At 53.5% G+C, this 67,291-nt stretch overlaps 4 protein-coding genes and 1 long non-coding RNA gene across 11 annotated transcripts; 3 read left to right on the top strand and 2 right to left on the bottom strand.

Annotated features, from left to right (window-relative positions):
• The first annotated feature begins 24,930 nt into the window (after positions 1 to 24,930).
• On the top strand, positions 24,931 to 29,851 carry IL27 (interleukin 27). Its single transcript, XM_058681094.1, has 6 exons — positions 24,931 to 24,961; positions 25,983 to 26,066; positions 26,937 to 27,097; positions 27,209 to 27,307; positions 27,885 to 28,043; positions 29,514 to 29,851. The coding sequence occupies exons 1-6, from the start codon at positions 24,931 to 24,933 to the stop codon at positions 29,763 to 29,765; spliced, it is 786 nt and encodes a 261-aa protein (XP_058537077.1). The 3' UTR covers positions 29,766 to 29,851.
• A 557-nt stretch (positions 29,852 to 30,408) lies between these two features.
• On the bottom strand, positions 30,409 to 34,701 carry APOBR (apolipoprotein B receptor). The gene is made up of 4 exons (XM_058680936.1): positions 33,836 to 34,701; positions 30,979 to 33,528; positions 30,589 to 30,881; positions 30,409 to 30,500 (listed from the first exon to the last, which is right to left on the bottom strand). The coding sequence occupies exons 1-4, from the start codon at positions 33,890 to 33,892 to the stop codon at positions 30,431 to 30,433; spliced, it is 2,970 nt and encodes a 989-aa protein (XP_058536919.1). The 5' UTR covers positions 33,893 to 34,701; the 3' UTR covers positions 30,409 to 30,430.
• CLN3 (CLN3 lysosomal/endosomal transmembrane protein, battenin) lies at positions 33,387 to 44,577 on the top strand. Of its 6 annotated transcripts, none has more exons than XM_058680947.1 (16): positions 33,387 to 33,501; positions 35,401 to 35,541; positions 35,729 to 35,850; positions 37,999 to 38,095; positions 38,856 to 38,924; positions 39,060 to 39,139; positions 39,371 to 39,456; positions 39,878 to 39,950; positions 40,038 to 40,181; positions 40,486 to 40,598; positions 41,581 to 41,627; positions 41,721 to 41,789; positions 41,912 to 41,967; positions 42,111 to 42,204; positions 44,128 to 44,268; positions 44,414 to 44,576. In XM_058680947.1, exons 2-16 carry the CDS (start codon positions 35,464 to 35,466, stop codon positions 44,531 to 44,533), a joined length of 1,389 nt encoding a protein of 462 aa, XP_058536930.1. In that variant the 5' UTR covers positions 33,387 to 33,501; positions 35,401 to 35,463; the 3' UTR covers positions 44,534 to 44,576. The 6 variants fall into 6 exon arrangements, with proteins under 6 accessions (XP_058536930.1, XP_058536933.1, XP_058536932.1 ...); XM_058680949.1 differs by lacking the exon at positions 33,387 to 33,501 and adding an exon at positions 36,007 to 36,088 and having other exon boundaries at positions 35,197 to 35,541; XM_058680948.1 differs by lacking the exons at positions 33,387 to 33,501; positions 35,401 to 35,541 and adding an exon at positions 36,007 to 36,088 and having other exon boundaries at positions 35,606 to 35,850.
• LOC131483247 (uncharacterized) lies at positions 42,132 to 52,960 on the bottom strand. 2 transcript variants are annotated; one of them, XR_009247588.1, is made up of 3 exons: positions 52,769 to 52,960; positions 44,392 to 44,529; positions 42,132 to 42,262 (listed from the first exon to the last, which is right to left on the bottom strand). It is a non-coding gene; the product is annotated as an uncharacterized LOC131483247 (long non-coding RNA). The 2 variants fall into 2 exon arrangements; XR_009247587.1 differs by having other exon boundaries at positions 42,132 to 42,259.
• Positions 52,961 to 53,280: 320 nt separating this feature from the next.
• Positions 53,281 to 66,557, top strand: LOC101529196 (eukaryotic translation initiation factor 3 subunit C). The gene is made up of 20 exons (XM_004586849.3): positions 53,281 to 53,419; positions 56,391 to 56,456; positions 56,549 to 56,738; positions 57,365 to 57,490; positions 57,640 to 57,694; positions 57,788 to 57,897; positions 58,203 to 58,330; positions 60,116 to 60,275; positions 60,407 to 60,510; positions 60,664 to 60,805; positions 60,970 to 61,095; positions 61,179 to 61,272; positions 62,021 to 62,211; positions 62,415 to 62,639; positions 63,892 to 64,255; positions 65,534 to 65,693; positions 65,787 to 65,852; positions 65,945 to 66,032; positions 66,124 to 66,286; positions 66,387 to 66,557. The coding sequence occupies exons 1-20, from the start codon at positions 53,319 to 53,321 to the stop codon at positions 66,467 to 66,469; spliced, it is 2,742 nt and encodes a 913-aa protein (XP_004586906.2). The 5' UTR covers positions 53,281 to 53,318; the 3' UTR covers positions 66,470 to 66,557.
• Positions 66,558 to 67,291: the final 734 nt, after the last annotated feature.

Genomic DNA, 67,291 nt, shown 5'->3' with positions numbered 1-67,291 from the left:
CAGGATGAAGACCAGATGCATGTTTCAGCCAGCATGACTTGCGCGTGAGCCAGGCATCGTGACGAGTGTTTTAGCTTCCACACAGACTTTCTCTTATGGTGCTTGTCAGTGAATCGAAGAGAATGCATCCCACACCTGACTCCTGCCCTTGGGCATTCTTATCGAATCCATCTGGGGTGTGGCGTGGACACAGCCTTTGGCAAGTGACTCGAACACAGGGTGAAGTTGGAGGACCCCTAATGCAATGGACTCTTGTAGCAGATTTAATTGTCCAACACTGGCTGTGGCAGGAACCCCCATTGCTCATGCCCTTCTCATGATGTGACCATGACACCTGCCCATGCAACGGTGGTGACAGGCCTGAGTTTCTCTCTACCAAATATGGGGAGGTCCGTTACAATTGCCTTGGCTGAAGGGTGACAGCGGAAGTGGCACTCTAAAAACACACCTTGCAAGGCGTGGTATGGTAGCCCAGTGGCTAAATCCTCACTTTGCATGTGCCAGGACCCCATATGGGCACCAGTTCACATCCTGGCTGCTCCACTTTCCATCTAGCTCCATGCTTGTGGCCTGGGAAAGCAGTAGATTGGAGATCCAGAAGAGGCTTCTGGTTCCTGGCTTCAGATTGGCTCAGCTGTGGCCATTGTGGCCAGCAGATGAAAGATCTTTCTCTTATGTCTCTCCTCTCTGCAAATCTGTCTTTCCAATAAAAATAAAGAAAATCTTTAAACACACACAGCTTGTTCTCCGGGGATTGTTGGACCCCAGCTGCCACGTTGGGAGCAAGTCCAAAATAACACACATGTGGAGAAACAACATGGGAAGATCACATATTGCTGGGAGCTCTGACCTTCATCCCAGCTGAAGTCCCAGACCTTGAAGGAAGAGAGCCCAACAGGTGATTCCAGCCCCAGGGGTCAAGTTTACTCCCAATAACCCAGGCTCCTCAGATGTGGCCCAACAATCTGCACAGTGGAGACAAGTCATGTCCAATGTGAGCACAGTGTCTGTGAATGGAGGGCATTCTGTCCTTGCTGCATTGGGCTGGTTCACCTCTCAGCAAGAGACCCACATCCAGCTCCTGTCTGCACACTTGAGTGGGACTGGGGACAAGCCATGGTTTCCCCTGGCTGGGAGCATCCTCATCTCAAAGCAGGAGATGAAGAGAAGCCTAACCTCCCCAGAGCAGCTGTGAGAACAGCAGGAAGTTGTATTTTTCAAGCTGCCAGAGGCAGGGCACCTGACACAGGAGAAGAACTGAAAGAGGCAATGGTTGACAACACAGGCTCTAAGAACTCAGCAATTCCACTCCCAGCTCTGAGATTTCGTATATTCTGACCCTGGGCCAGGTGCTTGACCTCTCCATATCTCAGTTCGCTGATGTCTTAGACCTGATTCTGTTGCAGGAAACTGGTTACCAAAGGGCCTGGAGTGATAGCCCAGTTGCTAAATCCTCTCCTTAGAATTACTGGCATACCATGGGGTGCAAGTTCATGTCCTACCTGCTCTACTTCCCACCCAGCTCCTTGCTTGTGGCCTAGGAAAGCCCTAGAGGAGGGCTCAAAACCGTGAACCCTACATCCTCATGGAAGACCTGGAAGAAGCGGCTGGCTCCTGGTTTCGGATTGGCTCAGCTTTGGCTGTTGTGGCCATCTGGGGAGTGAACCAGCAAATGGAAGATAATTATGTCTCCCCATCTCTTCGTAAATCCGATGTGCCTATCCAATAAAAATAAATAAAACCACTTTTCCACAAGTCGTACTTTATTTTATACTATATATATATATACTCCCAGCATGACAGCCTAGTGGCTAAAGTCCTCACCTTACACACCCAGGATCCCATATGGGCACCGATTCTAATCCTGGCAGCCCCGCTTTCCATCCAGCTCCCTGCTTGTGGCCTGGGAAAGCAGTCGAGAACAGCCCAAAGATCTTAGGATCCTGCACCCGCATGGGAGACCCAGAAGAAGCTCTGGGCTCCTGGCTTCAGATCTGCTTAGCTCCAGCTGTTGTGGACACTTGGAGAGTGAATCAGCAGGTAGATGATCTTCCTTTCTGTCTCCAAGAATGAGAAAATCCTTTCAAGGTCTATTGGCTGACATTGTCCACCTTAGAGTCCTGCTTTGCCCAGATTTGTCTGGGAGAACTATCCAATTTGCTCTGCCATGCATGATACTAGACGGCCTCTGCAGGCCTCAATGAATTGGTTGTCATGTCCCCTATGAGCATCTAGGCATGCCGTTGACTGCACAGGCTTTAACAACCATGGAGACCCAGTTTTGACACATGCACTGCATGGTCAGACCACAGTTCCTGTGATTTTCACCGCGGTTGAAGTTATGAGTCTAGTGATCCAGTTGGGGGACCCCCAAAGATATATCACCGGAGGTGACCCTAACCTGACTTCTCTGTGTGACAGCCAGTGTGGAGTCCAACTCAGTCCACACCCACATCATCCTATACACACACTGGTGGTTGCAGTCACCCAGTCATATCTGGCCCTAGCCCCATCTCATACGCAAACCACTGGATGCTGCAGGCCAGCCTAATCCTGCTCACCACATACTCAGCCTTCACATACACTAGCAGGAACTGAACCCTAGTGGGAGCAACACCCAAAAGTCCCTATCAAGTCTGCCCTCAGCCCCAGTTCTTGCACATGCCGGTATGTGCAACAGGCTGGTCTGATCTGTCCTGCATCTCATTCAGTTCTAATACACATCAATTGGTTTTGGAGTCAACCTCAGCCTGACTAACCCCACCATCCAGCCCACGCTCATGCCGGCAGCTGCTACTTCCCGTCTAGCCAGGTCTGTCCCCAGCCCTGGTTCCCATGCTCACTGGTGGGAGCTGCAGCCCATCAGAGAGATGCACACAATTTACCTACTAGGTCCATTCACAGCCCCAGATGTTGCACTTTCCAGGTGGTTCCATGGTCTAGCCTGACAGGACTTGCCCCAATCCTGACACCTGTCAGCTGATGCTGCAACAAAGTGCAAACAGCCTACACTTTGGCTCATGCGTGTACCAGTTGCTTAGCCCAGCCTGGCTCTCCCCCTAACCCAGTACACATGCAGACCAATGAGTTCTGTATCCCTGCTCAGTCTGATCTGCCCCAAGTCTCAGCTCTCACGTTCATCATGGGAGCAGTGGCCTAGCAGTGGAGTCCTCACTGTTCCCACTCCCCATCTGGTTCACCACCCTCCCCACCCAATTCATGGGTCTTATATGTTCTGGTGGATGCTGCAGCTCAGTCTGGCATGCTCGCCTCATCTCAGCATTTGCTGGTGAGTATTACAGCCTTGCTTGGCCCTGTCTGCCCCCAGTCCCAGTTCATACTGGTGGATGCTGGTGCCTAGCTCAGCACAGCCAGCCCCTAGTCCGGGCCCTAATATGAACTGGCTGGTTTTGGAGCCCAACCTGGCCTATCCAGCAGCCCCTCCTGGTTCTTACATCTGCCACTAGGTGCTATCAACTGGCCCAGCCTGACCCACCCCAAACCTGACCCACATGTATATCAGCAGGTACTGTAACCTGACCTGGTCTGAGCTGCTCCCATATCTGAATACCAGTTCTAGGGCTGGCGCTGTGGTGTCATGGATTAAGTCATCACTTGCAATGCCACCATCCCATATGGGTGCCGGTTCCAGTCCTAGCTCTTCCACTTCCAATCTAGCTCCCCATGCCCTCATGGCAGGGACCTGGAAGAAGTTCCTGACTCCTGGTTTAGAGTTGGTACAACCCTGGCCTTTGCAACCACTTGGGGAGTAAAACAGAGGATGGCAAACATGTTATCTCTCCTCCTCTCTCTGGTGCTCTGCCTTTCAAATTAATAAATAATTTAAAAAAATCTTTAGGGACCAGTGCCATGGTATAGTAGGTTAAGCCTCTGCCTATGCTGCTGGCATCCCAGGTGGCTTGAATCCTGGCTGCCTTACTTCTGATCCCCTCCCTGATAAGGCACCTGGAAGAGTAACTGAGGATGGCCCAAGTACTTAGGCCCTTGCACCCATGTGGGAGACCTGGAAGGAGTTCCTGGCTTTGGATCAGCCCAACTCCAGCCATTGTGGTCATTCAGGGGAGTGAACCAGCAGATGCAGAATCTCTCTCTGTATCTCTCTTCTTTAACTGCCTTTCAAATAAAAAATAAAATAACTCTTGGGGGAAAAAAAAAAAAGAAGAAAGAAAAATGGAAGGGAGAGACTGATTTTTCCATCTACCAGCTCACTCCCCAAATGACCACAACGGCCAGGAGACTAAAGCTTCTTCCAGGTCTCCCCACAGGGTCACAGGGGTCCAAGCACCCAGCCCATCCTCAGCTGCCTTCCCAGGAGCGTCAGCAGGGAGCTGGATTGGAAATGCAGCAACCGGGTCTTGAACCAGTGCCCATATGAAATGCTGGCATCACAGGCAGCAGTTTTACCCACTCTGCTATGCCAGCTCCCTTGTACATTTTCTGTGAACATCCTAGAGACTCCTCAAATGCATAGATTTCATTTTAAAAAATTTATTTCCACTTTCTGAGAATACTTTGAAGCACCCTAGTACCCAACCCAAGCCATCATTACTGTCACACTGGTTACTTACCAATGTCTGCAGGAGCTGAAAGACACAGGTCAAAGGTTACTGTGGGCCCAAGGCTGAGCCAAGCATGTACCATCCGCTGGTTCACTCCCCAAGTGGCTGCAACGGCCAGACCTGAGACAATCTGAATCCAGGAGCCAGGAGCTTCTTTCCTGGTCTCCCATGTGGGCGCAGGGTCCCAAGGTTTTGGGCTGTTCTCAACTGCCTTCCCAGGCCACAGGCAAGGATCTGGATGGGAAGCGGGGCCACCAGGATTAGAACCAGTGCTCATATGGGATCCTGGCACAGGCAAAGCAAGGACTTTAGCCACTAGGTTACCGCGCAGAGCCCAAAAACAGATTTTTAACAGAAATAAATAAATTATAAGTCAACCCACCATGTCATCACCACAGACTCTTCATGCCAGTTCTGTGGGAGCATATACTGTTCCCACTCTCTAATATTTCCCAAAGGCACAGAGACAGAGATAATATGTTTGTGTGTGTGTGTGTGTGTGTGTGTGTGTGTGTGAGAGAGAGAGAGAGAGAGAGAGAGAGAGAGAGAGAGAGAGAAAGAGAGAGAGATCTTCTCTCTGCTGGTTTGCATCCCAAATGCCCACAACAGGAGAGGCTGGGCCAAGTCAAAACCAGGAGCCAGACACCTAATCCAGATCGCCCGCCTGAGCGGCAGGTTGAGGACAGGGGCCCAGGTGCTTCAGCCATCACCCGCTGCCTCTCAGGACGCACACAAGCAGGCAACAGGAGTCATGAGTGGAGCTGGAACTGAAATCTAGGACTTCAATAAGGAATGTGGGTCTCCCAGCATGCATCTGAACTGCTAGGCCAAACCCCTAGCATGGTTCTCTTTTTGAAAAACAAGCTTGCAGTGTTTTTGTTTTATTTGAACTATTTAGAGAAGTGCATTTTAGAAGTAAACTCAGTTATTTATTTGGCAGACAGAGACAGAGATACAGAAAAGAACTTTTTCTAACTATCAGTTCACTCCCCAAGTGGTTGCAGCAGCCCAGCTTGAACCAGGCCAAAGACAGGAGCCTGATACTTCATTCAGATTACCCATGTGAGTGGCATGGGTCCAGATGCTTTGGCCATCATTTGCTGCCTCCTGGGCACATCAGCAGGAAACTAGACCAGAAACAGAGCAGCCAGGATTTGAACCAGTGATCTCAAATGGGATACAGGCACCACAAGTGATGGCTGAACCCATGATACCACAATGCTGGCTTCACTTTTTTTTAAAAAAAGTATATTTATTTTTATTTATTTGAAAGGCAGAGCAACAAAGATAGAGATATCTTTTATTTACTGGTTCATTTCCCAAATGATCCCACTGGCCAGAGTTAAGCTAATCCAGAACTGGGAACCAGGAGTTTCTTCCTGATCTCCCACATGGGTGCAGCAGCCCAAGTACCTGGGCCATCCTCTGCTGCTTTCACAGGCCATTAGCAAGGAGCTGCATGGGAAGTGGAGCAGCAGAGACTGGGACCGGCACCTGTATGGGAAGGAGGAGTAAGCTACTGTGCCATTGTGTCGGCCCCCGGGGAATACTCTAAAGGCTCCGGACACAGTAGTAACTGGGACACTGTTCTTTCCTCATATAGCTCACTTCTCAGTGGGGGCAGACAATGCACTCCAAGGGGACTTGGAAAAATGGAATTAAAATACAATTTTGGTGCAAAAAGAGAGAGAGACCAATGTCAGGTTCAGTGATCAGGGTACCTCTTGGGGTGGGCAGGGGTGCCCACTTCCCACATGACAGTGCCTGGGATCTAGCCATGGATCCACCTCCAAAGGCAGCTTCCTGCTAATGTGCACTGACTTAGGTCCCTGCCATCCAGGTGGACACAGGGCTGGAGTTCCAGGCTCCCAGCTTCACCTTGACCAGGCCTTGCCCTGGCTGTTACAGGCATTGGGGGCACAGCATTGGGGTAGGGTGGAAAGGAAACAGTGGATAGAAGATTTCTCTTTCCTTCCCTCTCTCCCCTGCTTCAAATCTATATCTATATTTATATATATGTGTGTGTGTGTGTAAATTTAATATATTAAGATTCATTTATTTTTATTGGAAAGCCAGATATATAGAGAAGAGGAGAGACAGAAAGGAAGATCTTCCATCCAATGACTCATTCCCCAAGTGGCTGCAACAGCCAGAGCTGAGCTGATTCAAAGTTGGGAACTAGGAGCCTCTTCCTGGTCTCCCATGTGGGTGCAGGGTCCCTAACCTTTGGGCCGTTCTCGACTGCTTTCCCAGGCCACAAGCAGGGAGCTGGATGGGAAGCAGGGACACCGGGATACGAACTGGAGCCCATTAGGGATCCCAGTCCGTGCAAGGAGAGGACTTTAGCCACTAGGCTACCACGCTGGGCCCCAAATATATTTTTTTTAAATAGTCCTCAAATCTGAGGTTAATGAGGATTTTTAAATTTATTTTTTTTATTTTGTAAAGATTTATTTATCTTTATTGGAAAGGCAGATATACGGACAGGAGAGACAGAGAGGAGGATCCTCCGTCTGATAGTTCACTCTCCAAGCAGCTGCAATGGCTGGAGCTGAGCCAATCCGAAGCCAGGAATCAGGAGCTTCCTCCAGGTCTCCCACACGGGTGCAGGGTCCCAACGCATTGGGCCGTCCTCCACTGCTTTCCCAGGCCACAAGCAGGGAGCTGGATGGGAAGCAGAGCCACCAAGATAAGAATCGGCAACCACATGAGATCCTGGTGTGTGCAAAGGTGAGGACTTTAACCACTATGCTGTCGCGCAGGGCGCCAAGATTTATTTATTTTTATTGCAAAGTTAGATATACAGAGAAGAAGGCGCCCATATGGGATCCTAGTGCGTTCTGGGCGAGGACGTTAGCCTCTAGGCCACTGCGCCAGGCCCGAGGATTTTTTTAAAAATGAAAACCCATGCATTTTTCCCCCATAGTATGCATTTTCCGTAAACTTTTTGAAGACCTCTCGTATGAATCAACATCCCAGCGTTTCAGCGCAGCTTTCCGAAGGCCTCGCCTGGGGAAAGTCTCACCAGGGAGGTAGGTGGCCTTTAAGCAAAGGTCAGAAGGAAGTTGCAAGCATGTTGAAATTCCTGTTCATTCCCTTAAGCCACATGCATGGTGCCATCTGACAAGATGGGACATCGCAGTGACAGACTTCATGGCTGATTTGTTTGCCACTGTCTCCCCAGTGCCCAAACATAGATATTACTCCCTCACAGCTTTTGTTTTTTACAAAACGATACAATGGACAGTAATTGATGGACCAAAGTAATCAGAAAAACACTTCTTTGAAGAGCTGGCATTTGAGCTTAGACGTGAGCTGTTGAGACCAGAAGTTAGGCATACAGAAACAGAAATAATGGGATTATTAGTGACCGGTATCTGTATGATAAGTTACCCCCAAAAATAGAGGCTTGAGTGGGCAGTTGGCACAAGAGTAAAATTGCCACTTACAACACCTGCTTGGGTTCAAGTTCAGCTTCCTGACTCTAGACACTCCTGGAAGCTGCAAGCGATGGCTCAGGTGGCTAGCACTTTGCCACCCACGTGGGAGACCTGGAGGGACTTCCTGGCTTCAGGTTGGTCCAGCTCGAGCTGTTGCAGCCCACTTGGGGGAGTGAACCGGTTGTTAGGAGATTTCTCTCTCTCTCTCTGCTTTTCAAACAAAATTAGTTAATATTAAAAAAAAATAATGAAAAATAATTCAGAGGCTTAAAACAACACTCATTTATCATCTCACAGTTCTCGCGCGTGATGAACATGGGTTTGGTTTGGCCGGATGCCTCGGGCTCCAGGCCCTCTGCAGATGGGCACTTCGAGCCTGCCTAGGGCTGCTTCGTTGTGAAGCGTGGCAAAGTTGAGGGGCAGCTAGGTTGCTGCATGTGGTGCTGGCATCCTGTATCAAATCACCAGTTCAAATCCCAGCCACTCTGGTTCCCATCCAGCTCCCTGCTTGTGGCCTGGGAAAGCAGTGGAGGACAGCCCAAGACTTGGGACCCTGCACTTGCCTGGGAAACTCAGAGGAGGTTCCTGGCTCCTGGCTCCGGATCGGCTCAGCTCCGGTTATTGTGGTCATTTGGGGAGTGAACCAGCAGATGAAAGATCTCTCCCTCTGTATTTCCTTCTCTCTGTAAATCTGCCTTTCTAATAAAAATATATAAATCTATAAATAAATAATAAATAAATCTTCATAGAAAGAAGATGGAATGGAAAGGGGGCAGGGGTGGGGCGCAGGAGGGCACTTTCTGCTCAGGCAACCCACACCCAGAATTGTTGTGGACTCAGGGCTCTGGACCGAGGGCTGAGTGAGTTGCTGCAAGTCCAGCCTGCAGGCTCCATGGGTGATCCGTGTCTGCCTGCTTGTTCTCTACGGACCTCTTGCTGCTGGTCCCACGGGCTCCCAGCCCTCAGGGCTGCGCACTCAGGCTCCGGCTCGCCCTTGCCTGCAGGCTGGACTCGGACACACGGGCTCTCTCTTGGGTTTACACAGCTTTGAAGCAACCCCACCCACTGCAAGGCTTGCAGCTCCGAGGGAGGGTCTGTGTGTGTGTCTCTCTCCCTCTCTCTCCCCCTGCTTTTGGAACAGCTGGTTGTTGATTCCATCTTCCTGCTAAGTCCACACCCAGGGAGGCAGGAGGCGTTGACTCCATCCACAAGGGGGACCTGGATTGAGTTCCCAAACCGGAGCCCAGGCGCAGCCACCATGGACACCTGGAGACTCAGCCAGCAGCTGGGGGGCTCTGTCATGTGTCTGTTTTTCTCTGTGTGTGTGTGTCTCCCCAACAACAACAACAACAACAACAACAACAAAATAGAAGGACTCCTCACCCACTGTGGGTCCTCACTTCCTGCAGACACGTGCTTCCTTCCGGCATAGCTGAGCTGGTGAGGTGGGGGCAGGAGGAACTCATGCATGGCCTGCTTCCCGCCCTTGTTTCTGGAGCGTGCTCCCAGTGATGCGCATTCACAGGGCGTCCCCTCTGGAAGCATTGCCAACCGCAAGGAAGCTTGACCTAACGGCGACCCGTATGAGCCGTCAAACTGCGCCTTTCTCTGTTTACTTTCAGCATACAACTCCAAGTCCCCCCACATTGCAGTCCTTTAGACTTGGCCCTTCCAGATGCGGTCACCAGATATAGAAAGTGAGGTGCAAAAGGACCATTAAATTGTTTTGAGGCAAGGCTGGAGCTGAGGGCCGATGTAGTGGCTCAATGGTTTAAGTCCTCCCTTTTGCAAGCGACGGCATGGGCGCTGGTTCCTGTCCCCGGGGTTCCATTTCCCATCTAACTCCTTACATGTGACCTGAAATCCAGGGCCCAGAACCAGGATAGACTCGCTTGCGTATGTTCTCTCTCTTCTCTCTGTAGAAGACTCCTCACAGTCTCTTCCCTGGAGTGCAGAGTGAGGAGTGGTCCCCTTGCCCCTGAGCCCAGGACCCTTTGCCTCTTCTGCCACAGTCTGGCCTAGTCTTGGGTGGTTGATGCAGGCATCCCAGTGAGGGAGACTAGATTGGTGAGCTGGGTCCACATTGGACTCAGCTGTACCTCTTCTGCCCTCCTCCGCGGACTGGCCCAGGGTGGGACAACTGTCCCCTGAGGCTCAGAGCCACCCCCCCCCCCGTAGTGGCCCGGAAAAGCCTGGGTGGGGGCCCGTGGGCAGGGGAACAGAGCAGGGTACTGAACAAAGCTCTGGCCTCCCCTGCTTGCCCTTGATGCCCACGGGCCAGGATCCAGGCAAGAGCAGGAGGGGCCCAGGCCCAGGGGCAGAGAACCTATGCCAGGTAACCCACTTAAGCTCGCTGCTGCAGAGGCTGATCCAGGAAGAATCAAGGTGCCCGGGTAGGGGGTGGGGGTGGACCAAGGGATACACTGCCAGCAGTCAGTGTGGGTCAGAGTTCCAAGTCCTCAGTGGAGGGCAACGCGGGAGACTTGTATAGCGAGGGCCCTCCCACTACCCACTTTCCCTCCTCCCGGGCAACTCCTAACCCTGGCTCACTAAGCCCTGGCACACAGCTTCTCTGGAGGCAGCTGCTTTGGGGAGCTCTGTCTTCCCACAGCCCCCTTTCCTCTGAGCGGATCCAGCTGGAGGCAGCATATTTGAGCACACACCCTCTCCTGCAGCTGAGCTGTGTCGGCACCTCCGGAGGACTCCCCAAGGACTTCCCGAGAACTTTCCCGTCTTTGTTAAGAAAACCTGAAACACAGGGCCCGGCAGCGTGGCCTAGCAGCTAAAGTCCTCGCCTTGAAAGCCCCGGGATCCCATATGGGCGCCAGTTCTAATCCCGGCAGCTCCACTTCCCATCCAACTCCCTGCTTGTGGCCTGGGAAAGCAGTCGAGGACGGCCCAATGCATTGGGACCCTGCACCCGCGTGGGAGACCCGGAAGAGGTTCCTGGTTCCCGGCTTCGGATCAGCGCGCACCGGCCCGTTGCGGCTCACTTGGGGAGTGAATCATCGGACGGAAGATCTTCCTCTCTGTCTCTCCTCCTCTCTGTATATCTGACTTTGTAATAAACTGAATAAATCTTTAAATTAAAAAAAAAAAAAAGAAAAGAAAACCTGAAACACAATCAGGCACACGCCAGAATTATTATTATTATTTTAAGTTTTTTTTTTTTTTTTTTTTTTTTTTTAGAAAGTCAGATATAAAGAGAGAAAGATCTTCTGTCCGCTGATTCACTCCCCAAGCTGAGCCAATCCAAAGCCAGGAGTTTCTTCTGGCCTCCCACATGGGTGCAGGGTCCCAAGGCCTTGGGTCATCCTCCACTGCCCTCCTAAGTCACAAGCAGGGAGCTGGATGGGAAATTGGGCTGCCGAGACATGAACTGTTGCCCATATGGGATCCCACTGCATGTAAGGCGAGCACCTTAGGCTACTGCACCAGGGCATGTATTTTTTTTTTTTTTAAGATTTATTTATTTTCATTGGAAAGGCAGATTCACAAAGAGGAGAAACAGAGAGAGAAAGATCTTTCTTCTGCTGGTTCATTACCTAGGTGGCCACAATAGCCAGAGCTGAATCAATCGAAACCAGGAGCCAGGAGCTTCTTCCAGGTCTCCCATGCAGGTGCAGGGTCCTGAGGCTTTGCGCCATTCTCTGCTGCTTGCCCAGGCCACAAGCAGGGAGCTAGATTGGAAGTGGAACAGCTGGAACATGAACCGGCATCCATGGGATCCCAGCATGTGCAAGCCAAAGATTTAGCCACTGAGCCATCATGGCGGGTTTAGGATGGTATCTTGATCAAGACAAACCCAGGCCCTTGCAGACACAGGCACTCTGGTTGGGCCTCTTTAACCTTCTTGGCTGGACTTGGTTTGGTGGTCTGAGCCTCTTCATTCATTCATGCATTCATTCCTTGTGGGCAGTTCATATTGGTGGTCAGGGGTGTGGACTCTCAAGCCAGACTGTTGGTTCAAATTTCCATCCTGCCGTTAGTGTTTAACTTTGATGTTCCATCTGTAAAATGGACAGTTTGAGGATGCCCTGAGTTAACTGCAGACAGCCATTTGGGAAGTGCCTGGGAAGAGAGAAAGCTCAGGAGGTACCACCTGCTGCCATGGGCAGGCTGGCACAGCGGCTTAGCAAGCCCAGCCGAGCTGCTACTAACCATCTCTGTGACTTCCTATAGGTCATGCGACCTCTCTGGACCTGTTTCTTCTGTAGCAACACGACAGGAACCAGCACTGTGAGTAAAGCCTCCACGTGCAGAGGCAACATCCCCTACAGAAGCTGGTTCGGATCCTGGCTGCTCCGCTTCTGATCCAGCTCCCTGCTAACGCAGCAGAAGTACAAGTGTGCAAGTGTGGGAGACCTGGATGGAGTTGCTGGCTCATGGCTTCAGCCTTGCCAGATTGCAGCCATTGTGGCCATTTGGGCAATAAACCAGATCTCTCTGTCTTTCTCTTTCTTTTAAATAAATGGATCTTTCTTTAAACATGAGTATAACAATAGTACTGATAACATAGAATTTTTGTGAGGATTAAATGTGCCAGTAGGTGCCAGCACCACGGAGTAACAGGTTAAGCTGCTGCCTGCTGTGCCAGCATCCCATATGGGCACCAGTTCATGTCCTAGCTGCTCTGTTTCCCATTCACTCCCTGCTAATGTGCCTGTGCCCATGTAGGAGACCTGAACGAAGCTCCTGGTTCTGAGACCAGCCCAGCTCTGGCGGTTGCCTCCATTTGGAGAGTAAACCAATGGATGGAAAATCTGTCTCTGTTTATCCATACCTTTGAAACAAATAAACCTTTAAAAAAGAAACAAATGTGGAGTTCCTGGCTGCTAGCTTGAACTTGGCTCAGCTCTGGCTGTTGCAGATATTCAAAGAGTGAACCAGCACATTAAAGATCTCTCTCTCTCTCGCTCTCTCTCGCTCTTCCTCCCTGTGTTACTGCCAGTACACACAGTGCGTGATGAAATGTTGGCGATTTGTTTTTCCAGTCGGGCTGCACTGGCTACCGTCTCTCCCTCACCTGTCTGGCTCGGGGCCAGGCCAAGTCGGCACTCACTGATAGAGAAAACCGTTCCACACTTTGCTCTCTGAGATACTGTCTGCACACAGGCTGCTGGCACCTTAGGATGACTCCTTATCTCATCTATGGCTTTGGACAGTGAAGGGTCAGTGCTTTGGGTAGATCAACTCAAGGGGTGGGAGTCCTGTGCTGCAAGAGGTGGAAGGAGGTTGCAGCCTCACCTGAGCAGCAGGAGAGGAGTTTGTGGCAGTGAACATTTCAGAAGTGACTGCTTCAGGAATAGCTGGATCCAGGCACTCAGCTGAAATGAAGATCAGAATTCTGTCTCCAAAGATTAGTTACTCCTCACTGGGGTATTGAAGATTTCTCTGCACACCCCTCCTAAAACTATTCACCTAAACTGTTGACATATGTCTTGTTAGAGTTATAGAGTTAGACTACCTGAAAAACAGCCAGGTTCAGCAAAATCATGCTTCAACGCTATAAACTGCTAAATACTAAAATTAAAATAGACATGAGACAGCTGAATAGTAATCTATAGCCATTTTAAGGTGCATAGAACCAGGTTGTATATAAACTAATAATTGAAATGTCAATGTAGAAGCCACAGGATGTGGTTCAGAACTTGCATTCTTTTTTTTTCTCTTTTAACATATTGGTTATTCAATACCATGTCAATTAATTCCATAACGTTATAAATTGTTACTGATGTAATGTTGGGGCTTTTAATTGATCAGGATGATACTCTGCTGGCTCTACCTTCAGACCAGAGATGGTCTCCACAAGAAACTGTTGAACTTCTCTGGACAATAAGATGCTGGACTTTATGCTTGGTAGATGCTTGCAATGAAAGAATCTCAACTGAATTTGAACTGTGGTAATGCAACAAGGTGGAGGAATCCACCATGGGGGGGACCTTGGGGAGGGGTGGGGGGGAATCCCAGTGCCTATAAAACTGTGTCACATAATGCAATGTAATCAAAAAAAAAAAAAAAAAAAAGAATTCTTGTCTCTTTGCCCAGCTCTTGGCTCTGTCTTCTCATGTGGAAGTCACAAGCCAGGAACTCCATCCTGGTCTCCCACCATGGGTGGCAAGGGGCCCAAGCACTTGTGCCATCTCCTACTGCCCTCCAGGGACATTAACAGGAGCTAGATCAGAAGCGCAGCAGCCAGGACTCTAGGCAGTCTGATATGGAGTGCTGGTGCAGCAAGTGATCATTGAACCCACTGGGCCACAGTGCTGGCCCTGGAGAACCTCTTTTTGTTTTGTTTTGTTTTGTTTTGTTTTGTTTTGTTTTGTTTTGTTTTGTTTTGTTTTTTAAGGCAAACTCAGTGACCAATCTGAGTGAGTCACTTGCCCACCGCTAAACAGCTTAGTGAAGACAGGGGCTTGGGGCAACTTGACGAGCTGGGCCCGAGCCTTGCACCCACTAAAATAACAGGTTCGAGGTATCTCTCCACCACCCCCCGCCACTGTGAGACCGTAACCCGGCCAAGAAAACTGTATCCTGCTTGGCAAGAATGCTCCAACTCCTGGCTAGGTTGTTCAAGCAGGACTAGGAGAAAAATGAGTTTCATCTGGTACAGCAGCAAAGGCTTGCAACGTAATTAGTAATTTTTCATCCCCAAGATAGTCCTATATTAGCTCATTGCATCAGCTCTGTCCCCTGAGCCCCTCCTGGTCTATGGTTTTTGCCTTTATAAACCCTGCTAGTCTGTAGCTCCAGGTCGAGAGATCTTTGGACATGAACTCCCTCTTCACCACCAGCAATAAAGGAGTTTCAATTAAAAAAAAAAAAAGATTTACTTATTTGTGGGCCCGGCACAGTAGCCTAGCAGCTAAAGTACTTGCTTTACATGCACCTGGATCCCACATGGGCACCAGTTTTAATTCCACTGGCCCTACTTCCCATCCAGTGCCTTGCTTGTGGCCTGGGAAATCAATGGAGTATGGCCCAAAGCCTTGGGACCCTGCACCTGAGTGGGAGACCCAAAGAAGCTCCTGGCTCCTGACTTCAGATGGGCTCAGCTCTGGCCATTGCGGTCACTTGGGGAGTGAATCATCAGACAAAAGATCTTCCTCTCTGTTTCTCCTTCTCTCTGTAGATCTGCTGTATTGTGTTATTTGTATTGGAGCAGAAGATCTATGGAGAGAAAGACAGAGAGGAAGATCTTTCATCTACTGGTTCACTGCCAAACAGCTGGAGCTGAGCCGATTCAAAACCAGGAGCCTTTGAGTCTCCCACATGGGCGCAGGGTCCTAAGGCTTTAGGCCATCCTCTGCTGCTTTCCTAGGCCACAGGCAGGAAATGGAGCTGGATGGGAAGTGGAGCAACTGGGACATGAACCCGCACACATAGGGATGCCAGTGCTTGACAGCGGAGTAGTAGCCAAGTGAGCCATTGTGTCGGGCCCAGGATCGATCGATCTTTCTTTCTTTCTTCCTTCCTTCCTTCTTTCCTTCCTTCCTTTTGTTTTAATTTTATTTTTGATGATGTTTACATAGCTGAGAAGGATCTATTCTCATGTGGACCACTGATTAGGGCGGGAAAGGTCGAGAAAGAGGGGAAAGTAGATGAGATTATTTGTTTCCAATTTTCATTTTCTTTTTCCTGTATCTGGGGGGAAAGGGAAGAGGAGGGGAGAAGCTGCACCCAGCGTCCCAACCATATCAGCCCCCAGGGATAGGGACGGCCACATGACGTCATCCCAGAGTCCCCAATGTGGAGCATGCTCCAAGGGTACTGCTCAAATGGCTTCGATAGTTCTAAAATGCTGTTGATTTCGTTGCTCCAAGGCTGAAGAAATTCTTCCAAGCTCCACTAGCTAACACAGTCCATCTCAGAATCTCTACTCGCCCAGTGTTGCCGCTAACACTTGGCTGGGAGAGCTGTACAGTTTGTTCTGCCCTTCTTCCTCTGCTGTGGTACTTGATGTCCCCTGCAGGCACGAATGAGCTGCCATATCCCCCATGTGTGTCTGGTCATGCCATCCACTGCTCCGTCTTCAGCAACTGAGGAGTCTAGCTCTGAACACACACTCCCACGTCAGACCACAGACCCTATGATTTTCCTCATGGCTGGACTTCTAAGTCCAGTGACTCAGTTGGGGGGTGGCGTGGAATCCCCAACTGAGCCTCATCTGAGGTGACCTCACACCTGACTCCTGTTGTGTGCTAGCCGGTATGGGGTCTGGCTCAGTCCGTCACCTACATCAGCCTACACACACACACTGGTGGTTGCAGTCACTGGGTCAGTTCTGTCTCCAGCACCGTCTCTTATGCAAACCAATGGGTGTTGCCAAGCCCGGGATTTTCAAATCTTCCTCAGTGCATGGTGCATCTCTGTGCCAGCTCGCTTGGGTACAACACCACCAGGTTCCATGAAAGAAGACAGATAAGCTTTGCCAAAGGAAAGCTGGGTCTTCCCTCCCTTCCTCTGCCCCGCCTCTCTCTTTTCCTTCCTTTCTCAAGGACAAATAGGTGAGCAGGTGAAATTGAAGGCCAGCTCTCTCTCTCATCAGTGCACTTGGCCAGTCGGCAAGTTTGCCTTGTTGTTCATGGCTCAGGGTAAGCTGAGCATCCCTGCTCTGACAGTGCAGACTCTGAGACATTCCATCGCAGAGTGCCGGTTCAAGTCCTGGCTGCTTTGCTTCTAATGCAGCTCCCTGCTACTGTGTCTGGGAAGGCAGCCGGGGTGGTACAAAGACTTAGGTCTCGGTCACTCTCACTTGGGACACGTGGGTGGAGTTCCCTGGCCCAGTCATAAGTATTGTGGTCATTTGGGTAGTGAAGCATCAGATGGAAGATCTCTCTAATAATCTGCCTTTTAAATATATGTATATATTTAATTATAGACACTCCAAAAATCTCACATAAAATTGCCTTCAAGCTACGTGTCAGGCGAACGTGATAACCACTACACTATGGAAACCCACAACCTTCAAGTTATGCATGCACGTGGGAACTAGTTCAGTCCCCTAGCTAGCTAGGATGTGTATGCAAACATTGCGGGATCAGAATACAGAAATCCTGACTTGCACTACCTCCGGACACAAGCTCAGCGCGTCCTCACTGAGCCCGCCAGGTTGCAGCTCTCTCTTTCTCTGAGAGCAATAGATTGTTCCGTCTCGTTCTCCTGGCGAACAAAGACCAGGAAGCAGATTGGAGCATCTTTCTTAGTGTCTTGCAAACTCTGCCCTGTCCTGTTGGCTTCTCTGCAGGTTCACTTCCACCTCTCACATTCCCAGCAGGCAGGGACCAGGGCTTGCCCAACCCAGAACCCAACCCCCACAGTTACCTTTCCTCCCGCTAGCCCATTGCACCACTTCTGTGCAGAAATCTCACGGCTCAATTGCCACCAGGCCCAAAACATTGGACAGGTCAGCTGGCAGGGCTGGAGACAACCCTGGGGGTTTGGGAGGCTAAAAGAATCATGTCAAGTCATACAGAGGTGAGAATGGGGTGGGGGTCATCAAGGGAAGAGGCAGATGAGAGGAGAATGAAAGGAGAAGAGAGTTATTGGAAGATTTGAGAGAGAAGTGTACTGGGCAGATAAAACAGCACGTGCTAAGGCCCTGGGGTCAGAGAGGGCTCTTCTGGCTTAGCACCTGAGTCTCATCGACTGGCCCAGACCTGGAGCTTGCAGAGTGATGCAGAGTCCCCAGCAGACTGCCTGCTCTGCATCTGTCAGCCGTGGGACTCCAAGGTCGCATGACACTGCTATGAATAGGATCAGCCCAGCTGGCCGGCTCCCTGAGACCCCTGCTCTAAGTGAGGTCTCTGTCAGGGCCACCGTTCCCCTTAGCCTGTGACTCTCCTCTTTCTTCTTCTTTTTAAAAGATTTATTTATTTTTATTGGAAAAGCAGATGTACAGAGAGAAGGAGAGACAGAGATCTTCCATCTGCTGGTTCACTTTCCAACAGCTGGAGCTGAGCTGATCCGAAGCCAGGAGCCTTTTAGATCTCCCATGTGGGGACAGGGTCCCAAGGCTTTGGGCACCCTCCACTGTTTTCCCAGGGAGCTGGATAAGAAGTGGTGTAGCTGGGACATGAACCAGTGCCCATATGGGATGTTGTCACTTGCAGGTGGAGCATTAGACAGCCGAGCCATCACTCCAACCCCTCCTTTTAACTGAAGCTTCTCCTCCCTCCCCCCCATCCTCCTGGGCACTTAATTCCCACAGCTGGCTTCGCTTGAGAGCCTCCTGTGGCTCAAGCCTGGCACAACTGCTCATAGCTACAACCCCAGGAAACAGGTTCTGGCTGTCTTCACTCCTTGAGTCCTCTAAACAATCTTTGGCAGTATGTCGCTCTTCCCGCACGGTATAGATGAGGCAGCTGGGGCACAGAGAGGAGGAGAAACCTGCCCAAGCTCACCTAGCATGTCATGAGGGCAATTCTCCTGCCGGGGGAGCCGGACACAGGGAGCTTAGTGCTTGACCAAGGTCACACACCAGGCAGTACTGAGGCTTTGGGCGGATCCTGGGTCCATCTGGCCCCTTCCAAGTTCATGTTCACTTCTAGGCTGAGAGGCGCCCAGTTACTCCCGCCACCCCCACCCCCGCAGCTTCCCGTCTTGTCTAAAGACCATGTTTGAGCCGACATCGCAGAGCCGGGGCTTCCCCCTCAGAGGCCCAGTCGCGGTCTTGGTGCTATTCCTGATCTGTGCTGGGGAGATGGGGATGGGGCAGATGTAAGTGGAGTGGGAGGGGCAGGCGCCGAGCAAGACCTCCTGGCCCAGTTCCCTGTCTGGGGGTGACATCTAAACCGTGTTCCACAGAATGTTTCCCACAGACTGAGGGCTGAAACAGGGCTTAGAAAACACCCCTACAAATGAAGGAGCTTCCGATTCCAGCTTCCTGCTCAAGTGCACCCTGGCAGGCAGCAGGTGAGGCTGGCTCAAGTGCATGGGTCCCTGCCATCCCCACGGGAGATCCCGACTGAGTTCCAGGCTCCTGGCTTCAGCCCAGCCCAGCCCTAGCCGTGGTGAGCATTTGGCGAGGTGTGAACCAGAGATGCAAGATGGGTCTGTGTCCCTCTCTGCCTCACAGAAGACGTGAAAAGGAGGGAGGGAGGAAGAGAAGAAAGGAAGTGGGGTAACACAATGGCTCAGTTAGCTAATCCTCCCTCTCCAAGCGCCAGGATCCCCTATGGGCACCGGTTCATGCCCCAGCTGCTCCACTTCCCTTCCAGCTCCCTGCTTGTGGCCTGGGAAAACAGCAGTGGATGGCCCAAAGCCTTGGGACCTTGCACCTGCGTGGCAGACCTAGAAAAAACTCCTGGCTCCGGGCTTTGGAATGGCTCAGCTCTGGCCAGTGCAGCTATTTGGGGAGTGAACCAAGGGAATGGAAGATCTCTCTGTCTCTCTTCTCTTTGTAAATCTGCCTTTCCAATAAAAATAAATCTAAGGAGGGGGAGGAGGAAGAAGAGAGGAAGATGGGAAGAAGGAAGAAAGTTGGAGTATGGGTCTTTTTGTTCCTTCTCTCCCTCCTCCTCTACCATCCCCCTCTCTTCATTTCTCTCTGCACTGACAGCAGCAACAGCAGAACGTGGCTCGCACGTTTCACTGTGGAGGCTGAGACCCATTGCCGGTGAGTGACTCACGTGAGGACCCCAGAAGGGTAAGCCACACGCTGACGTCCACACCCGGCTTCCCTCTGTCCTGTGAGCCAGGCCTCAGCCCTGGCCACATCCCTTCCACTTCCCAGTGGCTCCTTCCTGAGGCTCAGACCACCCATCATCACCCACATATGCAACCCCAGGCTGGGGAAGCCAGAGACCTAAGCCCAGTGCATCCTCCAAGCACATGGATGGGGACTGGTCTTGCTATTTCGAACCTTCAGGGTTTTTGCAAGGATCTGTTTTATCCCAGAGCTGTGGCCAAGAGCAGCCCCAGGCCCCCTTGCCAGAACCAGGCTGTGGTTCTGGAACCACAGAGACTGTGCCTGGAACCAGGCTGGAGGAGGGGATGGACAGGGAGATTTGGAGTGTGGGCCAGTGCCAGGCTGCCTCATCCAGGCAACGGACATGTCCCCAGCCATGAGCAGAGAGCATGGGCCCTGCGCTTGTGGCAAAAGACACATTGACTCAACAATGATTCATTCAGATCCTCTTCTTACTGACACTGGGAAGCATCTGCGTCACAGCCCAGAGCCTGGCGACCTGAACCAAAGAGCTCTGCCATGTGCAAGAGACAGAAAGTGCCAGGCTTGGGGCTGTATCTTCTCATAGAATCATCAGGGATGACCTCACCTGAGACAGGGCTGGTGTGATGGCGTATCAGGCTAATCCCCCACTTGCAGCACCAACATCCTTTCGAGTGCCACTTCGAGTCCTGGCTGCTCTCTTTCTCTCCCCTCCCCCTTCTCTGTAACTCTCTGCACTTCAAATAAATACATACATCTTTTTAAAACGTTTAAAAAAGTTTCCTATTCTTTGAGAAGTGCAGAGAGGGCGTCAGAGAACTTGCATTTGTTGGTTCACTCCTGCCAATGCCTGCAACAGCCAGGGCTGGGCCAGGCCGCAGCCAAGCAACTAGAACTCCCTCTGGGTACCCCATGTGGGTGGCAGGAAGCCACTCCTGCTACCCTCTCGTGGTGTGCATACATGGCAAGCTGGATCTGAGGGAGTGGAGTCAGGGATTGCAATATGGGATGGGAACACGCCAAGCAGCCAAGCCCTGAGTGCTGAGCCTAACGAGAGAGATGTCCTGGGAGGCTGTGTGGAGGAATGTTCTGGGCAGAAGGCATGGGCAGTTCCAAGCCCCGAGGTACACCCCAGGAGCCACGAGCAGGCCGGTGTGGCTAGCATAGCGTCAGCAAAGAGTAAGCAAGATTGAAGATAGAAACTGGTGAGGTTTCCAGCTTAAGCCATTCCTGCGAGTCCCACGAGACGGATGGGACGTCCGAGGCTTGATGGGGGACTTGTGTGCACAACCTAGATGCAAATGCTGTACAACCGCCAAAAGGGATGAACACGCTCATTGGGACGTGATCTGCTTCCAGAATCCCAAATCACCGATGCTACTTTGTGCCACTGGGCAGTTCCCCGAGCTTGAGGACCCCCATGGTGGGAGGTTGTTAGGAACAAAGCAGGACTTCATAGGAAATACACCCGTGTGGCATCCAGGAACTTAGATTGATCTTTAAAATTTTAATTTATGGGGGCTGGCATGGTGGCTTAACAGGCTAATCCTCCACCTGAAGCACTGGCTACGATGGGGTGCTGCTGGGTAATAACAGCACTCTAGAGCAGTGAGCTTGCCAAGTCAATGGAAGGTTTTGTTTTTTTTTTTAATTTGTTTATTTTTATTGCAAAGTCAGATATACAGAGAGGAAGAAAGACAGAGAGGAAGATCTTCCATTCGATGATTCACTGCCCAAGTGGCCACAACGGCCAATGCTGCGCCAATCCAAAGCCAGGAGCCAGGAGCTTCCTCCGGTTCTCCCACACAAGTATAAGGTCCCAAGGCTTTGGGCCATCCTCCACTGCTTTCCCAGGCCACAAGCAAGGAGCTGGATGGAAAGCAGGGACACCAGGAACCGGTGACCATATGGGATCCTGGCGTGTGCAAGGCGAGGACTTTAGCCACAAGGTCACCTCGCCAGGCCCAAAGGAAGGTTTTGACTGCACACAAACCCACCCTTCCTAATTCCTCCCACGCCATTCAAATTAATTGAGCTCATGGTAAAGGGCTCTGGAGACGCCCTGCTCTCAGGCCTCTCTGGTGTGTCATTTAAGTTAATGAACTACAGGAATTTTCTGCTCTGGCAGCTCCCTCGCTGCGTCCTGGCACTTAGTTAATGGAATGTTTTGTACTTCCCACAGAAACTGTACTGCACAGCTCTCAAGCTGATTGGAGGATGAGAGGGTTTTTACTCCTGACTTGGGTGCTTACGTGGTGCAGCAAGCAGCTCCCAGCAGCTCCAGGAGTACAGCGGGAGTGTTGTCACCAAGCTTGGGCAATAAAGATTCTTCTTTATTGTTCCGTGTGATTGCTCTCCCTCCCCACAATGCTGGTATCCCATAACGTTGCCTGTTTTAGTCCAAGCTTCTCCACTTCCCATCCAGTTCCCTGTTTATGGCCTGGGAAAGCAGTAGAGAATAGTTTTTAGTCCCTGCACCCACTTGGGAGACTCAGAAGAAGCTCCTGGCTTCAGACCAGCCATTAAGGCCATTTGAGGAGTGAACCAGAACTGGAACAGCTCACTCTACTTCCTTCTCTCTGTAAATCTTCCCTTTGAATAAAAATAATAAAATTTTAAGAAACATACTTATTGGGCCCAGCGAAATGGCTCAGAGGCTAAATCCTTGCCTTACACACTGGGATCCCACATGGGTGCTGGTTCATGTCCTAGCTGCTCCACTTTCCATCCAGCTCCCTGCTTGTGGCCTGGGAAAGCAGTCAAGGATGGCCCAAACCCTTGAGACTCTGCAACTTCTTGGGAGACCTGGAAGAAGCTCCTGGCTCCTGGTTTCAGATTGGCTCAGCTCTAGGTATTTATTGCAGCCACTTGGGGAGTGAATCATCGAATGGAAAATCTTTCTCTCCTTCTCTCTGTAAATCTGACTTTCTAAGAAAAATAAATAAATAAATCTTCAAAAAGAAGAAGCAGCTGCAAAGGAGCCAGGATTTGAACCCAGGCACCCTGCCAGGAGATGGGGCTGTCTCCAGTGATGACATAACCACCGAGCCGTAAAACCTGGCTCGTGATTGACTTTAAATGGTCTGGGAGTGTGCACTTCCAGGGAGCTGGGCCTTGACCACATGTAAATCCCCCAAGCACGGGCTGTCCAAGGGCTTACTGATCGAATTGCTGATGACAACATGCGACCTTCTCCGATCACAGTGGCATTGAATGCCGGGTGTGGGAGTCTTGGAATGGTCTTCTGGACTTGAACGGAGGGACATAAGGGCTGGGTGTCCGGTGTCGTGGCGAAGACCCCATTTCCAGGACCCACAATCCGGAACTAAGTGCCTGAACTGCAATTCCAGCTTCACTTTGGATCTCAGGTTCTTGCTACTGTGCTCTGCTGGGAGGTGGCAGGGATTGGCTCATTTGGTACGGCCTCTGCCACCCATGTGGAAAGAGAGACCTGGGCGGAGCTCCAGGCTCCAGGCTTCGGCCTGATCCAGCTTTAGGGAGTCCCACGGTGTGTATTTGTCGATACATTGGAAAAGACAAACAGGAAGGTTGCTGGAGCACCAAGAAGGGGAGGTGAGGGATGAAGCAGCAGAGTGGCTCCCGTTGGGATAAATACGCCAGGCTGGGGGGAACCTGGGAGGAGACTGGGAGGCCCCCCGCAGGTGGCAGGATGTGATCAGTGCATGGAGAAGGGCGTTGGAAGTTTGAGGGTGTCGCTGCTCTAAGCCATGGCAGATGCGGAGGGGCATGGGCGTGGCGAGAGCTGCAGGCAGGACCCATGTGGTTGAAGATAAAGGACAGTAGGCCTTGGGCGCATGTGCAAGAGCAACTGTGCCTTGATCCATCCTCACCACCAGTCCTGCACTCCGTGGGACCCTCCCTCCCACCCTTGGGGAACCCCTGCAGCCTGGGCACAGAGCTGCTACCATTGGGAGGCGCTGCCCAGCTGCCTTGTCCTCCTCCAGCAGCGGCTTCCCAGACTGCTTCGCCCGGGAACCGCTGCTACTTCACTGGCCCTGGGTCCCGGGGAACAATTGTTGTTGGCAGTGCCCAGGCAGGACCGCAGCAGGCAGAGTGCGGGAAGGGGAAGTCCCTTAGGTTTCTGTCTCACAGCAGGGGCCTGGCAGGGAAACCCCACAGGTCCCAAAAGGAAAGCGGCAGCGGAGGGCCTCGGGGAAGACCGAGAAACCCCCCTGGGCTCCCAGAAGATGGGAAATCCAGGGCGGGGCCAAGGGCGGGGCCGTGCTGGAAGAGAACCCTGCGGTCACCCTTGCACCCAAACCCTGACAGTGGTCTCCCTAGGGTTATTCTGGGTGCTGGCTGAGCCTTTATCCTGGTCACAGCCTGAGCCCTTGTCCCAGCCTCAACCCCAGCCTCAGGCAGAACCCCAACCACAGACGGGATCCGGGATGTGGGCTTAGCTTCAAAGCCTAACCCTGACAGGCCGCAAATAGGGGGGCCCTGGGTTAATGAGCATGTGCTGGCCTTGAAACAGGCAAGAGGCCCGAACCTCCACCCCAGGCCAGGTTCTGTAAGTCCAGCCCCTGACTGAGTCCCGATCTTGGCTATAGATGGACCTGTAATCCTGAGTGTCAGACCCTGACCCCAGACCTAGCTGCCAGCCCTCCCTCTAGGGAGCCCTGACTTGAGTTCCAGGATTGGCCTTTGCCATGGTCTCTTTCGTTTCTGGCCCCAGTTTCAAAATAGCCAGCCTGGGACCCATACTGATCTCCATCACCCCCTCTGTCAGCCATCTGGTAAATCTGAGAGTGAGGCTGACTCAAAGCCCCGAGTCCCCTCTAGTGGGCAATCCCCTCACCTGGCCATGCACCTTGCAGACCCTGGAGCGGTGATGGATGGCTCTAAGGAGATGGGGACAGGGCAGAGAGAAGTCGGAGGGGTCTTACCGCGCAGCACCTCCCAGTGAATGGAGTGCAGTGTGGAAGGAAGGACAGGGTCCCAGAGCTCGGCAGTGGGTCAGGAGTTGTATCCACCGAAACCCCAGTTTCCCGCCACCACTCTGCTCCCCCCCACCCAACCCCCCCCCGCGCTTTGCCTCCCACCCTCTCTGGGAAGGGAAATTACATTTCCCCATTTTAGCAAGGGGTGGTCAGGAGGGAAGACTGAGTGAATACAAAGCTGAAAGTACAAGCAGGACGGAAAGCGAAACCGGGTGCAGCCCCCACTATAAGACTCCCTCTACCCAGGAGATGGCTGGCCAAAGAGGCTGGGCCCTGACATGGGCCAGACGGCAGGCGACCTCAGCTGGCGTGAGTGTGAGATGAGGGTTGCGGGCAAAGGGCTGGGAGGCTTGGCTGAGACTGGGGGTGGTAGCAGAACTTGGCTGGTGAGGAAGGGCCAAGGAACTGGGGAAACCCAAGAGCTGGTGGAGATGAAGGGCATGGCTGGCTGCAAGATGGCAATAAGGGCCCCTGGGATTTGGCTGGCATGAAGGGGGCAGGGAAAAGGGGTAAGTTGGGCAGTGGTTGGAGCAGGGCTAGGCAGGGCTGGAGGAGCCGGGCTGAGTATGAATGATGGGAGGGAGTGGGACAGGTAGATGACAAGACCAGGCTGGTGCTGGTAAGTGGGTCACAAGCAGGGGCTAGAGGAGAGGCTGGCATGGCATAGGGGTCATGGCCCAGGGGTCAGCACTGGATCCAGGCTCTTGGTCCTGGATGGGGAGAAGGGTCAATTGTGCAGCTGCTGGCGAGAATCAGAGCAGCAGGTGGAGGATCAGTTGACAGGTCCAAAGAACTGGAGGATGGGGATGGAGCACCCAAAGGCCAGGACCCAGCCCCTGAGCACCTGCTGCAGATGGTCCAGGGAGGTTGTGAGGTCTCCAGGGCGCAGGGAGGAGGTGGCACACCTCATTCTGGGTGGGTAGGGCTTGGGGACAGCCAAGAAGAACCCCACTCTACCATAAGTCCCTGAAACACCAGAGGAGTAGAGTGACCCCCAAGCCAGGGACCCTGAATGCCAGTGATCCTATAGGCTTTGCTCCCCATGGCTGGGGAGTGGGGTGGGGTTGGGTGGGGAATGAACCCTAAGCCTTAGTGCTCTCGGGGAGTGCTGCGATCCCCCAGGGCTAAGGAAGGGACACCGGCAGTTTTGGTTTGGGTTTCGGGGAGTGTTGTGTAACTCCCAGGATTGCTAGATTTCCTCTCCACGAGGAAGAAACTGCTGAGCCCGGCCCTTTCCCAGAGCCGCTGCCCCTCTGCCCCTCTTTCCAGGAAAACACAAGGCAGGAGCACCCTCCAAAGCGTCCTGCTCTGACCCCTCCACATTCTACAGACGGGAGCCTGAAGATCAGGGAGCAGAGGTGGCTCAAGGGAGACCAGCATGGGAAGCGGGCGCACCTGCCTGCCTCCCTGCTTGGTAACCTCCCATCTTATCCCACCCCCAACACACACACCCCAGGCAGAATGTACTGCACAGTGACCCACCCCAGGTGGGAGGGGTAGGCCGAACCCTTCTGTTCTCACGCCCTGGCTTGGAGCCTCTGGCCTTGCCGGCCTGGACCCCTGGGGGCCATCAAGGTCTGAGTAACCATTGGAGCTGCCTGGCTGAATCCCAGGAATGTAGGGACACAGGAATGCATCCTGATGGATCTAGACTGCAGGCCTGGCTCCCCCACCCTTGAGCCAGCTGGCTCCAAGGACAGGTCAACCTCATTCTGTTTATTTTCTTTCTTTTTATTTTAAGGACTTATTTTTTTAAAAGGTTTATTTTATTTTTATTGGAAAGTCAGATAGAGAGGAGGAAAGACAGAGAGAAAGTTCATCCTCCAATGATTCACTCCCCAAGTGACCGCAACAGCCGGTGCTGCACCGATCCGAAGCCAGGGTCCAGGAACCTCTTCCAGGTCTCCCACGCAGGGTTCCAAGGCTCTTTGGGCCGTCCTCCACTGCCTCTCCAGACCACAAGCAGGGAGCTGGATGGGAAGTGGAGCTGTCCATATGGGATCCCGGCGTGTTCAAGGTGAGGACTTTAGCCGCGAGGCCACGCCGTTGGGCCCTCATTCTGCTTATTTTCAAAAGATGGAGTGGGATGCCATATATGGTTGTGCAGGTTGTTCACTGAAAAGAGACAGTCCAGGGAGTTAACAAGGGTCCTTCCTTTCATCTGCTTATCACCAGCAAAGCTGTCTTCACAGGGCTCGCGTGCTGGGCAGCCTCCATAAGGACCGAGATTGTTCTCCTCCTGTGTGTGCCTCCATCCAGCTTCCTGCCCACCCTGTCTCCCCAGGGCTCAGCCTGGTGTTACTGTCCTTGCTCCTGGTGCGAGCCGGCGTCTGGGGATTACCGAGGCCCCCGCAGAGTCTGCAGGAGCTGAGCAGGGAGTTTGCGCTCAGCCTGCATCTTGCCAGGAAGCTGCTGTCTGAGGTTCGAGGCCAAGCCCATCGCTTTGTGAGTCTCCCTGATTGCAGCAGCGGCCAGGAGGGTGGGGGGAGGGGGTGGTGGAGGTGGCCGAGCTGCGACCCCCTCTGCCCCCTTCCACTGACAGACCTCGCCCTGCAGGCTGAAGCTCACCTGCCGGGGGTGAACTTGGACCTCCTGCCCCTAGGGAAGCAGCTCCCTGAGGTGTCCTTGACGTTCCAGACCTGGCACCACTTGTCTGTGAGTGAGGGATGAGGTGGGGTGGGGCACAAGGAGATGAAGCTGGCTGGGGAGCGTAGAGCTTGTGGATTTGGAGACAGATTCTAGCCAAGGCTGAAGATGTCACTGGACATGAACCTGAGGCTGGCAGAGGGAGATAGAACTGGGGGGGAAAAGCAAGACCGGGGCGTGGCAAGGGGTGGCCATGGAACAGGCCTGGGTTGGAGAAGCACAGGGGCCGAGATTCGGAGTGAGAATGGATGTAGAAGAGGGCAGGGGATAGGGTCAGTGTTAGAGACAGATGGGGTGGGGAGAGGTGGGAGGAAGGTAGAAGTGGAGGAGGTGAGGATGCAACTGGACAGTGGAGAGGGGATAGAAGAAGAATCATGGATGGCAGAGATGCCAGCAGACAGGCTGAGTCAGGAATCGGCAATGGGTCAGGGATCGGAGGAGGAGAGCAGATAGAAATCAAAGACAGAGGAGGTGCGGAGGGAGGTGAGCACAGGCCAGGGGAAGAGCTGCGAATGAGGTGCCCGAGTGCCAGGTGGGCTTGCCCCGGGTCACTCTGGTCCCTGGGTCTCTCCTGCCCCTGCAACAGGATTCAGAGCGACTCTGCTTCCTGTCCACGACCCTGCGGCCCTTCCACGCCCTGCTGGGAGGGCTGGGGAGCGAGGCAGGCTGGAGCAGCTCAGAGAGGATGCAACTGTGGGCCATCAGGCTGGATCTCCGAGACCTCCAGCGGCATCTCCACTTCCAGGTAAGGCTTCCTGGGAGACACCTCCCTCCACCTGCAGAGCTAAGACTCACGTCCAGTCCCCCTTCCAGAATGCCCTCTGCCCACAGAGCAAGGAGGCCTGGAGAGTTGCTCCAAATCCTGTACTCTATGTGTGAGCGTTTGAGTGGATGACAGTGTGAGGGAAGGAACACCTGTGTATGCAGGTGTGAGGGTGATGGGTGTGTGAGAGTATACAGATGTGATAGTGTGACAGTGAGTGTGCAAGTGTGAGAGTGGATGAGTGAGGGTGGGTGCTGGTGTGATAGTTTGAGGATATATGAGGCTGACAGTGTGCAGGTGACAGTGTGAGAGTGGGTGAGTGCAGGTGTGATAGTATACACAGGGGTGTACAATGTGTGTGTGTACATGTGCATACAGCTGCATCAGGCCCTTTCTGGCTTGTCTTGGTCACCAGTTGGTCCTCAATGGAACAGCTGCTCTGGGGCCTCCAGGACAGCAATGGTTGGGGGGAGGGGGCAAGGTCAGCATCCCCAAGGGACACCATCCACTTTCCTCCCTGTGATTCTCTGACATCATAGACCCTCCTGAATCTCTCCTGGGAAACAGAAAGTTCACCTTCAGTGGAAAGGGAATAGAAAATGCAAGCCCATGAAAGCTAGTTAGGTCATCCCTGGGTCTCCGTAGTGCTCCCAGGCCAGCCCTGAGGAGCGGAGAGGAACCACCTGGACCCTACCCCGCCCCCACCCTAGGGACACTCCGGCGGGAGGGACCCAGCTCCAGGACACCTTGCTCCACAGCTTCCATTTTCCCGATGCAAAAAGTCACGCAGGACATGTGAGATGGCCACGAGACGGAGAGGCAAAACAGGCATTGTCCAAGGAATGGGGCACAGACTGTCATTAGGAGCCACCGTGCACCTACCGTGAGAAGGCTTCCAAAAGTTCATGGAAAAGACTGGAAAGATAAACTTATGTGAAAAATTTGAAGTCCATGCATAATTTTTCATATTATAAATTTTCATCAACTTTTTGAAGATCCATTGCGTACATGGCTTTTGCTAGTTTTTAAAAAGTTTTTTTTTTTTTGAAAGGCAAAGTGATAGAGAAAGAGGGAGACAAAGATCTATTTGCTGGGTCACTCCCCAAATGGCTGAAACAGCTGAGGGCTGGACAAAGCCAAACACCCAGAATTCTATGTGGGTCTCCCACATGGATGGCAGGGACCCAAGTACTTGAATCATCTGCTGTTGCCTTCCTAAGGTGCATTAGCAGGGAGCTGGGTTGGAAAAGGAGCAGCTGGGACTTGAACCAACGCTCCAATATGGGATGCTGACATCTCAAGCGGCAGCTACAATGCTGCCCTCCCCCAGTTATTTTTTTGCGCTCAAATAAACTGTTTAGTTTTCCATGAACTTCATGGACATCCCCCTGAATATGCCGGGAGAATACAGTCAGGTTCTCGGCCTGGCTGACCCCTGAACTTCTCCTACAGGTGCTGGCTGCGGGATTCAACCTCCCTGACCAAGAGGAGTGGGCGGAGGGTAAGGGGCACCTCCCAGCGGCTCCAAGTGGCTCTACCCAGGGGCCAGCCCAGGTGGCCTGGCCCCAACTCCTCTACACCTACCAGCTGCTGCACTCGTTGGAGCTGGTCTTGTCGCGGGCCGTGCGGGACTTGCTGCTGCTCTCCAAGGCCGGGCACCCTGGCCAGGCTTTGGGGTTCCCAGCCCCCAGCCCCCAGCCCTGACCCAGTTCACTTCTCAGCCCCTCCCCTCACCTGGAGGACTGAAACAGTATCCCACAGCACAGACTTCAGCTCACTGCCTCGGACCATCCCCTCCAGTCCTTGCCAGTATTTATTTCTTGGATATTTATTTATTTTTTAGGGAGATAATGGTTTATTTATTGTATTATTCTCGGGTTAGACTGCCATATTGGGTCCTAATAAAGCCCTCTAATCTTCTCTCCGACTTGGCTTCTTTTCAGAGAAGGGGGGCCAGCCCCCTGTGTCTTTCCTGGGCCTCTCTCAGCTCCTTCCTTTTGGCGGGGGGCTCAGGGCTCATTGTCCCCAACTTTAGCCAGTGCAGCTGGCGGTTGCCACAGTAACCACTTCTGAGGTCAAGTGACTGTGTTGGCTGCTCCAGGCAACACATCCACCTTTACATACAATTGTCTGAACTTGGCCTTGCGTACAGTGGCTGGGAGCAGAGGGGGAAGGCGAGAGTCATCTTTGTCCCCATCATCTGGTCTGGACAGCTGAGACAGGCTGGGGTGGTCATCAGGGTGGGGACCGGAGGCTTCAGGTCATCAATCCCACTCCTTAAGTTCAAGGTCAGAGGCTCCTGCCCGGCCTTCTATCCCTTCCTTGTGGTCAGGGTCCCCCTACTCCCCGCCTCCTGTGTCAGCTGGCAGTCACTGGGGCTTCGGCCGGCCCAGGCGAGCTTGCAGTTCCTGCATCATGCCTGGGTGTGCGAGGCCAAACCTGGAGAAAGAAGACAAGGTCACGGCTGCATTCCTGGAATTCCCCTGCCCCCTCCGCCTGCAGGCTGCAGTTCCCACACTGTGCTTACCCTTGTCCCGGGGTCCTCCTGGCAGGCACCGGGGTCCCAACTGGCCCCGGGGGGCTTGGTTCCGGGGGTTCCTCAGACTGGAGACCCCTCTCCTCTGCAAGGGCTGACATTCCTTGCTCCTCCTCCTCTTGCTCCTCTTCCTTGGGCTGCTGTGGACTGGACCGCCCCTCCTGCTCCTGGGTGTCACGGGGCCTTCGGAAGGAGGGCCGGGAGCGTCGCTGGGACGAGCTCCGGGCCAGGAGCGCACGACTCCGGGGGACGGAAACGTCCAAGTGCTCCACGGGAAGCAGCGCCTGCGGGGCGGATGGGCAGCAGATGGACAGCTCAAGGGACTGCTGGCTGCATGGCCAGTTCCCGCCCCACGCCCTGCACCCCACCAGGAGCTCTCACCTCACTCCAGCTGCTCTGGGCTCCCGAGGGCTCTGCTGGGGCTGGAGCTGGTGGTTGCCCTGCCTGTGCCTGGATGGCCACCACGCTGCTTGTGTCCGTGTGTTGGGCCTCTGCCCTCTGCTCGCCGGTCGCCTGGACTCCGGGGGCCTCGCTATCCGGGTGGTTCACTCTGCACAGTCCCTCCTTGTCTTGCCTTTCCCCTGCCTCTGGTTCCAGAAGCCTCCACTCGTCCCCGAGGGTCTCCCTGGTCCCCTCTGCCCTGGCTGCCTGGGAGCCCAAGCCATGGCTACCCAGCCCAACTGTGGCTTCAGCCAATGTCCCCGCCTCGGCTTGTTCATCTGTCCTGGCTCCCAAAGCCTCCGTGTGTTCCTCTTGACTGGTTACCTCTTCCTCTGCTGAGCCCTGCAGGCCCCAATCCAGCCGGCCTGGGGCCTCAGCTTCCACAGCCTCCCCTTTGCCCTGCCAAGCCACCCCAGTCCCTCTCCCTGGCCCACCAGCTTCATCCTTGGTCCGCCATGCCTCCAGGCCCTCTTGCAGGCTCTGAGCCACCTCCTCCTGTGGCCTGCAGCCAGGCCTGGAGGCTCCCTCTGCCTCCTCCTGCAGCCTTGCATGCTCCCCCTCCAGGGCCTCTCTGGCCTCTCCCAGTGACCAGCCCATCCCTGCTTCTGCCTCAGGGCTTCCTGCCACCTCTTGGTCCTCCACCCTATGGGCCTCTCCCTGCCCTGCTCCACACCCAGCTGTTTTTGCTCTCTCCCAATCTCCATCTGCACCAGGGACCTCTAGTGTTTTCCACTCCCTGCCTTCTGAACTGTTGGCCTCCCATTCCAGCGTCTGGGCTGATGCAGCTGACTCCTGCCCGTCTGCATCTCCTCCCTCTGCCTCCCAGGGGTCCCTTCTCTGGTTTTCCCAGGCATCTGCTTCCTGGACCTCAGGCCTGGAACATTCGTCCAGGTCCCCTTCTGTCCCCTCTGTGCTTGGAGCTGTGGTTCTCCGAGGCTCCTCCTGAGCACCCAGTTCTTCCTTTTCTTCCTCCAGGGGTGATGCTGGGGTCTGAGCCCCTCCAGTCAGCGTGGGGTCCTGGTCCTCCTCCCCTAACACTGCTGGACTCACACAGTGCGCCTCCTCGCTCCTCTCCCTCACCAGCACCTCCCAGGGCCTGGGCTCTGGTGCAGCATTGCCTTCCCGCTGAGCCTCCTCCGTCTCAGCTGCCTCCTGCACCCCAACCCCACCAGCGCTCATCTCCACATCCTGCCTCTCCAGCGCACTCTCATTCTCAGGCTGCCCTGCGTGGTATGCAGAACCCTGACCTGCTGCCTCCTCCTTGGCAGCCTGTGCACCTGCCATGAGGCTCTCAGCCTCCAGGGCCTGGGTCAGCTTGGGGAAAAGGCTCAGGGCAGCTGCTCTCTTCTCCCACTCCTCCTCTTCCTCCAAGACCCAGCTGCTCCCAGGTGCCTCTGGTGCCCCTTCTCCCAGGACTGACCCGTTCTCTGGCTCCCTGTCTCTGGGCTGCTCAGCTTGCTCCCTGCTGGGGGCTGGCCAGGCCTCCTCCTTCCTCACCTTCTCCTCCTGCTCTTCCCTGCTCTCCTCCTCCTCTTCCTCCAAGACCCAGCTGCTCCCAGGTACTTCTGGGGTCCCTTCTCCCAGGACTGACCCGTTCTCTGGCTCCCTATCTCTGGGCTGCTCAGCTTGCTCCCTACTGGGGGCTGGCCAGGCCTCCTCCTTTCTCTCCTCCTTCACCTCCTTGGCTGAGGTTGTACAGGCCTCCTCCCAGCCAGAGACTGTCCCGCCCGGCTCCCTGCCCAAGGCCTCCCAGTGCCCAGGCTCTGCCCCTGAACCCTGTGACCCTGTATCTCCACTGCCACGCCCCACTACCACCCCCTTTTCTTCCCTCCCAGCCTTATTGGCAACAGGCTCTTCTGTTTCCTCAGCAACCGCCTCCTTGACCTCCTGTCCTGTCTGGCCACCACCTCCTGTCCCCTCCTGCCCGCTGCCACTGGCACCAACCTGCCCCTCAGGCGTTCCGTGCCAGGTCCACTCCGGCTCCACCCCTCTGGCCATCCCTGCCTCTCCCGTCCTGATTTTTTTCCCTTCGCCCTCCTCCTGGTCCCAGGTCCTCAGTGTGTCCTCTCTGTCCACTTCCTGTTCACCAGGCTCCTGCCTCTGCTGGGCTTGGCTGCTGCTGTCCCAGTGAGCCCCCTGCCCTGTCCCAGATGGCACATCCCCTGAGGGGGCACTCAGCTCCTGGCATCTGGCAACCTGTACCGCCTCCCAGGCTCCCATGGTCTGCTTGTCTGTCTGGGAGCCCTGGGAGCCGCCTTCGTCCCACCCCCTGGTTTCAGCCTCAGCAGAGTTCCCCTCCTGGCATGTGCTAGCCTCTTCATGCCCATCCGGGCCTCGGGTTGCTTCTCCTAGGTCACCCTCAAGGCCCTCCAGCGCTTCCTGGGCTTCCTCCTCTACCCCCTCCCCCAGCCCCTCGGCTGTTCGCGCCCCCCTCTCTACGGTGGGGACCTCATCTCCCATGAGGTAGGAGACGAAGGTGCTGAGGGACTCCTGGAAGACAAGGGATGGGGTAGAGGCATTAAGGAGAGGCCCAGCCCCCTTTCAAACCTGCATGACTTGAGACAGGGGAGCAGGGGGAGGTAGGAGGAGGGGCTGGGGTAGGGAACAGAGGTGTAGTGGGGACAAGAATGGGCTCCAGATGCGGCCTGGAGGGCAGGGTAGGCGGGGCAAAGTGGCTATCTCATCTCTGGGCAAAGAGGTCTGGAATCAAAGAGCCCCAAAGGGAAGAAGGTGGAGGGGGGAGGAGACGGGGGGGGGGGGTTGTTGGAAGTCTTGGGCATCTCCCTGCCCTTCTCACCAGTGCCCCCCTCAAGGCTTGGTGCAGCCCAGGGAGGTAGAGCCGGAGCAAATCCATGCTGTCTCCTCTCGGTGTCCAGAAAGCTGATAATGACCGGCCCCACCCACCAACACAGCCCAGGACCCAGGACACTTCCTCTTCCTCTGTCTTTCTCCCTGACACATCCCCACCCTGGGCCCTGCCCACCTTCCCCCACACCCACTGCAGCCTACGCTACCCAGGTCTGGGAGTGAATGGCTGTGCATGTCCCAGGAGGCTCAGGGGTGCAGTGGGCACTGAAGAGCCGGGGAAGGGGGTTGGGGGCAGGCAAGGGAAGAGCAGAGCAGGAGACCTCAGGACTGGGCAGGGGCGGGGAGCAGACAGGTGGCCAGCCTGTCCCTCGGCTGACTCAGGTCTTGTAGCCACACTTAAGCCATTTCCGAGTCCCCCAGCCACAGCCACTCTGTGAGCGGAAGCTGGGGTTTGCAGTTCCTGTTTTGCCCCAGGAGTAGGAGTGAGGAGGGGGCTGGCGGCAGGTTTGGCTTCTCATTTCCACATATTGAATCCTTCCCCAAGGGGACAGAGGGGGTGGATTGGTGGCTCACATACCCATGCCCTCTTTCATGGTTATTCTTGCAAAAGAGAACTGGGCTGAACTCTGCGCTGTGGTTGTCTGTGTCAACTGCCCACTCTATCATGAGTTCCTAGAGGGCAAAGGCCAGGTACGCAAGGCTGCCCAGTTCCCAGGGGGTCTGTCTGGGGAGAAGGATGCCACACCCCAGAGGGCACAACTCACACAGCAGCATGAAGACCTGGTGGAAGGGAGAACGGAGAACAGTGAGCCCAGGCTGTCAAGCCGAGCAGAACTCAGCAGAGGGGAAGGATGTGGGGAGGAGAATTCAGGACACTGACAGACCATTAGAGGAAGGTAAGGGCACAACTTCTTGTATTTGGAACCCTGTGAGGTGGCCTTGGATGAGGTCACGCGATGTTCTCAGGCCTGGAGAGATCTGATCCAGGCATGCGTGGGGGAGTAGCAGCAAGAATCCTGTTGTATTTCTTATGGCTAACTTTGTAGGCTGTGCAATCATTTTGCATGTGTCTTGACTTTATTACCTGGAAAAACAGGGGTTGGACGACTTCCATAAAATTTTTTGGTTTTGGGAAAAATTGGAAAAGATCATTTCTTTTGCTTGATGAAATCCACTTACGAGAGTGTTGTAGTTATTTCAGGTTTCTAAAGCAACTGAAAGCAACCTATAAGAGTGGAAAAAAGTGACTCTGCTGTTAGCCTGGTCAGTCCGGTTATCAAAAACAAAAGAATAAGAGGAGAAAGAAGAAAGGAAGAATAAAAAAAAGAGAAAGCAAGGGCCAAATAAAGAGAGAAAGAGAGGGGGCGCCAGAGAGCTAAGGGCAGGTGACCATATTTCTTTCTGGCAACAGAAGGTTGTGGGAGAGGAGCTGAAGCCGATTGAAGCCATGATAAGTGCTGGCAGCATTACGTCAAGGTTTTGCGCGCAGCCAATCCATCTGAACGGCTTTACTTGCTGATCCTACCGATTCTAGTTTAAAATCTGGGGTTCCAGGCCTCTCCTTCCAGGCAAAGACAGGGCGAGGAGCCGGAAGTAGGGAGGACCTGCGAGCACGTGATGGGGAATCCGCGAGCGCTCTCACGTGACTCGGCAACCTGCTGCGCCGCGGCGAGGAACGCTCGGTTGCTCTTAAAGGTACAGGTCCGGGGACGCCCTGTTCTCCAGGGGGCGGGGGCAGATCGGATGGGCGGGAACGTGGCGGGGGTGTGGGAGGGTTCGAGACTCAGTCCTGAACCTGCCTGATGGATCGCGGGGCGCGAGTGCAGCAGACAAGCCGGAGGTGGGATGGCCACGGGACGTTGAACCTTCTCACCTGTCACAGACCTTCACCCTCCTGTTGGGGGCCAATTCCGACTCCTCGCTGACCTGGGGCCCCTCGGGGAGCCGCGCTGAACGCCATGGACGGCCGCGGGGACTTGCGACAGTACCTGACAGATTCCCAGGGTGAGTGTTCTGGCCCGGTCCTCGGGGAGTGCCCACTGGTGCCCCTCGACCCACCTGATGGGGGGGGGCTTGGGAGGACCCGCGGGGTGGGGGGGGGGGGACGAGTCGTGCACCGGACAGAGGCGTGGGTCTTAGGCCACCTTCTCGCCCTGGCAGGGGAAGAAGAGGCCATCCCGGAGCTCCGGGCCTCTCAGTCGGGCAATCAGAGCGCCCACTGGAGGAACGCGGTGGGCTTCTGGTGAGCGTCCCCGGGGGTCAGCAAAAGTGGGGTGTGAGGAAGGGAGGATGGGAGGAGAAGGGGGCGCTGGAGCAGCTGGGAGCTGCACGGAGGAGCTGAGTGCGCACACAGTGACTGAAGCCATCGGTTTGCCCCGAGGCACCTGCCAGCCCTTTTCCAAACTTCATTTATTTACTTATCACCTGTCTGCCTGCCATCTGGACGTTTACCAATGGCGTATTTTTCCTCCAAGCGGTTCAGCTGTAAAATTCTTTAATACACTTTTTTTTTTTTTTAAAGAAAACTGTCTTTAAAGATTATTTATTTATTTGAAAGCATTACAGAGAGGGGGAGAGAAAGACAGAGGGAGATCTTCCATTCACTGATGCACTCCCCCAGATGGTCACAACCTCCAGGGCTGGGCCAGGCCAAAGCCAGGAGCTTCATTCCGGTCTCCCATGTGGGTACAGGGGCCCAAGCACTTGGGCCATGTCCCTGCTGGTCTCCCAGGTGCATTAGCAGAGAGGTGAAGTCGAGTAGGCAGTAGGCTTACCAGCCCCTAAAGACAGACAACTTTTTAAATCCAAATGGAAAAAAACAGTTTCTCCCTGATGTATGTTTAAAGTAATTGCATTGGTATTGAAACTGTTAGAGAAAGATTTCCTAAATCTTTCAATTTCAATTTTCAATAAAGATTCCAATGCAGGGCCCCACGCGGCTAAAGTTCTCTCCTTGAATGCGCCCCAGGATCCCATATGGGCGCCGGTTCTAATCCCGGAAGCTCCACTTCCCATCCAGCTTCCTGCTTGTGGCCTGGGGAAGCAGTTTAGGACGGCCCAAAGCCTTGGGACCCTGCACCTGCGTGGGAGACCCGGAAGAAGTTCCTGGCTCCTGATCGGCACAGCACCAGCTGTTGCGGTCACCTGGGGAGTGAATCATCGGACGGAAGATCTTCCTCTCTCTCCTCCTCTCCATATATCTGACTTTGTAATTAAAAAAAAAAAAAAATTTCAATGTGCAGCCTTGGGAAATACGCCTAGCATTAACCCAGACAGGGAAGAAGCCAGGAATTGGAAGTGGATTCTTTAGTGTCTCATGAGTGAGCGTCTGATGGCCCTTGAGCCTGTTTCATCAGCAGTGAAAAGGGAAGAGCTGTGGTGTCACTTCCTAGGACCGTGATTGGGGACGCTTAGCCAGCCTCTGACACTGGGCCATGCGCTGTGTATAGCTCCAAGAGAGGGGAGTTAACGAGAAAGGCTTTGGCATTGCCTTATTAAAAAAAAAAAAAGGATTTATTTATTTGAAAGGCAAAGTTGGAGAGAGGGAGAGAGAGATCTTCCATCCACTGGTTCATTCCCCAGATGGCTACAACAGTGAGGTCTGGATCAGGAACCAGGAGCTGCTTCTGGGTCTCTGATGTGGTATAGGAGCTCAAATACTTGAGCCATCCTGTTCTGCTTTTATAGGCCACAAACAGGGAGCTGGGTCACAAATTGGAGTAGCTGGGAGTTGAACTGACGCCCATATGGAATGCTGGTCCTGCAGGCAGAGGCTTAATGTACTATGCCACAGTGCCAGCCCCCGTTTCTCGATCTTGTCCACAAGTAGACTGAAGCCACTTGAGGAGGAAGCAGCAAACAAGGGACCTGGATGCAGTCCCTTGGGTATCCCGCTCTGTAGCCACACTGTGGATGAGGGAGACCCTGAACTGAATGAGGGGCCAGCTCTGAGGAGTGAGGGGCCAAGGATGACTTTCAGGGTGAGGCTTGGAGATGAGCAGGGAACCCCGATCTGGTATCTGCCCGCCTGCTCTTCAGTCAGCCCTCCCTGGTGGGGTTGGGTGACAGGGAGGGGAATGGAGGGTGCTGTGGGAGGGACTGAGACTGGCTCCTTGGCCCAGGGGGCAGCTGAGCTCCGTGTGCTTATCCCAGGATCCTGGGCCTTTGCAACAACTTCTCCTACGTGGTGATGCTCAGTGCTGCCTATGACATCCTCCATCACGACACGGTGCCTGGGAACCAGAGCCATGTAAGCCAGCCCCTCTCCACCGCCAGCCCGGGGCTCGGTCCCCACAGGCAGGTGAAGGCTCCCCCCTGGGGCAGAAGCTTCTTGAAATACTTCGAAAATGAATCACAGAAGAGTGGGAAAAAGGGACTAAGTTTGCAATCTTCCCAGACCCTAAGAACTAGAGGGATCTTTACGAGACCAAAGGGTGCCAGTGATTGGGCAGGGTGATCCTCTATGGCAAAACCCCTGAGCCTGCACCTGCTCTCCACTGGAGGAGGCCGCATGGGCCTCCATGGGTTGTTGGGAGGGATACTGAGGGGCAGGGTTGTTCCCAGACATTTGCAGGCTGTCCATCAGTATCATGTCTTGCTGTCTACCTTCTCTATGCCAATAGCCCACCCAGGTCACTGGTACCAAGGATGTCCCCAGGGTGAGGGTGAAGGTGGGGGAAGGGGTGACACTGCCCTCAGAGGAGAATCACTTGTCTGTGCTGAGCTGGTCCAACAAGGTAGATTGTCCCAGGATCAGATCCTCTGGAACAGCCAGTGTTTGTCTGAAAGCTCCTGAATGAATTAGCCACACATGGTCTGGCCTTGGCATGGCCACCTTCCATCTGCCAGCCATGGGTCAGAAACACTTTAGAGAGACCCACCTCTGTAGTGCCCTTAGAGAAACTGTTTGCAAGATGACCCGAACCATCCTTTAAGTTAGCACAGAGCTGACACACTGGTCTACCCCTTCCGTCTGCCTTCTTGGGTGACAGGTTTGTCTCTCCCACCAGGTGGACCCAGGGCCAGCACCCCCTCCCCACAACTCCTCTCGCTTTGACTGCAACCCTGTCTCCACAGCTGTGAGTGCCCAACCCACTCCTCTCCTGCCCCCGGAGGACACTCTTGGGCATCCCTGAGGTTGCCAATCTAGGAGGGAGCCCTTTCTTCCTGGCCAGAGCTGGGGGGGTGGTCTCTCACTCTTCCCCCTGTCCCAGGCCGTCCTGCTGGCAGACATTCTCCCCACCCTCGTCATCAAACTGCTGGCTCCTCTTGGGCTCCATCTGCTGCCCTACAGGTCAGGGCGGGAGTGTGGTGGGGGAGGACAGTAGGCAGGAGAGGGTTGGACAAGGGGGCACAGCAAATGGGAGGGGGTGGGGCAGGGGGCACAGCAGATGAGGGGGTGAGGTGGTTGGGGGCACAGCAGGTGGGGGTGAGGTGGTTGGGGGCACAGCAGGTGGAGGGGAGGCTGCAGAGGTGGGAGCAGGGGCTCACTGTCCCCTTCCCTCCACCTCCTTCTCCCTTGCAGCCCTCGGGTTCTCGTCAGCGGGCTGTGTGCTGCTGGAAGCTTCCTCCTGGTGGCCTTTTCTGACTCTGTGGAGATCAGCCTGTGCGGTGAGTGCGCAACTGCATGTCAGATGTGAGAGAGCGCATACGTGGGTCACCTTTCACTGCTGGGGAAGGCACTGTGGCCGGAACCCTTAGCATCAGCTAGGGGTGTCCCAAGGGGGAAGGGGTTTTGGGTGGAGGAAACGGACAACTTCGTGGAGAGGAAGGTGGGTCATTGGGGTGGAGGGGATGGCGAAGATGAGCTGTCGTTCCAAGTGGATGGAGCCACAGCTCTCTGCCAGGTGGGTGGAGGAGGGAGTTGATTCGTGGCCTCCAGCCTGGAACCCACCAGTCTTTTATTCCATGGGAGCTGATCTTAGCAGAGGAGGTCAAGGTCAGCCTGCCTTAGGGAACTGGGCTGCCCTGGGAAGGCTCAGTTTGGCCAACCTCACCCCTGCACACACCTCCCTGTTTGTCCTCTTGCTAGGTGTGGTCTTGGCCAGCATCTCATCAGGTCTAGGAGAGGTCACCTTCCTGTCCCTCACTGCCATCTACCCCAGGTCAGCAGCAGAGCGGGGCCGAGGTGGGTAGGAGCGGGAGCAAAGCTGCTCTGGTCCTCCTGACTGCTCCTGTGTGCCCCCTAACAGGGCTGTGATCTCCTGGTGGTCCTCGGGAACTGGGGGTGCAGGACTGCTCGGGGCCCTGTCCTATCTGGGCCTCACCCAGGCAGGCCTCTCCCCACAGAACACCCTGCTATCCATGCTAGGTGTACCTGCCCTCCTGCTGGCCAGGTGAGCCACCCTGGGGCCAGGAGGAGGAAGGGGGATTCAGAACCAGAGTTGGGAAAATCATGACAACAAAACATCCAAGGATTGGGGAGGAAAATGGGATTCATGTTTGGGCTCTGCAGAAGGGGGGATTTTTCCAGGCGGAAACTGTTCCCGCACACCTTGGAGGCCGAGCTGGAAGGAGGAGGGTGTGGCCCTGTGGGCGTGGCTCCGGGGTGTGGTTTCTTGGGGGTGTGGTCTCAGTGGCTTGGGGCCTTTCCAGCCAAGCAGGTTCTCTGACTTCTGCCTTTGTTCTGCTCACCCCAAGCTATTTCTTACTGCTCACGGCCCCTGAGCCCCAGGACCCTGGAGGGGAAGAAGAAGCCGACCCAGCAACACGGCAGCCCCTGTTAAGACCGGAGGTCCCAGAGGCAAAGCCAGGTAGGAGACAGAGGTCAGTCGTTACACATGAGAGGGGACCAGGGTCAAGGTGTTGGTAGTGAACAAAGTCCATTGCAGTGCTGGAAAGAACATAAGGTAATGCTGTGGCCCAAAAGTGACAACAATGGACTGGAACCAGGGAGGGGTTCTGCTTTAGATTTATTTATTTACTTGAAAGGCTGAGCAATACACACATAGATCTTCCATCCACTGAGTCACTTTCCACATGGACACAATAGCCAAAGCTGGGCCAGGTCAAAGCCAGGAGCTAGGAGTTGCATCTGAGTCTCCCATGGGGTTTCGGGAACTCATGGGGTTAAGCCATCATTTGCTCCTGGCCAGGTATTAACAGAAGCTAAATTAGAAGCAGAGCAGCTGGGACTTGAACCAGCCCTCTGATACAGGACGTAGACTTCCCAAGCTGTAGCTTAACCCATTGCACCACAACACCTACCTCCAGAGGAGGTGTCTGAAGAGGTGAAATGTGGGCTGGAACTTGACTAACCAGGACCTGACTAACCTGAGTAGACAGGTTCCAGATGAGGGCAAAAGCAAGTGCTAAGGTGTCAGATGTTCTAGAAACACATGGAGTGGCAGGGGGTGGGAGGGAGCAGTGCTGTGGTCTGGTGGGAAAAGCTACTTCCTGCATCCTATATTGGCACTGGTTTGTGTCCCAGTTTCTCCACTTCCCATCCAGCTCCTACTAACATACCTGAGAAAAGTGGCCTGAATACGTGGGTCCCTGCCATCCAGATGGGATGAAGCTCCAGGTTCCTAGCCTGGAGCTGGACCACTGCAGCCACTTGGGGCCTGGAGCTATCGTGAGGTGGACACAGATACTTAAATATCGATCAAATGCAGCATTGCGCAGTGCAGGAGGATCCAGTAGGCCCACTCTGCGTGTCGTTGAGTTATTGCACGCCCCTGCTGAGTCTTCGGTGTGCCAAGTCTGCTGTACCCTTCTCCCCCTGTTCCTTCGCAGCTTCCAGCTGGAACCTGTCCTGCCGGGAAAAGTGGACCATATTCAAGGTTTGATGGTGGCCGTGGTGCGTGCCATGGGGCGGAGCCACAGAGGAGGGATGCATGTGGCCTGCCGTCTGCTCACCCTGCTGCCCCTTGTAGGGCCTGCTGTATTACATCATCCCGCTGGTGTTGGTCTATTTTGCTGAGTATTTCATCAACCAGGGGCTTGTAAGTGCACGGGTCACAGGGAGGGCTGTGGCAGTGGCAGTGGTGCAAGGAGAAGGAGCTGGGGGACTGGAGTGTACTCTCACCGTGTCGCACCTGTGTCCTCTGTCTTGCTTTGGCTGCAGTTTGAACTGCTGTTCTTCCAGAACACACACCTGACCCACACCCAGCAGTACCGTTGGTGAGAGGAGAAGGCATGGGTGTGGGGGGGTGTTTGGGCAGGGGTCTGGGAGGGGCTGTCTCTCATGGAGCAGTCTCTGGGCAGACTGGGAGTCCCCCTCTCCCCCAAAAAAAGAGTGTCCCCTGCTCCCCACCCCGACCCAGGTACCAGATGCTATACCAGGCTGGAGTGTTCGCCTCCCGCTCTTCTCTCCGCTGCTGCCGCATCCGCTTCACTTGGGCTCTGGCCATGCTGCAGGTACCCAAATGCTGCTTCTCCCTCCGCTGTGGGCTCCCAGCCTCTGCCCCAGGCCCTGCTGGAAGGGCTTTATCCTTTAGAAGCACCTGGGGTCAGGGTTGGGGGGGGTGGGAGGGGCAGGAGAGAGGGAGCGATTCCTGTTACAGTGGGTGGCCTCAGGAGCCAGGCGACCCCCAGGGGCAGACCCCAGCTTCTGTTACCAGCAGCTGGCTGTGTGACTCCGGGCGGGTCTCTGATCCTCCCTGAACCTCTGTGTCTCACCCACATGTCAGGTGGATCCACCATCTGGGTCTCAGGCCAGTTTTAGATCGTTAGCACTATTATTATTAATATTAATAAGAGTAGTAGTATTTGAGAGGCAGACAACTCCTGGCTACTGGTGCACTCCTTGAATGCCCACAGTCACCGGAGCTGGGCCAGGTAGAAGCCAGGAGTCAAAGACTCCATCCAGGTCCCCCACCTGGGTGATAGAGACGCAATGAACTTGAAGCATCACCTACTGCCTCCTGGGGTCTGCGTTAGCAGGAATCTGGAACCAGGAGTCAGAGCCGGAACTTGAGCCCTGGCGCCCCCACGGTGGGGTGGCAGGTGTCCAGATAGTGTCTCAAATGCCAGGCCTAATGCCCACCTCTAGGAGCCCTTTGTGAGGATTATTTGCATCTACGTGGAGCAAATAGGATTTCAAAGTCCCCTTTGTAACTGTAAAATACAGCACTGTCACTGGCATTGTGACCAGTGGGCCGTTTATCTCAGTAATTGCCAAGGAGCAAATTGACCCAGCCATGGCCCAGCAGCAGCAGCCTGCAGCTCTCAGCATATAGCAGTCTGTCCAAAAGAGTTTCCCACTACCAGCATTCCTGGGTTCAAGGTCACAAGTCGACTGCCCCTGGGAAGGGAACGGTTAAACCTTCCACTGTCACGAGAAAGCCTTTTGGCCTCAGCAGTTCAGTTCTGCCAGCCCAAGGTCCCCACCATGTTGCTTATAGCCAAAGCCACCAACCATCTTCCTGAATTTGTCTAAGCTATGGGTGCAGAACCTGTATTTTTTTTTCCCCTGCCAAGGGCCATTTGGAGATGTATAACACCATTCACTGGCGATACAAAACTATCTGCTCGAAAATCAGCTTGCTGTACATTTGCTCAATTTCGGGTCCTACCTGTGGTTGCCTTGGCAGGGCCAGACCTAATAATTTCCTGGATGTTGTCCCCTCACTGCTGGCCTGAGGCTTGTATCCATCAAGTTCCAATTTACTGGGTCAGCAGGTCCTCACACAGGAGTCTTCTAGATCCTGCCAGCTTCACCTAGAGTTGTCCCCAAGGCTGTCTCCTGGAACTGGAGTCAGGGCTTAGATTGACAGAAAGCGCCTCACCTAATGCACGGCCTGGAGGATGCAAGGCATTTTGCACCTGTTACCTGGGGCTGCCAGGGGCTGCTCTGTTGTACAGGTGTCTGAGCCCACCTGAGACAGACTGAATTGGGACCTGAAGGGGGGTGAGGTGTGTGTGGGAGGGGACTGCACGCACATTTGTCACAAGAGCCTCTACCTGAAGAGTGTGAGCCACTTACATTATACAAAGGGTTGGGATAGTAGAGCTCCCAAGGTGGGTTGGGGAGAGGAGAGAGAAAAATTGCATCCCTTTGAGACTCTCAGGGAGATGGCAGGTATGGACTAAACTGATTGATGACCAAGAGAGCTCCCAGTTACGGAGAAGGGGGAATGACGGGGGCGGGGGCAGAGGCCCGCAGGGAACTGGGCCAAGCAGGGAGGTCACCGAGAGAAACCTACAGTAGCTCCCAGGGCTTGGTGGAGCCAGGGCCATCAACTTGCTAGCTCTGCAGCATCTCCAGGGGCCACAGGAGGGGCTGCCCCATCCCGCTGTGACTCCAGGCTCAGCCCTCCCCTGCCTCGCCTGTGTCCACAGTGCCTCAACATGGCCGTGCTGCTGGCAGACATCTGGCTGGGCTTCCTGCCAAGCATCTACCTCGTCTTTTTAATCATTCTGTATGAGGGGCTCCTGGGAGGCGCAGCCTACGTCAACACCTTCCACAACATTGCCTTGGAGGTTAGCAGCTGCTGGGGGCAGGGCGAGGGCGAGGACGGTGCCTGGCACAGTCCGGGGTATAGCTCTCTGAGGTGCCTGGCACAGTCCGGGGTATAGCTCTCTGAGGCCCGAGGCATCCTTCACCTGAGCCCTGTGCTTTTCCCAGACCAGCGATAAGCATCGTGAGTTTGCCATGGCCGCCGCCTGCATCTCTGACACCTTGGGGATCTCGCTGTCGGGGCTCTTGGCCTTGCCTGTGCACAACTTCTTCTGCCGCCTCTCCTGATGTGGATAGATGTGACGGGGGATAAGGGACCCGCTGTGCTGGGAGCAGGTGGGGGGTCAGACGTGCCTGTATTTCTGGCTCCCCGGTCCCTGGTCCCTGTGCTCCCATCATGGGCTCCCCTGTGGGGGAAAGGGAAGTGCCAGGCTTTGTTCTCAAGCGAGTGCCGGGCAGCCGTATCTCCCACTCCCAAGCTGGACTCAGGGAGTTTCTTGGTGGCTTTGTGCCATCTAAATAAATGCCTATTTTATCAATGGATCACTTGTGCGGTTTTTGTCTATGATAGTTTTGTGGTAAAAGTATACAAGCTCTCACATAAAGGAAATAATTCAGTAGATTTCTGCCTGTCATTGAGGCTCTATTTGCTATTTTTTGTAGTTGTTTGTTTTTTAAGATTTATTTTACTTTGGTGAGAGATTGAATGTTAGAGATATCATCCATCCATTGGTTCACTCTCCAGATGGTCACAACAGCTGGATCTGGGCCAGGCTGAACCCAGGAGCCAGGGGCTTCCTCCAGGTCTCCCTTTGTGGGTAGCAGGATCCCCAGGACTCAGACCAGCTTCTGCTGCTTGGCCATATGCGTTAGCAGGGAGCTGGATCAGAAGTGGAGCAGCTGGGGCTCGGCAGTGTGGCCTAGTGGCTAAGGTCCTCGCCTTGATCCCATATGGCCGCTGGTTCTAATCCAGGCAGCTCCACTTCCTCTCTATCTCTCCTCCTCTCAGTATATCTGACTTTGTAATAAAAAAAATAAAATAAATCTTTAAAAAAAAAAAAAAAAGTGGAGCAGCTGGGAATTAAACCGGTCCCCATAGGGGATGCAACGTTTGGAGGTGGTAGCTTAACTGGTTAAGCCACAATGTTGGCCCCGAGACTCTATTTATTCATGTCTTTATTGTATAGGTCAACTTATGTTTTTCCCCAATATGAACATTTTCAACTAAAGAAATTGAAAGTCCTTGCGGTGTCAGTCCCATGGATATACCACCTGACTTTTGGAGGAACATTTTGCCCCCTCCCATTCCTCCATGTGTTTCTTTCTTGGGGTGTATTTATTTCAGAGCAAGGTGGACATCAGTAGTTTCCCTGGAAACACTTCAGCCCATACACTTTGAGAGTGTTCCTTGATTTAGGGGAAAAGTAACAGAAAAATCTTTCCTGTGCTGGTTCATTTCTCAAATAAATGCCCAGAGCAGTCAGGGCTGAGCCAGGCTGCAACCAGGACCCAGGAACTCCATCTGGGTCTCCCACATGGTGGGTGGCAGGAACCCCTGATTGTGGGCCATCATGAGCTGTCTCTCGGGCAGAGTGGAAGGGAGCGGCCCAGAAGCAGAGGCAGGACTGGGTACCAGAAGCAGACATGGGCCCATCCTCAAATTGTTACAATTTTGGCTGTGATTGAGCCGGGCTGAGCAGTGTGGCCCATACCTCATTGTGTCTCCGTCCTATTTGCTGGTTTTGGTGCCTAAGTCCAGTTCACTTAGGTCTTGTCCCAACAATTCAATAAATTTATTTCCTTTGAAGGGAAGTGCTGCAGCTATGGAAAGCATGCTTTGGAAATGCTCATTTATAGTCAATAAATACGCAGCCATTCAGCTTGCATACCCAGGGGCTGGCGCAGTGGCTCTACAGGCTAATCCTCTGCCTACAGTGCTGGCATCCCATATGGACACTACTTTTAGTCCCAGCTGCTCCACTTCTAATCCAACTTCCTGCATATGACCTGGGAAAGCAGTAGAGGATGGCTCAAATCCTTTCATCCCTAAATCCATATGGAAGACTGGGAAAAAGCTCCTGGCTCCTGACTGCAGATCAGCTCAGCTCTAGTTGAACTAATTAGGGAATGAATCAACACACAGAGCTCTTTTCTGTCTCTCCTTCTCTCTGTAAATCTTCCTTTCAAATAAAAATAATCTTTTTTTTAAAATGCAGATTCAGGTACCCCAAGAGCACTCCCTCGCTCCTGGTGCTATTTGTGGGCCCAGCTTGGGGAAACACTGGTCTACAGGTCAGCTACATTGGGCTTGGAAACCACAGGCAGCTGGCTCTGCCATTCCATCATCACCCTGTAGTCCCCAGAAAAGTCATTGCACCCCAGTTTCTTGCTCTTCCAAACAAGGTGACAGTGGCAGCTTTCAAGGTGAACATCCAGGCTAGCAGTGACCCCTGCGCCCCACATCAGAAGCAGTGACCCCTGCATTCCACATTCAAGCATCTGCACTGAAAGCCACTCTGGTTTGTGACTGCAGCTTCCCGCTAAGGGCCAGCAGTGAGGATGGCTCGGGGGAGACCTGAATGCCTCCACCTGTCAGGAGACTTGAATTGGGTTCCTGGATCCCAACTTGTACCTCTGCTCATCTGTGACCCCCTGGGGGTCATTTGGGGAGTGGACTAGCAGCAGGGGGTGTGATGGAAATTGACCACCAGAGACTCATAGCCACTTACTGAAAAGGAGGGCCACAGCCTTGGTACCTCGTAGAAGGCTGATCCCTGATGGGCTTTTGGTACAGACTCTTACATGGAAGTAGCATGAGCTATTTTTAGCACTAGTAGGGTGGTGGGGCAATTGCCAAGCAAGTAAGGGTTACAGAAGTGTGTCTGTGGGTAGGATTGGGCCTGTGGCCAGCCCATCTGGGTCAGCATCTTATCTCAGTCCTCCAGCTGTACCTGGCTGGCTTCAAAGCAAGCTCATCCTACACTGTCTTCATGTAGCCTTTATGCAAGCTGTTTTCTAAAAAGTCTTTTCTAAAAAGTCCCTTCTCAGGAGCATTATTTAAAAATAAATAAATAGGGCTCGGCAGCATGGCCTAGTGGCTAAGGTCGTCGCCTTGATCCCATATGGCCGCTGGTTCTAATCCCGGCAGCTCCACTTCCTCTCTATCTCTCCTCCTCTCAGTATATCTGACTTTGTAATAAAAATAAAATAAAATAAAATAAAATAAAAAAACAAAAAACATTATTTCCCACCATAAATAAATAAATAAATAAATAAAAATAAATAAATAAATAAATACTGGCCAGCACAGTGACATGGCAGACCAATCCTCTCCCTACAGCGCTGACATCCCGTATGGACACAGGTTCGTGTTCTGGCTGCTGCACTGCCGAGCCAGCTCTCTGCTAATGACATGCGAAAGCAGTAGAAGATGGTTCAAGTGCTTGGCCCCTGTACCCACATGGGAGATGTGAATGGAGCTCTTGACTATGGCTTGGCCCAGTCCCAGTAATTGTGGTCATTTGGGCAGTGAACCAGCAGGTAGAAGGTTTTCTCTCTGTCTCTTTCCCTCTCCCATACATCCCATAACTCTGCCTTAAAGTAAAATAAGTAAATATTTAAAAGCAAGTCAATAAATGCCTGGTTTGTAAGGTGCTTATGAAAGTCAAATGACTGCATGGGAATGCAGAGTCAATAAGGTGATAAGGTATGTCCTGCCCTTAACCCTTCTCAAATTCATTCTGCCGGAAGTATGAAAGCTTTCTTGATAGATAGATAGATAGATAGATAGATAGATAGATAGATAGATAGAGCGAGCGAGCTTGCATCAGCAGTTGAATATGGGATGCTGATATTGCAACCAGAAGCTTAACATCATGTGCCACAATGCAGGCCTGAGGCCCACCTCTTAATAGGCACCATTGCAATGGCAACTACATTTCTACAGGAGTGACAGGTGTTTGGTGCAGTGACTAAAGGCACCGCTTGAGACACCTGCCTGCTCCCAACTCCAGCTTCTTGCTGATGCACACCCTAAGAGGCAGCAGGTGATGAGCGGACCAGGCTGAGCAGGGATACAGAACCCATTGGCGGGCATGTATACTGGGTTAGGGGGAGAGCCAGGCTGGGCTAAGCAACTGGTACACACATGAACCAAAGTGTAGGCTGTTTGGGCTTTGTTGCAGCATCCGCTAGCAGGTGCCAGGATTGGGGCAAGTCCTGTAAGGCTAGACCATGGAACCACCTGGAAAGTGCAACGTCTGGGGCTGGGAATGGACCTAGTAGATAAATTGTGTGCATCTCTCTGATGGGCTGCAGCTCCCACCAGTGAGCATGGGAACCAGGGCTGGGGACAGGCCTGGCTAGACGGGAAGTAGCACTTGCCGGCATGAGCGTAGAATGGATAATGGGGTTGGTCAGGTAGACTCCAAAACCAATTGATGTGTATGAGAGCCAAATGGGATGTGTGATGTACTAGACCAGTCTGCTGCACATACCAGCATGTGCAGGAGCCAAGGCTGAGGAAAGGCTTTTAGGGGTTATTAAGGGTCACTCTGACTAGACTGCAGTTCCTGCTAATGTACATGAAGGCTGAGTATGTGGTAGACAGAGATGTGCTGAACCCCAGCATCCAGTGGTTGGCATAAGAGATATGGCTGGGGACAGAATTAACTGGGTGGCTACAACCACCAGTGTGTGTGTAGGCTGATGTGAATGATGAACTGAGTCAGACCCCACACTGGCTGACACACACAGAAGTCAGGTTAGGGTCGCCTCTGGCAAGGTTTCTTTGGGAACCCCCCCAACTGGATCACTGGACTCAGAATTCCAACCACCGTGAAAATCACAGAATCTGTGGTCTGATTGTGGAGCTCACGTGTCAGAACTGGGTCTCCACAGTTGCTGAGACCTGTGTAGCAGACAGCATGCCTACATGCTCACAGGGGACATGACAGTCAGCTCACTGAGGCCTGCAGAGGACATCTAGTACCATGGACGGCAGAACAAATTGGACAGCTCTCCTGGACCAGTATCTGAGTGAACTGAGACTCTAAGGTGGACTCTATCAGCCAAAGGATCTTGGCAGGATTTCTTCAACCCTGGAGCAACAAAATCAACAGCATCTCAAAACTATCAAAACCACTTAAGCAGTACCCTCAGAACATGTTGCACACTGGGGACCTGGGGACCTCAGACAGCCATGCCCATCCCGGGTACTGATGCAGGGAAGCCCTCTGCTCTTCCTTCCCCTTTCCCCAGCTACAGGAGGAAAAAAAGGAGACTGGAAACAGTTGTCTCATCGACTTTTCCCCATTCCTCAACGCCCTCCACCCTAATCAGTAGTCCATATTGGCATGCATCCTTAACTATGTAAACATCATCAAAAATAAATTTATTATTAGAAAAAAAGATAAATGGACCCAGTGCGGTAGCCTAGTAGCTAAAGTCCTTGCTTTGCACACACCGAAATCCCGTATGGGTGCTGGTCCTAATCCCAGTGGCCCTGCTTCCCATCCAGCTCCCTACTTGTGGCCTGGAAAAGCAGTCGAGGACAGACCAAAGCCTTGGGACCCTGCACCTGCAATGGGAGATCCAGAAAAGGCTCCTGGTTCCTGATTTCGGAGTGGCTCAGCTCTGGCTGTTGCGGCTACTTGGGGAGGAAATTATCATATGGAAGATCTTTCTATCTGTCTCTCCTTCTCTCTGTATATCTGACTTTCCAATTAAAAAAAAAAACAGATAAGTGAATTACCCATGGTGTTAAAGAATTTTTTGAAGTCATTTATTTTCATGGCAGCAAGACAGGGTGGGAAAGAGAGAGGAGAGAGAGAGCATGTACACCCCACGAGTGGCTTTGCTCTCCAAGTGTCACCATGGCTCCCAGCCAGGACCTCAGTCCAGGTCGGCCATGTGGCTGGCAGGAATCCAATGATACGAGCCATCACTGCCGCCTCCTCAAGTCCACACCAGCAGGAAGCTGGAGTCAGGTTCCGGGACTGGAGGCAAGCAGGGCACTCCGCGAGAAGGCCTGCCTTCAGCCTCTCAGCCAAGTCCCACCCTTTCCGTGAACTTTTCAAAGACCCCACCCGATATGTGTGTATATATATGTACGTGTGTGTCAAGAGATCCCTATCCCTTCCCCTATTTATTCATACATCTTGCAACTCCTTCTATGTCAGTACAGATGGGTCTGTTTCCTCTTTAATGCTAGAATATTGTTCTACTGAACAAAATGCACGCACCATAAAATAGGTTTCCTCAGGATCCCCTGAGGGCTGCCCCTGGTCCAAGAGGCACAGGAACCCTGAGGGCAGGAGACGTTGTTCCACCTAAAAGAGGAAAATGGGTCTCTCCTGGCAACTACAGGGTGGCTCATGGGGTAGGGAGAGGTCGCAGGTGGCCAGGAGAGGGGTCCATGAAGTGGATTGTAAAGTTCGTGACTGGATAATTAAAAGCACTGCAAACTGAGGAAAGAGAGAGACAGAGAGAGAGAGAGAAAGAGAGAAAGGGAGAGAGAGATGCTGACAGCCTAGGAGGTCCAGCAGTTTGTTCAAAGTCCCACCGATAGCTCATGTTGCAATTCAAAGCTATCAGAGCTGTTTCAGAATTTGTTGTTCTAGAACTAGATTCCAGCGAGCTTTATTGCTATTTAAAAAAAAATTAAAGGCAGAATGTCAGAGAAAGAGATTGAGATTTTTCTATTTACTGACTCACTCCGCAAATACTGCAAGTACTTCAGCCGTCTTCCACGGCTTTCCCAGTTGCATTAGCAGGAATCTGGATCAGAAGTGGAGCAGCCAGGACTCAGACAGGCACTCTGCTGTGCCACAGTGCCAGCCATAGACTTAAGCAATTCTTTCAGGTTGATATCACTTGGACTTGGGAGTCAGCACCAATGGGAATGAGGGTATCTGATTAAAGAAAAATCTAAGCATAACGAGGCTGTGTAACTGGAGCCCACATACCTGGGGTGTCTTCAATGGGTGTCACTAACGCCTCCTGTTCAGTGCAGTCCCTCATGGTCCTGGAGCAGGCACCCTGTGCAGTTTCCAGTTCACGGAGCCGGGTTGCTTCCTTGGTTCCTACAATAACCAGGCAGCTTGGAGAGAGACAGCAGTTACGGCGGGAATCCACATAGCAATGCCAAGTGGGTGAAGATATCTGAAACTCAACCTCTTAGATGGACAGGCACAGCAGCTCTTACCAACCTCCCTTAACCAATGAGAGAACCTCGATTCGGAAGGCATACTGGGATTCTGCCCTCACCTGGACCAGTCTTGGCTGTTGGGGCCATTTGGGGAGTGAACCAGTGGATGGAAGCTCTCACTCTCTCTTTCACTGTCTCCCCATCTCTCTGTGTAACTCTGTCTTTGAAATAAAGAAACTTTAGAAAATAAAGAAATGGTATGAAAGGAGAGGATATGAAGTCAAGCGGCTAAAGTCCTCACCTTGCATGCACTAGGATCCCATATGGGCGCCGGTTCTAATCCTGGCAGCCCTGCTTCCCATCCAGCTCCCTGCTTGTGTCCTGGAAAAGCAGTCGAGTACAGCCCAAAGCCTTGGGATCCTGCACACGCATGGGAGACCCAGAAAAAGCTCCTGGCTCCTGGCTTCAGATTGGTTTGGTTCTGGCCATGATGATTCACTTGGGGAGTGAATCATCAGACGGAAGATCTTCCTCTCTGTCTCTCCTCCTCTCTGTATATCTGACTTTCCAATAAAAATTAATAAATATTTAAAAAATAGTCTTTATTGGCTCTGTGTTTAGAATACTTCACAATCAGAAGTACAATTGTAGGGATGGGTGCTTGGTGTAGTGGTTAAGTCGCTGTGTTTGCAGGCAGGCGAGTGGCTTAGGAGTAAGCTTGCCGTGGAGACACCTGCACTGCTCATTACAATGCCTGGTTGCAGCCCCAGCTATTCCGCTTCCAGTGCAGCTTCCTGCTACTACACACCCTGGGAGACACGAGTGCAGTGCTCAATGGCTCAAGGATTCAGGTTTCTCACAGCAAGAACTTTGTACAGGGCCCGGTGGCGTGGCCTAGCGGCTAAAGTCCCCGCCTTGAAAGCCCCAGGATCCCATATGGGCGCCAGTTCTAATCCCCGCAGCTCCACTTCCCATCCAGCTCCCTGCTTGTGGCCTGGGAAAGCAGTTGAGGACGACCCAATGCATTGGGACCCTGCACCCGTGTGGGAGACCCGGAAGAGGTTCCAGGTTCCTGGGATCGGATTGGCGCGCATCGGCCGTTGCGGCTCACTTGGAGAGTGAATCATCGGACGGAAGATCTTCCTCTCTGTCTCTCCTCCTCTGTGTATATCTGGCTGTAATAAAAATGAATAAATCTTTAAAAAAAAAAAAAAAAAGAAGAACTTTGTACAAGTCCTGGGTTGAGCTCTGGGAGCCTGGCTACGGCCCAGTTCTGCCCTGCCTGTGGGGAGAAGGTGGGGAGATGGGAGACCTCTTTCTGTCTCTTTCTCCCTCTCTGTCTCACTGCATTTCAAGGAAAAACATGAAACTTATACTTATCTAAGACGCCCAAGCCGCTGTTGCGAAAGCTTCACATGTAGTACATCATTTTTATCTTGTAACTTTGCCTCTCTTTGATGGTTTGAATAGACCAACATAAAGCAGTGAAATGCAAGTTTGCTCTAAGTTTATTTCCAAAACCTAGCACCACACCAGCATCACCTCAGAAATGAGGTCAGCATACTTGGGAGTTGATCTTCCTGATAGAGGTTTTAGGATTTACGTCAGGATGGTGTTCGCCCACTGCGTGCCGCGAAGGCGACCGGGACTTGTAGTCGCTCAGTGTAGTTCGTCAGAGCATCCCGGAAGTGACGCAAGGCTCCGCCTTTCTGCCCTCGCTCGGCATTTCTGCTGTTTCCGCGTCGCGGTGTGGAGCGCATCTGGTTCGGATTTCTCGGGCCTCGTGCTTCCAGGGATCGGGTAAGGACGGAACCAGGGAGGGATCGGGGCGTGGGGAAGCGGCGGTCTTCTCTTCGTTGTGACCCGTGACGCTCTGGCTCTGCCGCAGGTCCGGCCGCGCGGCCATAGCCCCTCCGTGCCTTCGCCATGTCGCGGTTTTTCACCACCGGTTCGGACAGTGAGTCCGAGTCGTCGCTCTCCGGAGAGGAGCTCGTCACCAAACCCGTCGGGGGCAACTATGGCAAACAGTGAGTTGCGGCGTGTGGGGGCGCAGCCTGGGCGGGAGGGTGCTGCCCGCGGCGGTTTGCTCTGGGTCCGCTGTCCGCTTCCCTGACCCCTGTGTCCCGCGGCCGCGCGTCGGAGCTCCTCTCGGGCCTGGGAGGCTCCGCGGCCTCGCAGCCACCTGCTCGCGGTGGTCCTTGTGGTGCTGGGGTAGCTGGAAACCCCGGGTGCCGTCATCTGAACATCTGCCACGCTCCTGCAGTTTGCCCCCACCTGCCCCTTCTAGAGCCCGTTTATTCTTTTTTGGGGGGTGGGAGAGGGAGTCAGACATGCAGAGAGGAGGAGAGACAGAGAGGAACATCTTCCGTCCGATGATTCACTCCCCAAACGGCCTCAGTGGTTGGAGCTGAGCCTATCCGAAGCCAGGAGCCAGGAGCTGTTTCAGGTCTTCCACGGGGTGCAGGATACCAAAGCTTTGGGCCATCCTAAACTGCTTTCCCAGGCCACAAGCGGGGAGCTGGATGGGAAGTGGAGCAGCCGGGATTAGAATCGGCACCCATATGGGGTCTCGGGCGTGCAAGGCGAGGACTTTAACTACTATCACGCCAGGCCCGAGCCTGTTAATTCTTTAAAACGATGTTGTGTTGGTTCTCATAATTGGTTCTCTTCCTTGCTCCTTTCATTTCCTTTCTTTTTTTTTTTAAGCATATTCTGGCGCCACTCTTGAAAATCAGGGCTATCTGAATTCCCCCCGGGGGTGGGAGGGCTGGGATCTTACACAAGTTAATATGAGCTAAACTCCTGCTGACTTGGTATGGCACACTTGCACAGGGTCTAGCTTGCCCCACCAGCATTGGGAATTCTGCTGACGTGGAGTCTGGAACAAAGTCAGGCTTCCGTGGAGGCTCAGGTGGAAGGATGAGACTATGTTGACAGTGGCCCAAGATGGCAGCACAAATTGGGAACTTGTTTCTAGAAGACAGGAAAGGATGTTGAAGTTGGCAGCCAGTGGGAACGAGCTATCCCATTGTGCCTTGGATGAGGAGGACCAAAGATGACCAGCAGAAATGGCAGATGACTTGGTTGCTTCTGTTGACACAAATGATCTGTGTTCCATCCACTGACTCGCTCCCCAGGATTGGGCCAGACTGAAGCCAGGAGCTTCACCCAGGTCCCCCACACGGGTTCAGGGATCCAGGGACTTGGGGCTCCTTTCCCTGTGTGCATTTGCAGGGAGCTGAATCAGAAATGCAGCAGCCAGAACTTGAACTGGTGCCCATGTGCGATTCTCACAAGATAGGCAACCACTTAACACACCATGCTGGCCGCAGCTTACACAAATCTGAGAAGTTAGGTGAAGGTTATCTGCTTGGTGGGTGTCAAGCTGACACCAGATGAGGCTACGGCAAGAGAGCAGAGCTTTCAGGGGAAAGGTTTTTTTTTATTTCATTTTTTGATTTATTTATTTGAAAGGCAGAGTGACAGAAAGAGTAAGTTTTTCCACCTGCTGGTTCACTTCCCAAGCAGCTGCTGTGACCAGGAACTCCTGGGGAGATCCAGGAGCAGCTTCAGACTCAATCTGTCCAGTTCTCGCTGTGTGATGGTCACTACGGGAATAAACCAGCTCACAGAACATTCTCTCCCTCCCTTCTTCCCTTTTCTCTGTAACTCTGCCTTTCATATAAAAATAAGGCAAACTGGGCTCGGCAGCGTGGCCTAGTGGCTAAGGCCCTCGCCTTGATCCCATATGGCCGCTGGTTCTAATCCCTGCAGCTCCACTTCCTCTCTATCTCTCCTCCTCTCAGTATATCTGACTTTGTAATAAAAATAAAATAAATCTTTAAAAAAAAAAAAAATAAGGCAAACAAACAAGAAAGCCAAGCCTTAACAGTGCCTGCTCAGGAAAGCTACCCCAGCGTCTCACCCTGTGACCTTCTCATGCAGCAGGGATAGTTGGGTGTGACGCCACCTTATAGGCCCAAGTGGGGTACCTTCTTTTTCCTGATTTTAAGTGGTTAAAAGCACCCCATATGCTTCAGTCAGTACCATAAGAAGCCCTGCGTTGTCCTGAGTCAATCTTTGGGCCCCTTGGTTCTCTGGGGATGGCTGATTGACCACTGTCCTCACTACCCACAGAAGCTTCACCTTGGTGGAGCACGGGTTGAGAAATATTTTCACTTCCATCCTCATTCTTAAGAAGTAATTATTTTTATTGGCAAGGCTGACCAGATTTACAGAGAGAAAGGGAGAAAGACGTTCCATGTGCTGGCTCACTCCTGCAATGGCTGCAATAGCTAGAGCTAAGCCAGTCTAAAACCAGGAGCTTTTTCCAGGTCTCCCACCTGGTGCAGAGTCCCAAGGCCTTGGGCTTCTCAACTACTTTTCCAGGCCACAAGCAAGGAGCTGGATGGGAAGTGTAGCAACTGGGACACAAACCAGCACCCTTATGGGATGCCAGCATTTGCAATAGAGGTTTAGACAGTTGAAATCCCCTCACAAATAACGATGTGAATTTGGCCTCAGATTGCTGTCCCAAGTGAACACCAGTAGTGCTTGCTGTAAAATGGAAAATAATCAGAATAGTTAATAAACCAGCGGTAAGTGTTGCCAGCTGCAGGGTCTGGCTCTGTCACGGCTTGTTCAAGAGCGAGGGCTGTGGGTCTCTTATAGCACTTGGATCGGACGCTGTGTCTGTGAAGCCTCTTCTGTTCACGTGGCTCAAGTGCCCCTCTTCAGTGTTCCATAGTGACCTGGGCCTCTGTAGTTGTCTTGGACAGTAAATGAGCCCATGCAATTGTCTGCCTCTGAGAAGATCGGTTCTGTCTTCGTGCTTTGACGCTTGACAAAGAAGCGTACCTGAAGTAGCTATAGAAGGCTGAGAGCTCTGTGACGAGGCTGGGACAACGTGAGAGGAACCATGGTCACGTGGCCGGCCCGAGTCATTCCATTTAGACAGGAGCTAGAACAGCAAGTTCACAGTCTCTCCCTTCCAAACAGGCCATTGTTGCTCAGCGAGGATGAAGAGGACACCAAGCGAGTTGTCCGCAGCGCCAAGGACAAGAGGTAGCATCATGGGGTTCTGGATATCCTGAGGGGCAGTGGTCAGGGTTGCCCAAGGGGCAGGCGTCCCATGCATTGTTCTCCTTGCCACCCAGGTTTGAGGAGCTGACCAACCTCATCCGCACCATCCGTAATGCCATGAAGATCCGGGATGTTACCAAATGCCTGGAAGAGTTTGAGCTCCTGGGAAAGGCGTATGGGAAGGCCAAGAGCATCGTGGACAAGGAAGGCGTTCCCCGCTTCTATATCCGCATCCTGGCCGACCTGGGGGACTATCTGAACGAGGTGGGATGTCACGTGGGGCCTGGCCAGGATCCTCACCGCTCCTGGGCTTGTACCTGCTTGAATAGGGCTTCCCTAAACACCAGGAGATGAAGCAAGGGAGTAAACTTCTTTGACCAAGGACTTCACGTTTGTGACTGCCTCTTCAGGGCTTTGTATTTGTAGTGGTAATAGATAAAGCATATTTTTAAGACAGTTTTTTTTTTTAAGGATTTATTTTATTTATTTGAAAGGCAGAGTTACAGAGAGAGAGATACCTTTGATTTGCTGGTCACTGTCTAAATGACTGCAGGAGCCAGGAGCTTTTTCTGGGTCTCCCACATGAATGCAAGGGCCCAAACACTTGGGCCATGTTCTGCTGGTTTCCCAGATGCATTAGCAGGGAGCTGGATCAGAACTGGAGCAACCTGGACTTGAACTGGCACCCATATGGGATCCGGGTGTTGCAGATAGTGGGTTAATCCACTCTGCCATGGTACCAGTCCCATAAAGCTAAATTTTCAAAAGAGTTTACTGGATGTTCTTAGAAAGTACTAGAAATGGTATATGGATAGCAAGACTCACAAAAAGGGATGGAATCTGGAATTGAGACGGCACTGCTTAGTCTCAGCTCACTGTCTCCCTTTCAGCTTTGGGAAGACAAGGAAGGGAAGAAGAAAATGAATAAGAACAATGCCAAAGCCCTGAGCACCCTGCGCCAGAAGATCCGGAAGTACAACCGAGACTTTGAGTCCCACATCACCAACTACAAGCAGGTGGGGGTGCTTGTAGCTGACTTGGTGACTCGGGCTCTTGCCGATGGGTGGCCTAGCTGCTGAAGGCAGTGTGACATGACCCTGAGCAGCGCAGAGGGAGGGCGGTGGTGGCCAGGTGTGCTTAATGCCCCTCTTTCCCCTGTGTCTAGAACCCTGAGCAGTCTGCAGATGAAGACGCTGAGAAGAATGAGGAGGATTCGGAAGGTAAGAGGAGAGCTGTGTGGCAGGTGGAGGAGGGCCAGCATCCGAGATCCGTAGTGCGGCTCCTCAACTTCCTTCTCCTCACTTTCTCCTCAGGCTCTGAGGATGAGGATGAGGATGAGGATGGAGTCAGCGCTGCAGGTTTCTTGAAGAAGAAATCAGAAGTTCCTTCTGGAGAGAGTCGCAAGTTTCTCAAAAAGATGGAGGTAGGAACCCAGGTTAGATGAGGCTGGAGACCCTGGGGAAGAAGGAAAGACCAAAGAACCGAGGGTTGGGAAGGGTAGGATTCCACGGGTGCTGACTGGCAGACAGCCTTCCCCCCACCCCACCTGAGCCCTGCACGAGGTGGAGTGTGGAGGAGAAGTGGGGTCCACTGTTCCCCTAGGGAGCTGGGTTCAGTCAGCTTGACTGTGGGTCTTGGTCCAGTGTCGCCCTTGGTAACCCTGTCTGGATGCCTTGTCCTACCGCTCTCCCTGTCTCTTTCCTACTGACCCTTTATTTTCCCTCTGAGGATGAGGATTCAGATTCAGAAGACTCAGAAGATGATGAGGAGTGGGACACAGGATCCACGTCATCCGATTCCGACTCAGAAGAAGAGGAAGGGAAACAGACTGCGCTGGCCTCCAGATTCCTCAAGAAGTAAGAGTGGAACTGGGCTGGGAGGGCAGAGAGCCTGCAGTCATCTGGAAAGTGGCTGCTTTCTTCCAGAGAGCTCCTTGATGTGGCAGAGGCCACCCCTGCCATTTACAGTAGATCTGAGACAGTCAAGGATTTAATTAGTAGACTAATGTCGCAGCACTCATGTGTCCCAAAGGTGGCATTTGAAGGCTGCAAAGGCCAACTACCATAGCAGGGTTTACCGCTTGCGGATGGGGTGCCATCTTTCTGGACAGGCTACTTCAGTTCACTCATCTATAAAATGGTGGTGGGTAGTCCAGGTCCCTTGTCTTCCTTGAGAACTGACAGAGGGCAGGGAGGAGGCAGGGAGTTGACTGAGTCCAGGGTTGACATGTGGTCAGCCCGCCACGATTGACGTCATCCATGGGGATGGATGAGAGTTTGCCAGGATGCAGGAGATAGATGGCAGGAAGGAGACCCTGGATGGGAGGCTCTGGTTATGGGTTCTGCTCCCGGCCATTTGGAAGCCTCATCCCATGTCAGATTCCAGTCCTGCTGTGCTGCGGATCCCACCTTTTTTGTTAATGCACACCCTGGGGAGACATGATTCATGTAGTTGCGTCCCTGCCATTGGGGAGACCCAGACTGAGCTTCTGCCATCAGTCTGACCTGACCCCAGCCGTTGGGAGTATTAGGAGAGTAGGCCAGCAGATAAAAGAACTGTCTCTCTGCCTCTCACATAAATTAATTACATCTTTTGAGGGGATTATGTGTCACTATCAAGTGGAATTTATCCTAGTAATGTAAAGTTGGTTTAACATACAAAAATCAACTGATAGAATAGTAGACCATCTCAGCAGAATAAAGGGAACAGACATGGTCTTCTCAGAAGACGCATAAAAAAACATTTGAAAAAATTCTGATGCTTCTTCCTGGTGTAAGCACTCGACAGCAGGGATCAAAGGAGGCGGCCTCTGCCCAGAAAAAAACATCCTTGGAAAGTCCAGGTGCACCTGTCCTGCCTTTTACTTTGCAGCTTTTCATTTGTTTAATAAAACACAATTAAGTTTTGTATTATTTAAGTCTCATGGCTCTGTTCCCCCTAAATTTACTATTGTAACCATTTTCTGGGAGTATGATCCAATGGCATTAAGTGTATGTTGCGCAGCCATTACCATTTCTCCAGAATTTGATCTTTGCCTTTTGCCTGGCAAGTTGGATCATTTATACATTGATTGTAGTAACTAATGCATTTGGGCTTGTTTGGACCGTCTTAACCTTTTCAAAATCTTGAGATTGTGAAACAGCACATGGTCTTTTTCTCTGGTGACAGCATTTTGTGATATTGAACATGTACTCTCTGAATTTGGAACTTGGATCAGTCACTGGTCATAAGGAGGAGGAAAGGGGAATCAGAGTTGGAACAGCAGGCTCCTTTTGCACTCCTATCAAATAAACGAGGTGTTGCTTCCTGGGTAAAGGGGTCAGTTTGGATAGAGTGAGTGGCACCAGAGACGACTGCTAAGACTCTGTGGGTCCTGTGTGGCTAGCTCTGGAGCAGCACGCCTGGCTGTGTCCCTGCTGACCATGGCCTGGCAGCACCCTTCCCTCAGCTGACCCTGTCAGGCTGTTCCTGTACATGAGAGCATCTTAATGAGAGTGATGCAGTCAAGGCCTTGGTTTAGGGCTGTGGTAGATGCTGTAGGTCATCGTTGTAGACAACTGGGACCAAGGCCTGGTGGGGGAAGCCAGAAGGTTCAGGTGAGAAGAGGGTGGTTGTTCACATCCCCCCGTGTCTTCTGGCAGGGCTCCCACCACAGAGGAGGACAAGAAGGCCGCCGAGAAGAAACGGGAGGACAAAGCCAAAAAGAAGCATGACAGGAAATCAAAGCGCCTGGATGAGGAGGAAGAGGACAATGAAGGCGGGGAGTGGGAGAGGGTCCGTGGCGGCGTGCCCCTTGTGAAGGTCAGTGTGGCAGCGTTCCCATCGGCTGAGGAACAGCTGGGCCAAGCATACGGCTGCCCTCCTGGTTGGGGTGGGAAGTGGCAGGAGGGGCATCCCGCTGCTGGGCACCTCATGGCTGTGTGGTGCCTCAGGAGAAGCCCAAGATGTTCGCCAAGGGCACCGAGATCACGCACGCCGTCGTCATCAAGAAGCTGAATGAGATCCTGCAGGCAAGAGGCAAGAAGGGCACAGATCGGTGAGACTCGGGGGCCTGGGCCGTGGCGGGACAGGGGAGGGCCCCTTCTGCCCACCACGCAGGCTGGAGGTGGGGAGGAACAGTGTACCCGGGGCACACTGCCATGTGCTCTCAGTGGTCTCCAAAGCCTCCCCCCATCCCGTGTTTTCCCAGGGCGGCCCAGATTGAGCTGCTCCAACTGCTGGTTCAGATCGCTTCTGAAAACAACCTGGGGGAGGGCGTCATTGTCAAGATCAAGTTCAACATCATTGCCTCCCTTTATGACTACAACCCCAACCTGGCCACATACATGAAGGTGAGGGGGTCTCAGGGCTGAGCTGGTGGGTACTGGGAAGGGGTGTCACAACCCAGGGACTGCGGAAACAGGTGAAGGCCCCCTGGGTCTCGGCGAGTCGGGCTTGCGCAGCGTCTGCTGCTCCTGCCCTCATGCCTCCGCCTTGGCCTGCGGCTCTCTGACAGCCGGAGATGTGGCAGAAGTGCCTGGACTGCATCAACGAGCTGATGGACATCCTGTTTGCCAACCCCAACATCTTTGTGGGAGAGAACATTCTGGAAGAGAGTGAGAACCTGCAGAATGTTGACCAGGTAAAGGGCTGCATTGCCTGCTGTGGGAGCAGGTGGGGTGCGGGACTGAGCCAGGGACCCATCCTCCCTGTGTTTTTCCTCAGCCACTGCGTGTCCGTGGCTGCATCCTCACCCTGGTGGAACGGATGGATGAAGAATTTACCAAAATAATGCAAAATACCGACCCTCACTCCCAAGGTGAGCTGAGTGTGGGCGTTCAGGTGTGGAAAAGCAGCAGGAGTGATTACTAAGTTAGGGTTATGCTAAATCACCTGCCAGGCAGCACTGGAGGGGAGTGCTATTAGGGGGTGGTGCCAGGCCTGTGCCATGAGAACCTTAGGGTGAGGCGTGCTGGTGCGGCTTGGATCGGAGGCTTTGGAATGGGAACACAAGGGATGATTCACGCGGTGAGAAGTGGGAACGTGCCCACCAAGTCAGGGTGCTGTGAGGGACAGACGAGGTGGTCAGGGATCTCCAGGGCTATGCAGCTCGTTTTTGGCTCTGGGGGAGGGGCCGTTCAGCAGGTGGTGACAGCGAGACCGCAAAGCAGCTGACACGGAGGGAAGCGTGGGAGACAGCAGGGGCAGGCTCTGTAGAGGCAGTGGCTGGAAGGCCGGTTCTGCACGAGATTGAGTAAGGACAGCATCTGCAGGCAACATACATGAGGAGCTCCTCCAAGGGGGTGGCAGCAGAGCAACGCACAGGGAACGCAGCACGGATCAGCCGTGGGGTGGCCAAGGGAGCAGCCGTTGTGGGCTGTGGGGTAGCGGCTAGGATTTCCCCTGAGCTGTGAGTTGGCAGCAGTGTAGGCCTTGGGAGAGGCTGGGGCTCCCAAGCTATAGTCAGTGGCCCTCTGAAACTGGTGCAGACAAGAAATGGGGCCATGGCCTTGGTGGGGGACAGGTGTTGGGGGAGGCTGCCCTGAGCGAGTGCTTTCCCCCGCCAGAGTATGTGGAGCACCTGAAGGATGAGGCGCAGGTGTGTGCCATCATTGAGCGTGTGCAGCGCTACCTGGAGGAGAAGGGCACCACCGAGGAGATCTGCCGCATCTACCTGCGGCGTGTCCTGCACACCTACTACAAGTTTGATTATAAGGCCCACCAGCGGCAGCTCACGCCTCCCGAGGGCTCCTCAAAGGTCAGTGGCGGTTGGCAGTTTCCTGGGTGGGGCTTGTCAGCGCATCCTCCGTATCTGTCCAGAGCCTGTCACCGAACTGTCCTCAGGAGCAGGGAGGGAACCCAAGGGGACAGATGGGGGTTGGACCCAGTCTCATATGTGATCAGCTGAGGCTGAGGAAGCAAAAAGCAGAGCGCCCTCTGCAACCTCCCTTTCCCCTGCAGTCTGAGCAGGACCAGGCTGAAAATGAGGGTGAGGACTCGGCTGTGCTGATGGAGAGGCTGTGCAAGTACATCTATGCCAAGGACCGCACTGACCGCATCCGCACCTGCGCCATCCTCTGCCACATCTACCACCATGCGCTGCACTCACGCTGGTACCAGGCCCGCGACCTCATGCTCATGAGCCACCTGCAAGACAACATTCAGCATGCAGACCCGCCGGTGCAGGTAAACTAAGCGGCCCCAGCTTGGTCTTTTGCCCAGGCCAGCATTCCTTGTCCACGTGGCGGCACCCATCTCACCATCCCCACAGCGTTAGTCCTCCTCCACAATTAGGCCTACATGGGACTGGTTCCCAATTGAGGTGATTGGAAAGACAGGGACCCAAACGCAATGTGACGTGTAGGACATGGCAGTGGAGCCCCTCATTCTGTGTGTGGCAGATGTGGGAGGAGCTTTTCCGACACAAGGTTGTGAATGAAGGTGTGGCCCCTGGGCATGTGTGGTTAGCACAGGAAGTGTCAGGTGCGCAGCACTGCAGGCTGATGGACTGTAAGCAGCACCCTGGCTTGTTCTCTGGGTGCTGTCCTTGTTTTCACTTCCAGGGTAGCGGGCTTGACCATGACAGCAACATGTTGCTGGATTCTGTGGTTTTGTTATGGTTGATGAATAGTTAGCCTTCCCCTCGCCCACCCCAGATCCCTACTAACAGTCTTCTGGTGTCATTAGTGACAGCCCAGGACCTTGGGGGCTTCCTTGCGTCTTGGTGTCCTTCCTCACATCAAATTGGATCCACAGCGCAGAGCTCTCTGCCCCCCCCACCCCCCGCCGTTCCTGTCTAACCGCTTGGCGCCCCCACTCCTGCCCGCCACTCTGCCACCATCTCTTGCCTCTCTCACTTTCTGTCCCGTCCACCTCTCTGCTGGTCTGAGTCCAGCAGCGCAGTCGCCCTGTGAAGTCCACTCTGGCTGGATGGCCTGTTGTCTTGGGACCTGGCTTTCCCGTCAGGATCTCAGCCCGGTGTGCACTTCCCCATGATTTGCCTGTGTTCTGCCTCAACTAGAACACACCTGACAGTTCTGCACAGGACTGTTGTGTCTATTTTTGCTAGAATGCTCCTCTATATATATATATTCATATATATTATATATATATATATATATATATATGAATATGACTTGCTGCCCCTTCTTCTTGAGGTCCATTTTGGGACATTCCCTTCCCTCCCACAGTTCTGTAACACCACTTCACCATCTCCCTGCAGTATTTTCCTCCTTCACTGCATCCATCTGCCTGGTGTGGTTCCTGTATCCTCCAAAGCCCAGCGCAGGGCCACGAGCTCCATGGAGGGCAGGGACGGATGGGTGTATTGAGCTGTTCTCAGCTGTCTGCATCTAGTAAGCCCTTGCGGCATGCTCACTGAATCAGTGAGCTGCTTGCTGTGGCCGTCTCCTGAGCACACACCCCTGTCACCCCCCAGATCCTGTACAACCGCACCATGGTGCAGCTGGGCATCTGTGCCTTCCGCCAAGGCCTGACCAAAGATGCCCACAATGCCCTGCTGGACATCCAGTCGAGCGGCCGGGCCAAGGAGCTGCTGGGCCAGGGCCTCCTGCTGCGCAGCCTGCAGGAGCGTAACCAGGAGCAGGAGAAGGTGGAGCGGCGCCGCCAGGTACCCTTCCACCTGCACATCAACCTGGAGCTGCTCGAGTGTGTCTACCTGGTGTCCGCCATGCTGCTGGAGATCCCCTACATGGCAGCCCATGAGAGCGATGCCCGCCGCCGCATGATCAGCAAGCAGTTCCATCACCAGCTGCGTGTGGGCGAGCGGCAGCCCCTGCTGGGTGAGTAGGAGACCCCACACACAGCTAAGGGGAGGAGCACTCCCCCCAGGTGAGCCCCTTGGAGGGAGTCAGGCCCCTATGCTGGTCCTGAGCCGAGGTTTGAAAAGCAGTAGGTGGTTTAGTCTGTCTTGGATGTAACCCCAATAGTTGCCGTTGCTACCCTTATTTCCCAAGGCACAGGAATAGACTCACCTAGGTTGAACACAGCTATTTGTCTTCTCTCTCCCCTTCCAGCACACTGTGTGTATATTGCAGCCACAACAATTGTGGGCGAGTCTTTGTCCCTTAAGAACTTGACTTTTGCTCCTCAGTCCCTGTGGAAAATGCTGGTTGGGCAGGGGAGGGGCTTTGAAGTGCGTGCTTCTGGGGTCCTTGGTTTCTAAGCTGATGAGCCAACTTCCTGGTGGCAGCCAAGTCACCCATGTAGAAACGTTTGTTTTGTAAGTCTAACCTCCTGCACACCTTTGATGGGCCTGCTTTCTGCAGAGTTAGGCCAGGCTGCTGCTGCAGGCAGAGCTGTGGGGGTGGACCGCCCTGTCCTGCAGTCCCCGTCCTTCTCGGTTCCCTGTGTCCTGGGGCCAGGAACCCAGCTGCGCGGCAGTACTGCTCTGTTCGGCTGGAAGAGAAAGGCTGGGTCCTTGACAATCTCTAAAGAGCTGAGAGAGCTGTGTGCTGTGCAGCACTCCCCACCCTCTCCCTCCTTTTCTGTTGGGGCCTGGTCTGTGCCCACATTCCAACCTGCTGCGCCCATGGTAGGGTCTGCCATGCTTTGTTTCTCTCCCTTTGCCCCCCTCCATCCGTCTCCATGGTCTCAGAGCTTTGCTCTGCATCTTTGTGAATGCCTCTGTGCTCTGTGTCTCTTCCTGGCCTGACTGAATGGCAAGCAGGGGGCTAGTTTGTAGCCTGCGACTTCACGGGGATCATTTAGACTGAGGCGATTTTTCCTATTGGGAGGTTAGCCACTGGGAGGGTAATAAGCTGACAGCAGATTCACAGGGCAGCATTGTGAAGTGATTTCCTTTGATGGGTTGGGAAACATGATGGGAATCCCAGGAAGGCTAAGGCTATGGGTAGTGTATTCCAAGGGTTCTCCAGCCCCCGGAAGCTCCTGTGGTCTCATGTAGTGTAAACCTGCATGGGTTGAGATACCAAGCTACCTGGTTCCAGCACTGTCAGGTGGTCAACTTTCAGGCCTGTGGGCCACGTGGAGCTCTGTCCATTGGGGCAGGAGCCCTCCTCCCTGGCTCTACCTAGACCCCACCTTGTTCCTGCTGTCAGGTCCTCCCGAGTCAATGCGGGAGCATGTGGTGGCTGCCTCCAAGGCCATGAAGATGGGCGACTGGAAGACCTGCCACAGTTTTATCATCAACGAAAAGATGAACGGGAAGGTGTGGGACCTGTTCCCTGAGGCTGACAAAGTCCGCACCATGCTGGTCAGGTGAGTGGGTTGGGACAGGTGGGGAGTGCAGGTGGACTGGCAGCCTGCCAGGTCGCCCTCGCTGACCACCCCCCTCTCCCTCATACCCCACAGGAAGATCCAGGAAGAGTCTCTGAGGACCTACCTCTTCACCTACAGCAGTGTCTACGATTCCATCAGGTAGGGTGGGCCCTGCAACAGTAAGGGGTGGGAAGGGGGCCCAGCCCCCAGGCAGGGGCGCCAACCAACCCTCCCCTCGACCTTCTTCTCAGCATGGAGACCCTGTCAGACATGTTTGAGCTGGACCTGCCCACTGTGCACTCCATCATCAGCAAGATGATCATTAACGAGGAGCTCATGGTAAGGGCTGCCTGGTGGCCAGGCAGGGGGCCAGGCGAGATGGGAGCTGGGGGAGGCTGAGCCATATCCTGCCTCTGCTTTGTTCCCTCAGGCCTCGCTGGACCAGCCGACACAGACGGTGGTGATGCACCGCACCGAGCCCACCGCCCAGCAGAACCTGGCCCTGCAGCTGGCCGAGAAGCTGGGCAGCCTGGTGGAGAACAACGAGCGGGTGTTCGACCATAAACAGGGTACCTACGGCGGCTACTTCCGAGGTGAGCAGGCCATCCCTCTGCCCTCCCCAGATCCCAGTGGCCCGCCCGCTTCTCCCTTGGCACTCAGTGCTCTGCTTCCTTGCCGTTTATCCCCCTGCAGACCAGAAGGACGGCTACCGCAAAAACGAAGGCTATATGCGCCGGGGTGGCTACCGCCAACAGCAGTCCCAGACCGCCTACTGAGCGCTCCGCTTCCCTGTCTGTGGCCTGGACCACCCAGCCTTGAGTCCTGATCCGAACCACAGCAATTAAAGGTTTATTTAGAGTGACAGTCCTGATGGGTGTGTCTCTGCAGAGGTCTGTCGGCCTCATTCGTTGGCTGCTTGTTATTTCTGAGCTGCCCCCATGTTGTGGGCACCAAGCTCAGGCACTCACATCCCTGACTCCTTGATAACTAACAGAAAACTGTAGTGACATTCACTGATTTTTAACAGGGATGGGCAGGTGGTAAGCGTGTTGACTAAGCTGTCATCAGGGAAGTAGGGCTGACTGGATGGGAGGGTTGGGAAGGAGGTGACTTATGTCTGGGAGGAGAGTCCAGAGCAGTATGAGGTATGGCCAATAAACCACTGTGAGCTCACTGATAGCTGTCCACGAGGGGCAGGTGCCACAGTCACGGTGTGCACTGATAAACCCACCGCTGCATCTAAGCATGTGACTTCTTCCTGTTAATTTCTGTCATTCACACTTTCTGTGTTTTCCAAAAGTACTGGTGACCGGTTTGAAAGGAAGTGTCCTTTACTGCCTGTGAGAAGGACTGACACTTGAGAACAGGGAGCGAGAGCAAAGGACTGGTGCCATGGGCAGCGTGGGGCTGGAGCAGTTTGCGGGGACCGCCTCAGGAGGGCTTCGATGGACTTCTGGGGGAGAAATAGCATCAGCCGGTGGAGTAAGAGAATCAGTCTAGAGAAGAAGAATCCAAACCAGTGAGGGCAGGGTGGAAGGCAGGCGGTGTGTGTGTACATGCTCAGTTGTAAGGCTTCAGAGGAACAGAGTGAGATCAGA

This window comes from Ochotona princeps, chromosome 24 (genome assembly GCF_030435755.1).
Source record: "Ochotona princeps isolate mOchPri1 chromosome 24, mOchPri1.hap1, whole genome shotgun sequence".
Classification (NCBI taxonomy): Eukaryota; Metazoa; Chordata; class Mammalia; order Lagomorpha; family Ochotonidae; genus Ochotona; species Ochotona princeps.
Note: the sequence above shows the minus strand (reverse complement) of the source record. Positions and strands in the feature narration are given on the sequence as shown.

What these genes read in the sequence shown, in the direction of transcription:
- IL27 (XM_058681094.1), top strand. Translation starts at nt 24,931, where the DNA reads ATGGGCCAGACGGCAGGCGACCTCAGCTGGC. An exon ending in CCTGCCTGCCTCCCTGCTTG is followed by an intron (nt 26,067 to 26,936) that starts GTAACCTCCCAT and finishes CTGTCTCCCCAG; the next exon opens with GGCTCAGCCTGGTGTTACTG. An exon ending in AGCGGCATCTCCACTTCCAG is followed by an intron (nt 28,044 to 29,513) that starts GTAAGGCTTCCT and finishes CTTCTCCTACAG; the next exon opens with GTGCTGGCTGCGGGATTCAA.
- APOBR (XM_058680936.1), bottom strand. Translation starts at nt 33,892, where the DNA reads ATGGATTTGCTCCGGCTCTACCTCCCTGGGCTGCACCAAGCCTTGAGG. An exon ending in AAGCCTTGAGGGGGGCACTG is followed by an intron (nt 33,529 to 33,835) that starts GTGAGAAGGGCA and finishes CTTGTCTTCCAG; the next exon opens with GAGTCCCTCAGCACCTTCGT. An exon ending in AGGAGGACCCCGGGACAAGG is followed by an intron (nt 30,501 to 30,588) that starts GTAAGCACAGTG and finishes TTCTTTCTCCAG; the next exon opens with GTTTGGCCTCGCACACCCAG.
- CLN3 (XM_058680947.1), top strand. Translation starts at nt 35,464, where the DNA reads ATGGGGAATCCGCGAGCGCTCTCACGTGACTCGGCAACCTGCTGCGCC. An exon ending in TGCCTGGGAACCAGAGCCAT is followed by an intron (nt 38,096 to 38,855) that starts GTAAGCCAGCCC and finishes CTCTCCCACCAG; the next exon opens with GTGGACCCAGGGCCAGCACC. An exon ending in ATTTCATCAACCAGGGGCTT is followed by an intron (nt 41,790 to 41,911) that starts GTAAGTGCACGG and finishes CTTTGGCTGCAG; the next exon opens with TTTGAACTGCTGTTCTTCCA.
- LOC101529196 (XM_004586849.3), top strand. Translation starts at nt 53,319, where the DNA reads ATGTCGCGGTTTTTCACCACCGGTTCGGACAGTGAGTCCGAGTCGTCG. An exon ending in GGGGGCAACTATGGCAAACA is followed by an intron (nt 53,420 to 56,390) that starts GTGAGTTGCGGC and finishes CCTTCCAAACAG; the next exon opens with GCCATTGTTGCTCAGCGAGG. An exon ending in AGTGTCTACGATTCCATCAG is followed by an intron (nt 65,853 to 65,944) that starts GTAGGGTGGGCC and finishes CCTTCTTCTCAG; the next exon opens with CATGGAGACCCTGTCAGACA.